At 32.6% G+C, this 72,089-nt stretch overlaps 4 protein-coding genes across 7 annotated transcripts; 2 read left to right on the top strand and 2 right to left on the bottom strand.

Moving 5' to 3' along the window:
• The first annotated feature begins 10,210 nt into the window (after nt 1-10,210).
• LOC143042094 (arylalkylamine N-acetyltransferase 1-like) lies at nt 10,211-12,836 on the top strand. Its single transcript, XM_076214340.1, has 2 exons — nt 10,211-10,282; nt 12,088-12,836. The coding sequence occupies exons 1-2, from the start codon at nt 10,226-10,228 to the stop codon at nt 12,742-12,744; spliced, it is 714 nt and encodes a 237-aa protein (XP_076070455.1). The 5' UTR covers nt 10,211-10,225; the 3' UTR covers nt 12,745-12,836.
• A 14,653-nt stretch (nt 12,837-27,489) lies between these two features.
• Nucleotides 27,490-33,538, bottom strand: LOC143042093 (spermatogenesis-associated protein 4-like). The gene is made up of 6 exons (XM_076214339.1): nt 33,381-33,538; nt 31,777-31,906; nt 31,263-31,381; nt 30,155-30,314; nt 28,213-28,405; nt 27,490-27,813 (listed from the first exon to the last, which is right to left on the bottom strand). The coding sequence occupies exons 1-6, from the start codon at nt 33,455-33,457 to the stop codon at nt 27,710-27,712; spliced, it is 783 nt and encodes a 260-aa protein (XP_076070454.1). The 5' UTR covers nt 33,458-33,538; the 3' UTR covers nt 27,490-27,709.
• Nucleotides 33,539-36,559: 3,021 nt separating this feature from the next.
• On the bottom strand, nt 36,560-52,286 carry LOC143042091 (histidine--tRNA ligase, cytoplasmic-like). 4 transcript variants are annotated; one of them, XM_076214337.1, is made up of 14 exons: nt 52,149-52,269; nt 49,926-50,031; nt 47,711-47,800; nt 46,908-47,027; nt 46,276-46,371; nt 45,639-45,764; nt 44,343-44,450; nt 43,510-43,608; nt 41,218-41,439; nt 40,767-40,839; nt 40,225-40,406; nt 39,425-39,541; nt 38,559-38,705; nt 36,560-37,227 (listed from the first exon to the last, which is right to left on the bottom strand). In XM_076214337.1, the coding sequence occupies exons 2-14, from the start codon at nt 50,001-50,003 to the stop codon at nt 37,138-37,140; spliced, it is 1,548 nt and encodes a 515-aa protein (XP_076070452.1). In that variant the 5' UTR covers nt 50,004-50,031; nt 52,149-52,269; the 3' UTR covers nt 36,560-37,137. The 4 variants fall into 4 exon arrangements, with proteins under 4 accessions (XP_076070452.1, XP_076070451.1, XP_076070450.1 ...); XM_076214336.1 differs by lacking the exon at nt 49,926-50,031 and having other exon boundaries at nt 52,149-52,286; XM_076214335.1 differs by lacking the exons at nt 49,926-50,031; nt 52,149-52,269 and adding an exon at nt 48,536-48,717.
• Nucleotides 52,287-54,052: 1,766 nt separating this feature from the next.
• LOC143043048 (uncharacterized) lies at nt 54,053-54,847 on the top strand. Its single transcript, XM_076215545.1, has one exon. The coding sequence runs from the start codon at nt 54,107-54,109 to the stop codon at nt 54,845-54,847; it is 741 nt and encodes a 246-aa protein (XP_076071660.1). The 5' UTR covers nt 54,053-54,106.
• Nucleotides 54,848-72,089: the final 17,242 nt, after the last annotated feature.

Raw genomic sequence — 72,089 nt, 5'->3', positions numbered from 1 at the left:
ATAGTACTATGGTTCTAAAAAATAAATTGACATTAGTAAATATTTCATAATTGTAAAATAACGTGAATAATACCACGTTTTAGTGAAAATTATGGGAATAAAGTCTGTTAATGTGTTGGACAATTGAAATTGTGTCAGTTTAACAAATTAAGAGTTATTTAGCCACGACAATAATTTTGCTACCTTTATATTTTTCCCTTGAAAAATTTAAGAATGAGATGTTCCAGAGTAAACAAAAATGACAATACGGTTCCACAGTATCCTAGAAAGAGCATTTTTATTTTGACTTTCTTTGCATTTTATTGAAGGGCGTGTCACTTCAATATAGCGTGATATGGATTGACCTCTGGAATATGCATGAATTTTATTGACGTTTTCAATCAGCCTTAATTTTTGTGTCTGTTCGAAGTAGCACTTTCTCAATTCCGACTGAAAGTGTCTTTCTAATACAATACAGGGTACACATAACGTGTTCTCGTTCACATATGAACATGATATTTGTCACTGGACGTTAAACCCTAATTCGTCAGCATCATCCAATTGGTTCTTTTCTTCTATTACTTAATCATATGTTGTTTACAAATCACTCTAAAGAAGTAAACGGAAAGGAGCGAATGCAGCTACATTTGGTTATTTTAAGTTTCAATTCATTTTATGCCGTTTAGTTCCTTTCTACATAAGTGAAGAGGAGAACCACAGTTGCAGAGGAGAACTACAGTGGTCTATGGTGGCCGGTGAAGTCCAGTTTGCGTTTTCGCGATTTCGCCTTTCGTATTCTATAGGGCGAAAACGCGAAATCGCGAAAAGGCGAAATCGCGAAGTCGAAAACGAGAAATCGAGAAGTAGAAAACGCGAAAACGCGAAGTCGAAAACGAGAAATCGGTTTCGCGTTTTCGACTTCGAAATTTCGCGTTTTCGCCTTATATAATATGTAAGGCGAAAACGGTAAAGCGCTAAAACGCAAAATGGCATTAACTTGCCCCCATAGTTATCCGCATGTAAACTTCTAGAATTTGTCACCAATATAAGTACATCGCAATCCGTTACTGTTTCAAGAGCCATCGGTGTTTCATGTGTGTATTCTTAAACAAGTATTATTTTTCTCTCGTTTTTAGCAATGCATCACTCTCTACTGTCCTTATATATTATTCTATATTCTTTCCATCCAGATTCTCGTGTACACCATGAGGGTCCGGATTGCGGGTATTGTTTATTTCTGTATTCTTTAAATTGTTATGTCATTTTTTCTACATTTTATTTATCTTACTCATTATTCTTTCTTTATTTTTCATATTTTGTCATCCCAATATATTTTACTTACTGATGTTTAGTTACATTACGACGTTTATCTCTGATTTATATACTGGTTACCAATATAGATGACAAATTTGTGTCATTCATGACAATTAAACAGAATCAACATGATATATGCGATCATTTTTGGATGACATTAATATTACTTTAATATTACACTTTTTGAAACAATTTTATCAATTTTCAATTTCATGTGTTGTTTCCGTATAATTTATGTTATGTTTCATTGCTCATGTGTTGTTTTCGTTTATTTTAGCCGCTCGTCTTGAGCCTACTCATTTGATCCGATAACACCCCATATAGCAATAAAATTATACTTTTATTGCCATTCATAACTCTTAACAGACCAATTAACAGACCGGGTTTTATACATCCGACCCATTAACAGACCAGGTTTTAAATAAAGATTGATTTATGTCACCAAAAATACAGATTTTCGTGTAGATTTTTCACACGATGATATCAATATGGTTAACAAACATAATGCCTTTCTTTTTCCGATGTTCAAAATATTGAATGCAAGTAAATTTAACCAATGTGTCATTTTGTGTACATTGTATGTGTGTAAAATGTGTATAAATTTATTGATGAGTAACCCGCCTTTTCATTTTATAGATCGTACATCGAAGCTAGAAAAATAATAATTACACCACTGAATTCAGTACATTGAATTGTTTTGTTAGACATGAATACTTTTTATGATGAAAATATATTTAGAAAGTTATACAATGAAACATGCTGAACTTTCAATGATTTTCTCGATAACACCTGATTAACAGACTTTAGCCAACCCGATTAACAGACCAACCGCCGATATAGCCGCATACTCAATATAGATTAACCGACCAATCTCTCGGTTAGCCGAGTGTCGGCCGTGACTGAGTTCGGTATCTATCTATATCTATATTCATGTTTATATCGGGTTATATGACCGTCAGAAGTTTTCGGAGGTCACATCGATTGTTATTTAGAAGGCGTCTAGACTAAAACACAAACAAATGCTGGATCATATGATTATTGATCCCATGCATTATAAATTGTTTATTTTCGATAATATAATTTGGATAATAACATTTCAGCATGTTATAAAAAGAATATGAGAACTTGACCAGTGAACAAAAATTTGACAGCTTATGTCCCGTTTAAACACAGAATGTTCTAGAACTGTATGCGTTAACTTCCCCTCATACCGATTATGTGTTTACAAGCATTGCAACGTGTAATAAATGACAGTGATATTAATGTTAAATGTCATTTAATATTTAAACATAAACTCATTGCTTTCAGGTTCTTGACAGAGTCAACATATCGATTGAAATAAAGGACGTGCACATTGAATTGTCAACTGTAGCACGTGCACACGAGTTAGTCGGATTTCTTGGAGAACCCTTTTTTTCCTAATGAAACATTATCTAAATCTATTGGTCTAGAATTTGATGAGGATTTGAGGAAAGATCTTTTAGAAATTCTGAATGATAATCTCTCAGTTATCGTGGTTCATAACCGAACAAATGAAATCCTAGCGTTGGCGAGCCTTGTCTTAGAATATGATGGAATGCCAGAGGTAAAACTAGCACATAAGAAATTTGCTCTGACAATGGAATATATCAGGCATAGACAGGATGACATGGACGTATATAAACGCTTTAAATGTAACAAATGTGTAAACATTGCTTTCCTCGGTACCAATAGAGATCATAGAGGAAAAGGATTAGCGACTACTGTATTAAAGGCGGCTTTAGCTTTCGCTAAAGAATTGGGACGAACTCCTCTTTATTTTCACGGAGAGGGGTCCGCACTTGCATCTCAAAAAATATTTGAGAATTTAGAGTTTGAAATAATTCACAGGTTTAAAAACGAAGAGTATGAAGTTAACGGAGAAGTTCTTTTCAAGAATACCGGAGACGTTAAGGATCTCATATGCTATCTATAATACTAAAATTACGAGGTCCAATTTGTCAGCCGTCATCACGTAAAAACGACGAATCAAAGAATTCAACTTTATATACAACTAATATAGTACAAAGGTGTAGATTTAAAATTACACCACTCCAGGCCCTTTTGTGTTCCACGTAATTAATATTGCCAATAATTGGGAAGTTCCGGGTCGAGTCCGATACCGATACCAATAGTATAATCACCTGTTACCTATTACCTTATCTGTACGTTCCGCATCTGACAGGCGCACCACCAAACGGTGTATTCAGGATTAATATGCTATATACACGGGTCATAATCACAGGGTTGACACTACTAAATTGTCAAATTGTTACCTATTGTAGTATTTTAATCCGTAAGACTTTCTAAGATAACAATACGAATAGTAAAAATCTGGACTAAAAATAAGTTTCAATTTGTTAGCGGGCATGACGTAAATCAGCGAATCAAAGAATTCAACTTTATTTATAACTAATATAGGACAATGCTGTTGATTAAAAAAATACTCCATTCCAGGACCTTTTGTTTTCCAAATAATTAATATTACCAATAATTGATAAGTTCCAGTTCGACGGGTTCAAACAGAAAGATTTGAAAGCAGATACAATTGTGTATCTTATAATCGGCATGACTTTATCAGATGACAGTACTAATACTAAGATAAGGCTTGCGCATAGTTATATACTTTAATTCAGTCATGGACCCGCGATATCACGGGTGTGTTCTAGTGTTAAAGAAATGCATTAGCTTAATATTTGTATTAACCTAATAGAAATGAACTACAAGTAGCTGTTTTAGATTAAACAATGTTTTCTTTAGAAAAATATATAGATATTCTCATTTTTAATGTCAAAATTGATTAATTAACAGAAATATATTTAATCATATACTAGTATATGCATGTATAAATACCGATTATTATTAAGATTCTTTTCAATTAAAACACTTAATGTTTGACATGCACCCGGTTGGGTTTTCACTTTTGCAATAAGCACATACGTCACACATATGTATCATCTTTTTCATTTGTTCCAAAAAGAGTCAAGTACATAATCATGATTAGTTTGATGTGTATCGTTTGCCTGATAGCTTTTAAAGGACCGAAGGAGATCTGTTCATGATGGGTGATGCCTTTATAGCAGGAGACGCTTATAATGGCTTATTTTGTCAATCAGCACTGTAACTTGTCTCTTGTTAGTGTTTTTTTTCCTCGAGATTTTGATCACAGTTAACTACTGTCTTATTAATTCATCAGAATACAAATCACAAAAGATGAAGATACTCATATCTTTACATCACAACCGATCAAGGCGTTGTATGACGACACCCATTTAATAGGGATTTTTTTTTGTTTTTTGCATGGAGTTATAAATTCTCATTATTTTAGATAGGTATACACATTAAATATATTGCCACATGTTAGTAAAGTGCAACACTCTCTGCACATGAAAAACTCGATCTTTGACCGTTCTGCAGGTTGAATTTTCTGTACCTATCCAAAATACCTTCATTTCCATTTGCAGTTCCTGTCCTTTATCCAGGTTAATTCACTGCAGAAATTACTCATATGCATAAAATTATAACCAAATGGTTCTCGTCTTAAAACAATTTGATACCGAAAGCAAACAAGCAGCAATCAGTTAATGAACAATTAACTTCTATTTCTCTGCTTCATATGTTTCACTTTACTGTTTTGAATCTGAATTTTCTACAACATCGTTTGTAAGTTTTTTCTTTTGAAAGAACAGCTTGTCCTGTCATTTTATAACATTATCATATATTTACTATCTGAAATACAGAGTGAGTACATAAATGTACATAACGTAGTTTCGCCATAAAGAACATATCCGGTAAAATTAAAACTTTTCAAACTTGTTTTGAAGAAGATTAATTCTACCGAACTAGTTATTTTACTCTACAAGATGTTGTATTTTTGTCCACCTTTTGGCATATGCATCCCAATGATATCCTTTTTCTACAAATTGTTTTAGTAATTCTATATAATGTATAATTGCACTTTCACAAAAAAATATGCCCAAATTTATAAACTGCCTGTTACATATATTTACTCCAGATCTAGCTCAATTCGTACATGTAAAATGTACATTTCTAAATGTTTCAGAAATATGTTAATACAAATGGATAAATGAGTGCTATTTTCTCCAGTCAATAATGATTTGAATGAGCTGAAATGTGTAAAATTGTGATTGGCAAGTTATTTGTTGACCAACTTTTATATAATTCCAATGTTAATCTAGTTTTCTGATATATATTATGCAGTGACTGTCATTTCTAGTTCTGTTTCTTATCCCAAATATTCAAGTAGCATCTCGGTCCAACCATTGTTTTAAGTGTCTTTAAAAAAAAGGGGGAATGTTCCAACAGTTGAACAAGTTTACCTTACCTTTTTAGGATATGAGTTCACTAGATTTTTTGGTGAAGTTTAATATTGCCTTAGATTGACTGTTCATGTTTAATGTTTTTGTTGTGGACCTTTGTCATTTCTGTTCTTTTATTCACATTTTATCTTTTGGTCATCATGGAGTGGTCCGTCTTGTTATTGTTTATTTTTAATTTAACTTTTAATTACTATAGTTTCTGACACATTTAGGACCAGTCAGATTGGACTGATACATTTAGGACTAGATAAATAGGATTCACATCTTTATCTGCTAGGCAATTGAAAATTTTACAAATGTATGTTTATGTAAAGAGAAGTTCAAATGTAACAATAAAGGGAGATAAAACAACATACACAATTTTACTTTTTATTTTTCATGTAATGATGATAAAAATGTATAAATATGTACATAAAATGACAAATATATTAGACTATGAAACATATTAAAAGTAAAATAACAAAAACCTTGTCAATACTTAGAATGTTTTTGGCTTCAAACCAAGATATAAAAGTAAATAAATATTTTTTTCCAACACCTTTATTTATAAAATTACAACCTTGTAAAAAAACAGAATTGAAATCCAAAATTTAATATAAGGTATCAATCTTCATTAGAAGTAATTCCCTGCAATACAGTGCATGGTTAAGTAAATAAGTGGTTTCAAATTAAAACCTGCATTATGGGAATAACAATAATTTTACTGTTTTTCAAATATCTAGAGTAGTTTTCAATTCATCATACCACAAAACTTTAAAAGGAAATATCTGGAGCTGCTCACATCCTATTCCTAAACAAAATGTTGACTTTGACAAAGGACAACTCCATGCTTGATCAACTTTTACATGCTTTAAATTTTCAAAATAGAAGAAACTATTTCTAGTATTAATTTTTTATGCATGTAAATTGTATCTCATTATTATATGCAAAATGTAAGCAATGCTGACGCCAACAATATTTTTTAGAACACAGCAAATAGTAATTTTGAATAAAACTATTATCTTTGTGCACACATCATAATGATCATTGTCAGTTTAGGAGGACAAAAGTGGTCCTGATTATATATTTTTGGTATGTTGATCAGTTTTATAGGTTTAGTATCCCTGAATAGACATGTTTTAAAGAGCTGATTTGTCCATCTGATTGACTTCTATTTCTTTAAAGTGTACACTTGGTTCTCTTGACATGCTTTGTAAATCTGAAAAATATATAAATAAAATGTTGGTAATCAAATCTTACTTAGCAAAGATTCATTTAAAAACAGTAGCTGAAAGGATACTAAGTTTCAATTCTAAATAAACATTTTTAACTACTTATAATCAATCTTGATTGAAATGTTAAATTTCACCGTGTAGAACGCCACATGCGGGGTGTCGGCTATGTTTGACATGGGGTGGCAATTTTGAAGCGACGAAAAAGTAACAAGGTAAGTTCAAGCATCAACATTTCTTATTTTTAGAACTCTCAGTACCATATAATGTATTGTACGGAAGGAACTGCAACATAATCTATTTCCTGAAAGCAAAAGCAGTCGTTTGCAGGGCTCAGTTTTCTCAAACACCTCGCCCTAGTTTTCCGTGTTGCAGATTTTGAGGCTTTATATGCCAATTTCGGTATAAAAAACTACTTTTCACAGCTACCCTCCGTATCATTTATATAGAATTGTATTCCTCTCATTGACTTATACCAAATACCAGTTTCTTAGTTAAAATCAATTGGTTTTAAAACTGTTATTCATCAAAATATAAAGTGTCGCTCGGGGTGTCAGATTTTGCGTCGCAAGGGGTAGAGGCTTGTCATAAAAAAATACATATTTGCATGTAAATTAGCCTTCATATGATACATTTTATTTCAAACACATCTTCTTTACCATGACAAAACAAGGATTTTTCATTTTGCCTGTTTTTGGTCTTATAAAAGATATGCTTTTGATTTCATTCACATCTACTTTACCATGACAAAATAAGGGTTTTTCATTTTGCCTGTTTTTGGTCTTATAAAACATGTGCTTTTGATCTCATTCATAGTAAAAAATGGCTCAAAATATTTAGTTTCCAAGCTGGTAAACGATGTTTTCCTTTTCAGTCACTATCATGGTAAAAAAAAAAAGGCAAGGCTATGGCTCAATAAACCAAAACATGGTGGAAAATCACAAAATAGTGATATGCCCGAAGCCTCCACCAGCCAAAATGCATCATAGTTCATCACCAGGTTTATCTAAAAAGCACTCGTGCACGCCGCCAAAAACCATCACTCCTAAAAGAATTAGAACACTCTCTCCAATAAAACACTCACCGGCATCTTTTTCAGCGAATGACAAAACAACTTCAAGTAATCCTGAAGACGATGATACTACAATTGTCAATGAGAAAACAACGACTTGTACACAAATATACAACGGAACAGGTTTACAAGAAAATATGATTCAAGACAGTTATTTCGTTCGTAATCGCCCAGCTAGAACTACATACCTTAAGTTTGTAATTTGTCATCATAACAGTGTAGGTATGTTTGAATTAAAAAGTATCAGATAGAGATCGATTTATAAGAAAATGTATTCTTTTTTATGACAAGCCTCTACCCCTTGCGACGCAAAATCTGACATCCCGAGCGACACTTTATATTTTGATGAATAACAGTTTTAAAACCAATTAATTTTAACTAAGAAACTGGTATTTGATATAAGTCAATGAGAGGAATACAATTCTATATAAATGATACGGAGGTTAGCTGTGTAAAGTAGTTTTTTTATACCGAAATTGGCATATAAAGCCTCAAAATCTGCAACACGGAAAACTAGGGCGAGGTGTTTGAGAAAACTGAGCACTGAAAACGACTGCTTCTGCTTTTAGGAAATAGATTATGTTGCGGTTCCTTCCGTGCAATACATTATATGGTACTGAGAGTTCTAAAAATAAGAAATTTTGATGCTTGAACTTACCTTGTTACTTTTTCGTCGCTTCAAAATTGCCACCCCATGTCAAACATAGCCGACACCCCGCATGTGGCGTTCTACACGGTGAATTTGAATACAAATATCTCCATTGGTGGCCTTTGGCTGTTTTATACTCTTTGGTCGGGTTGTTGACACATTTCCGATTTCCATTCTCAATTTTATGTATACAGTTTTGATAAAAATCAATTCAAGAATCTGGCAGACAAAAAAAGAAAAATAAACCACTGAAAGTTTGGAAATGTTCTCTTCCTAAAAATCTGTCTGGGTTCTCACTTAGGTCAGTCAATTAGTCCTGGACTCATGAAAATCTGTCTGGACTATCATTTTGAAAACTGATGAGTCACAAAAATGCATAATAATTGTAATATGTTTATTCAACTGAGCACATACATTTGTATATCATCATTTTATAACAAATGTTTTTAATCTGATGGATGAATAAATAATAAACTAAGAATAAAACAAATAAAAGATGAGACAACTTATAAAATTCATAAGACTTCCTTTTTGTTATGTTGTGGGCTTCTTAGTGTTACTAACTAATTAAAGAGATGGATGGACCTTTTTTCTCTAGATATTGGGATGGGCCTTTATGTTTTTGCATGACGTCAAGATAATCATTTATAAGAATGTCACGAAATAATGATTTATTATTCTGGATCAAGGAAGGAATGCTTTTTTCCAGAAATTTGCTATTCAGCTTATATTTCTTTCCAGGAATTCATGCCACCTCTCCTACCATCTCTTTTCCAGAAACAAAAGATTGTACAACACAACACAACTTTACCTTCAGGATTAGCTTGACTAGGTATAGCAGCAGCTTCTCCCATGGTACTGTCTTCAAATGTTGGCTGAGCTGGTTGTGGGGGTGGTGTCCGTACACATAGTTCACCAAGTATTGGTTTCTGGTATCTCTCTTGTCATGTGTGCTCTATGTGCTCTATTGTCTATGCCGATACTTTATTTCAATTCGCTGGCATATAAACATTAGATACAAAACTACTACGGATTGTTCATTTATCCACATGTGCAGTGAAAAGTACATCACACGTCACATACACTTTAATTAACCGGTTTCTGTGACCAGTGAAGCGTTTTATTAGTATTTTTATATTTGTATACTGTCACCGACATTTAAATATAACGATAATCAGTTTCATTGCTTTTACAACCAAATAGAATTAAATTTACATGCATCTTAAAATTAACCCCGTAAGAACATGAACATTCACAATTAGCTTTACTATTTAAATACTATTTTGATCATACCAAAATACGTTATACATGATAAGCAGAATTTATTTTTTGGTTCTCCAACATTCAAAAAAAATTCACTTGTGTGCACAAATAATGTAACTTTTTATTTTGCAAGGAACTCCGGACTTCCGTAATACCCAAACATTTGTGAAGCGAGTTCTTTAGTAAATAAGGAACTTGACACAAAGTTAAAAAAAAAAAAGTGATCTGATCTACACCAGAGTCATGAAAACAAACATATCCTCTAGTGAAAAAAGAAATCATGCACCGCCCGTCCAGACCCTCAAAAATATTTTTTCACATTTGATTTGATTTGCATCTTATAGTACAAATAGGTAAGTGTCGGCCATTCCTTTCCAAAATGGCACACAGTGATGCATGGAAAACCTGTTTAAAACCAAGAAAGGAGTTGGAAGAGGTTTGTAATGATAGTTTTATTCAAACTTTGTTCAAAAATATAATGAAAATGATAGGTCACTGTGCATTTTCTCAAGCTATAGTTTGTGACAAAATGACACATTTTGTATTGATTTTACAGGGGAAAACATCATTATGTGATTAGAAGCTAAACTAAATGATAAAATAAAATACGCGAAGATAGCTTTTAGAAAATGCTATAAGAAAAGATAGGTTCATCATACCTTTTTTTCTGGTAAATTTTTAAAAAAAATAGCAAAAAATGGATTTTACAGGGAAAAACATCATTATGCGATTAGAAGTTAAACTAAATGATAGAATTGTAAAATAAAATACGCGAAGATAGCTTTTAGAAAATGCTATAAGAAAAGATAGGGTCACCATGCCTTTTTTCTGATAATTTTTTTAAAAATAGCAAAAAATGGATTTTACAGGGAAAAACATCATTATACGATTAGAAGTTAAACTAAATGATAGAATTGTAAAATAAAATACGCGAAGATGGCTTTTAGAAAATGCTTTAAGAAAAGATGAGGTCACCATGCCTTTTTTCTGGTAAAATGTTTTAAAAATAGCAAAATTTCATGTAGATTCCTTCAGAAAATGCACTGTTTCAGAGTACTGCAGAAAATGCAGCTATTGACACAATATATCTTTGTAACTTGTGTCAAGAGATTTAAGGGTCACATGAAATTTAAAATGACTATATATGTTAAGGACTATGAAGTGTTGCGTAGATTTACCTAAATTTTGTTTATAACAATATTGAAATCAAAAAAGAAAGTTGGTGCATTGGAGAGAGTATCTAAATTCATCAAGATTTTAGAGATATTTTGTTTTTGTTTTGATACAATTGATTAACTCAGTTTGCACAACACTTTCCCTGCGGAAATATCATAGAGTCAAATTAAACTGCTGTGTCACAGGCATATTTTCTTTGGGACAGGACATGTAATTCTTATTCCTGCCACTCTTTCTCAAAATCTCACACAATTGTTTTTGCATTTTTTGTACAGATGAACATAAATATACTAGAATTATCTTGTTTTTGCTATTTTCTAACAATTCCACGTTTTACATAAAGCTTCCCAACCAAAGAGGTCACTGAAATATTATGAATTAAAAATGCTCTAGCTACGAGATAGGTATACACGATGATTACCATTCATTTTAACCTATAATATGAAATTAAAATGACCAAGAAAAATTCAAATGCTTGAGTTCGCTATCTTTTTTTTTATTAAATGTTTATATTGGCTTAATGACCGTCGGCAGTCTTTTGAGATTAACTCGATAGTTAATTAGATTGTGTCTAAACCAAAATACACAGGAAACGATAATACATAGTATCGAGCACATGCCTTGTACATATTGTTTAGAAATGTATGCGGTAAATTGGAGACGCTTACACAGCTACTTTTGCATAGGTACTATTTCTGTAACGAAAATGTGAAGTACTGGAAATCTACTTTACATATTCAGTACTATTTTATAATGTGATATAATTATGATGTTCCAACATGGAATACTGTGATCATTGTTGGATTATTTTGTACCAATACTTTAAGTACAAATCAAGTACATAAATATTACAATAATTCTAAAGTAAAGAAATAGTACTAAATATTAAAAGTAAATTTCCAATACTACAGATTTTAAGTACAGAAATAGTACCTACTAGTATGCAGAAGTAGCTGTGTATGTTATAACAAGCATTGCCACACGTATTTAATTTCAAAACAAATGACAGATACTAATGTTAAATGCCATCTAATATTACCTTATAATAAATTCATTGCTTTTCAGGTTCTTGACAGAGTCAACAAATCGATTGAAATAAAAGACGCGCACATTGAATTGTCAACTGTAGCACGTGCAAACGAGTTAGTCGGATTTCTTGGAGAACATTTTTTCCCTAACGAAACGTTATCTAAATCTATTGGTCTAGAACTTGATGAGGATTTGAGGAATTACCTTTTAGAATTTCTGAATGATAATCTATCAGTTATCGTGGTTCATAACCGAACAAATGAAATCATAGCATCGGTTGGACTTGCCTTAGAATATGATGGAATGCCAGAAGTAAAACTAGGAAACAAGAAATATGCTCTGATAATGGAATATATGAGGAATAGACAGGATGTCATGGACGTATATAAACGTTTTAAATGTAACAAATGTGTAAACATTGCTTTCCTCTGTACTCATATACAGCATAGAGGAAAAGGATTAGCAACTACTGTATTTAAGGCGGCTCTAGATTTCGCTAAAGAATTGGGATCAACGCCTGTTTATATTCACGGAGAAGGGTCTGCACATGCATCTCAGAAAATATTTGAGAATTTAGAGTTTGAAATAATTCACAGGTTTAAAAACGAAGAGTATGAAGTTAGTGGAGAAGTTCTTTTCAAGAATACCGGAGACGTTAAGGATCTCATATGCTATGTTAAAGAAATGCATTAATAGCAAAACATATATATTAAATATTCTCATTTTAAATGGCAAAATGAATTAATTAACAGAAATATATTCAATCATATAATTCTAATATACATGTATATGTCGTGTACAAGTTGCAATTTTGTACAGGTTATAACATGTACAAAAATATTGTACATGTTATAACTTGTATAATGTAAAAATACAAGTTATAACATGTACAAAAGTACCTCATACATGTTATAGCCTGTACAAAATATTGCTTAAAAATGGTTTTAACTTGTACAAAATTTAAGATAAATCTTAATGAAGTAAAATATACTTTTTAATTCACCAATGCATAAAGAACAACAATAAATAGGCCAGAACGTGTCTTTTTCTGCAGAGGACAATCATCACAAAGTTTCAGAAATATATATTTCATGACTTATGTTGGCAAAATTAGTTTTCATGTAATTGTATGTTTTATATAGTCCATCATGGCTTAAATAAGTGTTACACTATTTACTAAAAGCTTGCATTTCCTCAATGACAATTACATTAGATACTAGAAACTAAATTCTTCCAAAAATTTAAAGAACGAAGCCTAATAATTTTGGGTAATACTCCTCCCTCTCGTTTTATAGACTAAAACAATCACACCTTCCTATATCTAACTAAAGACTAAAACAATGTCTATATGCTTACTCTGTAAAAGCAAGAGAGAGCTGAAATAGTTTTCATTGGACCACGCTTCATTATCAATATCTTTAGATGTACTCTTCAACATTTTTTGCCTTCAGCATGACTTATGTAAATTTATAACTCAATTTTTTTTATAAACTATAAGATCATTGCATGAGGCGAATGTCATTTTGATGTTTAAAATATACATCCTCTACTTTGAAAGCATGTATTTGTGACCTTTGGATGTTGTCTGCTCCATGGGCTGGTTGTTGTCTTTTAGACGCATACCCCATTTCCATTCCCAATTTTATTTGTAGAAACATCAGTCCTGGCTATCCTCTTATGTCTTTTAGTGTCAACTAGAATAAAATTATTTTACTTTTGCCTTCAAAGTGGACACTCACAATTATAATTCATCAAATAAAGATATGTCCAAAGATAGTCATAAGAGGATCATAAGACATGTCCTAAGATATATCTTATGACAAGCCTTAGGAATGCTTCATAATACCGACCCCTGGACATTAACTGTATCAAAAAAGGACAAAACACACTAACATGAAGGAATAAAAAAAAAGTTATGAAAATATTATAGAGGTCAATAACATCTGTTGCGATAATAGAAACATATCCCTATTTTCCGATTTTGTACAAGTTAAAACCATTTTTAAGCAATATTTTGTACAGGTTATAACATGTACGAGGTACTTTTGTACATGTTATAACTTGTATTTTTGCATTATACAAGTTATAACATGTACAATATTTTTGTACATGTTATAACGTGTACAAAATCGCAACTTGTACACGACATATATATATATATGTAGGACTCTAAAAGTGCGATGGGAACGCTAAAGTACGATGGTCACGCTAAAGTGCGATGGTCTACGCTAAAGTACGATGCCTACACACGCTAAAGTATAGACGTAATAAACGTACTATGGATTATGACGTGAACTGTCTTTTATACAAACAAAAAATTAACATGCATGCCGAAAGATAAATGTAGAATATTTGATTAACAACTTTAAAGCAAATGTCCATGACTTACTCAATTTTGTCCTGCAGTCAACCATCTTACTATACAGATACAAAAGTATACGCATATTAAATATCCTTTATCCTGTTTCTATTTGAAGCTAACGGATACATTGAAATCATTGTTTATGTTGCAGTTTACTTTGCCGTCCCAGTTCAAATATTGATTTTAATGAAAAGTAAAGTCGGTAAAATAAAGGTACGTCATGTTTACATGCGTAAATCATAAATTGTCTGCTAAAAAATTAGAACGAATTTTGTATTTGTAATTTTCAATGACGACGTTGAGGGGAGATGTTCACATTAGTGATAGACTGTGTGAATGGCAAGCTACACCAATTATCCAAATATGTGATACCGGCCTGAATTAAAAAAAAATACATATACAGGATATATAGATGTTTGTCACACCTAAATTACCATTTTAGCAATTATTACGTGGTCGTTCTTCTTTATTTAAAACAACGATCACTTAAGACTACCGGTAATTATAACGCCTATCAAATATGTCATAAAACCTTGTACTAGCTTTCGCAAGAAGATTATTTTTTAAATCCGTGTTCTTTAATACTTTTAGCCCTTTAAACCTTACCCTTTTAGTCCATCGCACTTTTGCGTGATAAACCATCGTACTTTAGCGAACAAACAGCCATCGCACTTTAGCATGATACACCATCGTACTTTAGCATAGACCATCGCACTTTAGCGTGACCATCGCACTTTAGAGTACCATCGCACTTTAGAGTCCTACATATATACCGATTATTATTAAGATTCTTTTCAGATAAAACACTTAATGTTTGACACCAATGTTGGTTTTTTTTGCCATAAGCACCCACGTCACACATGAATATCATATTTTTTATTTGCTCCCAAAAGATTCAAGTACATAATCATGATTAATTTGATGTGTATCGTTTGGCTGATAGCTTTTAAAGGACCGAAGCAGATCTGCCCATGATGGTCCTATTGATTCATCTATAACAGGAGACGCTCATCGCATCGTCTCTTGTCTCTTCTTGGTGGGTTTTCGAGATTGTAACCACAGTTAACTACTGTCTCATTTATTCATCAAAATAAATACAAATCACGAGGCAGTAAAATTGAAGATATTCATATCTTTGCATCACAATCGATCAAGGCCTTGTGCGACGACACCCATTCTCTAGCATGGATTTTTTTTATGTGGAGGTGTAAATTCTCATTCTTTCAGAATGGGGACACATTACATATATTGCCTCATGTTAGAAAAGTGCAACACTCTCTGCACGTGAACAACTCTTTGTTTGTTCTGCAGGTGGAATTTCCTGTTCCTATCCAAAATATCTTGATTTCAAAATCAGTCGAAATTCCTGTCTCTTATCAAGGTTAACTTACCCCAGGAGTAGATTACCTTAGCCGTATTTGGCACAACTTTTTGGAATTTTGGATCCTCAATGCTCTTCAACTTTGTATCGATTAGGCTTTTTAACTATTTTGATCTGAGCGTCACTGATGAGTCTAATGTAGACGAAACGCGCGTCAGGCGTATAAAATTATTATCCTGGTACTTTTGATAACTATTAACTAACTGCAGATATAACCAATATAAATTACATCCAAATTATTCTCGTTTTGAAAATGCATGAAATATTTTCTACTGAAAGCAAACAAACAGCAACCAGTTAATGAAAAACAAAGTTCCATTTCTTTGCTTCATGTTTCAATTCACTTATTTCAATCTGGATTTTCTAAAACTTCGTTTGCAAATTTTGTTCTATTGAGATAAAAAGAGATAATAAATTTACTTTCTGAAAAACAGAATGAGTACCAACATGTACCTATAAACGTAGTTTCACCAAACAGAACACTCATATGACATAAAACTTTCCAAGCTTGTTTTGAAGAATAAATTAATTCTACCGAACCATCAGTTATTTTCTTTGGAATTTTTGTCCGATGATATGCATCTCAACGATATCATTATTCTACAAATTGCCTGAAACTGAACAGGCAATGTGCTGAACTTTGTTAAAAGTTTCAGTCATTTCACAAAATGACTAATATTTTTAGCAATTTTTTATATTGCCTTTCAAGGTTAAGCTTTTTATAAATTGCATGAAAATTCAGTTATTTTACAAAATGCCTAAATTTAGAAAAATACTTAAACATATATATACTCTAGATAACTTTAATTCTTACATGTAAACTGTACATTTCTGAATGTTTCAGAAATATATTTGCTAATATAAATGGATAACTGAATGCTTTTTTCTTCAGTCAATAATCGAATTGACTTAGCTGAAATGCGTAAAATTTTGATTGAAAAGTGAAAGGTAGACCAACTTTTATATGATGTCAATATAAATTTAAATGTTCTGAGATATATATATATATATATTTTGCAGTGACTGTCAGATCGGTTTCTTTTCACAAATATTCAAGTATCGATCATCTTGGTCCAAACCTTTGATAAGATAAAATGTCTTTAAAAACTGTTGACTGTTCCAATAGTTGAACAAGTTTTACATACCGTTTGGACAAAAGTTCACTTATTTTTTTGGTGGTTTATGTTGCTCAAGATTGACTGTTCTGTCTGTTTTTGTGGGCTTTTGTCATTTGTCTTTTAGTTATTAAGAGGTTTGTGAAGTGATACTTTATATAGTCTCTTTCTTATCTACTTATTTTTTTGTTAACATTTACATATAGGTCTATTGGCCTGGGTGTAATTTAATTGAAATATTTCAATATTGTACATATTTTGTTATTCACAATGTCACTTTAGTAAACATATTTGTATTGTACATTGTATTTGTACATGTTGTGAATTAGTTATAGTTTCAGTTTAGTATTTTATACTCTTTTATTTGCTTAACGTTTTACCGCCATTTTACGTAACAATAGGCCCGCAACGTCGTCACTTGACGACGTCTCTTTGTATATCTTAGACTCTAGTAAAGCATACGAAACATTGAAGACGCTTTTGTGTTTACTCGCCTTTATTATTGATACGTCCAAAACATTGGTGCCGTGACAAAAACAGAAGAATACGAATTTAAAAGATGAGTACCGCGAAGATGAAGACCAGACGAGCTGGACATCGGGGAGTTCTTACAAAGTTACTGAAGAAAGTGGAACCGAGTTCCGAGGAACTTTTGCAGGAATTTGACGTTAGTGAACTTTCAACCATTCGAGGACTTATTGTGAAGAAGCAGGAAACGATCGATCAACTGAACGAGAAGATTGTGGAGGAACTATCGGAAGAGGAAGTGAGCGAAGAAATAGAGGAAGCCGACAGATACACATATGACATAGAAATGAGTGTAACTAAACTTTCAAAAATCATTAAGGAATCGGAAATCACAGTCAAACAGTCAAGTAAGTCATTGCTAAACCCAAATGCACACGAGTTTATTAATTACACAAATCATCAAGAAAGTCAGCCACAACCCAGTTTCATGCACGCAAATACATCAGCGTCCGTTTTTTCAAACTCCAGCATGTACCACAAACTTCCCAAATTAAATTTACCAACGTTCGGTGGGAATATGTTAGAATGGCAACCCTTTTGGGATTCGTTTAGTGCTGCCGTACACGATAACCTGTCTTTAAACGATGTACAGAAATTTAATTACTTGAAATCTCAACTGTTCGGAGAAGCCACCCAATGCATAGCAGGTCTACAAATAACTAACACAAATTACGGACAAGCATTACATGTACTGAAACAAAGATTCGGTCAACCACATAAGATAGTACAGACATACATGCAGAGTTTAATCAGCCTTCCTAGTCCAACGTCAAATATTACACATTTGAAAAAATTCTACGACAGTATGGAAAACTACATCCGTGGCCTTGAAAGTATAGGGGAGTCTCACGAGTCGTTCGGAAGCCTTTTAGTGCCCATAATATTAAATAAATTACCTGGGAATATACGAGAAAACATGGTACGTGCCCACGGAGGCGACCACTGGAACTTGCCGTCGTTACGGCAAGCTATTCAACATGAGATAACGATTAAGGAAGCGGGTCAGTCGGTAAACGGTGATGATATAGAACCAAATTACACACCCACATCAGCATTCTTTACGGGTACAAATCGCAACTTCGTAAATCAGAAAGGGAAAAGAGACATAACCAAGAAGCCGTGCATCTTTTGTCAAGGAGTTCACGCCCCATTAGCTTGTAAAACTGTTACGGAAATTGAAGCTCGAAAAACTTTCAAAAATCATTAAGGAATCGGAAATCACAGTCAAACAGTCAAGTAAGTCATTGCTAAACCCAAATGCACACGAGTTTATTAATTACACAAATCATCAAGAAAGTCAGCCACAACCCAGTTTCATGCACGCAAATACATCAGCGTCCGTTTTTTCAAACTCCAGCATGTACCACAAACTTCCCAAATTAAATTTACCAACGTTCGGTGGGAATATGTTAGAATGGCAACCCTTTTGGGATTCGTTTAGTGCTGCCGTACACGATAACCTGTCTTTAAACGATGTACAGAAATTTAATTACTTGAAATCTCAACTGTTCGGAGAAGCCACCCAATGCATAGCAGGTCTACAAATAACTAACACAAATTACGGACAAGCATTACATGTACTGAAACAAAGATTCGGTCAACCACATAAGATAGTACAGACATACATGCAGAGTTTAATCAGCCTTCCTAGTCCAACGTCAAATATTACACATTTGAAAAAATTCTACGACAGTATGGAAAACTACATCCGTGGCCTTGAAAGTATAGGGGAGTCTCACGAGTCGTTCGGAAGCCTTTTAGTGCCCATAATATTAAATAAATTACCTGGGAATATACGAGAAAACATGGTACGTGCCCACGGAGGCGACCACTGGAACTTGCCGTCGTTACGGCAAGCTATTCAACATGAGATAACGATTAAGGAAGCGGGTCAGTCGGTAAACGGTGATGATATAGAACCAAATTACACACCCACATCAGCATTCTTTACGGGTACAAATCGCAACTTCGTAAATCAGAAAGGGAAAAGAGACATAACCAAGAAGCCGTGCATCTTTTGTCAAGGAGTTCACGCCCCATTAGCTTGTAAAACTGTTACGGAAATTGAAGCTCGAAAACGCATTGTCAAGGAGAAACAGGCATGTTTTAATTGCTTAGGAAATCACAGAGTTGCCGATTGCAAATCCGATAAAACGTGTAAAAACTGTAATAAACGACACCATACTAGCATTTGTTCAAAGAACGGAACACACTTGTATACCAAGTCTAAAGATAGCATTACATCAAAACCAGATACCGATGCCGAAGTCGCAAGCATGCATTCATCAACATCATCATTTAGATCGCAGGTATTGTTGAAAACCGCGATAGCGCCTATCACGTATGACAAGACACATTTTAACACCGCCAATATACTATTCGACGAAGGAGCCCAGCGAAGCTTTATCACTCAAGAGATGGCCGATTTATTGAACCTGAGACCACATAGGAAAGAAGCGATAACGATATCCGGTTTCGGTGAATCCAACAAGAAGGTTAGAAATTTACAAGTTGCTTCTATTTATATAAAAGGTCTAACGAATACGCTTATCCCTATTGAAGTTCTTATAGTACCACAGATTGCTTATCCAATACATACTTACGCAAGGAACCAGTCGAGCTTTCAGCATTTAAATGGATTGAAGTTAGCCCACCCAGCTTTACAGGACGAGGATTTTGAGATATCAGTCTTAGTTGGCGCCGATTATTATTGGGATATAGTTGGAGACAGAGTAATTAGAGGTTCCGGACCAACCGCTGTACAGTCCAAAGTTGGATACTTGCTATCAGGACCTATACAATTGAACACTAACAGTAATAATCAATCAACGTCATCGATTATGAACATTTTGATCCCACACAGACTAGAAGAATGTGAAATACATAAATTTTGGGAAATCGAATCCATAGGAACAGAAACAGACAGCGAAGTGAAAGCGAAAACGGACTTACAAGAAATGACCACTTACCAAGAGAATAACATTCATTTGAAAGACAATAGGTACATCGCCAAGTTTCCATGGAAACCAGAACATCCGGAGTTGCCTAGCAACGAGATGATCGCCAGAAAGAGAGCATACAACGTGATAAACCGACTTGCTAAAGAACCAGAGATGCTTAAGATATACGGTAACATTATCAACGACCAAGAAAATCGAGGTTTTATAGAGAAGGTTGAGACCCCGGATGAGACTACTAATCGAGTACACTATATTCCGCACCACCCAGTGAAAAAAGATTCATCGACTACACCGATACGTATAGTATATGATTGCAGTTGTCGTCAAGATTCAGAATCACCCAGCTTAAATGATTGCCTTTCTTCTACACCGCCGCAGCTTAATAAGCTAACAGATATACTTACAAGATTCCGCTACGGGAAATACGCCTTAACAACTGATATTGAGAAAGCATTCCTCCAGATTGGACTAGACGAAGAAGACCGCGATTCCACCCGATTTTTCTGGCTTAGAGACCCAAGCAACCCCAAGAGTGAACTTGAGACTTACAGATTCAAGGTAATTTTATTCGGAGCGACATGTTCGCCATTTATTCTAAACGCTACATTATTGAAACATTTGTCAACGGTTACAAGTGCTACAGCTGAGATACTCAAGCGAGATTTGTATGTAGACAACGTACTTACAAGTGTTAATACGGAAGAAGCCGCCTTAAATTTCTTTGAAGAATCTAGAGAACTCATGACAAATGCAGGATTTAATTTGAGAACATGGAAGTCAAATAGCAAGCAACTTAGCAACGAAGCTACAAAGGCAAACGTACTTGATATGGATAGCGAGACGAAAATTCTTGGGATGCGTTGGGATGCGAAGTCAGACATATTGACATTTGCGAAATTAAATGAAGATCGTATAGATATTGATAATTCACAAGCGACAAAGAGAGAAATATTGAGTAAATCATCGTTAATTTACGACCCACTCGGAATTCTTGGACCAGTGACCGTAAGAGCTAAGCTACTGGTACAAACATTATGGAAAGAAGGATACGATTGGGACCAGGTGTTGCCTGGCAACATAGTTAAATCATGGTATGAAATTTTAGATGACATCCGAGATGTAACAGTTAATACGAAAATCGCACGACATTATTTCAACGATCAAAATGAGAACGAAAGTAACGAGAAAATCACATTACATGTCTTTGTTGATGCCAGCCAACGCGCTTATGGAGCCAGTGCCTACTTGTGTAAAGGAAACACTTCTTCTCTCGTAATTGCAAAAAACCGGATCGCTCCGCTCGCCAAAATGACATTACCAAAGCTAGAATTGATGGCTGCAGTAATAGGAGCTCGAATGGCTAAAAACCTCACGAAAACCCTAAAACCACAACGCACAGTACTATGGAGTGACAGTCAGATCGTTCTGCACTGGATTTCGTCTTTTAAAATCATTTGGAAGATTTGTTCAGAATCGTGTGATAGAAATTAAAGAAACGACACAAAACTACGACTGGAAATACGTACCAACAGACTCAAATCCAGCCGACCTTCAAACTAGAGGAATATCATCAACGCAATTCAAAGAATCGACTTTGTGGATGCAAGGACCGTCGTGGATATCAGATGAGAACAGTTGGCCTACATGGACCCCACAAATTAAACAAGAGACTCTTTTGTTAACGACAACAGATGACAGCGAAAAGACAAAACCGTGTGCTTTAAATGGAATTTCGAAAATAATCGATCTATCAAGATTCTCGTTATTGAAGAAGTTACTACGAGTTACATGCTACGTGTTTAAATTCGTTAATATATGTAAAAGTAAGCGACCGTATAACTTGAGGAAATATGCTAGACACGGAAAAGATATTACGAAAGATGAAATTGACCGCGCAACTCGTACATGGATTACAGATATTCAAAATGAAAAATTCAGTAATGAAAAGCAGCAACTCGCAAACCCGTCACATGACAAGAATCTACCGTTAGTAAGACAACTGCGCTTGTTCATAGATACAGAAGGTGTCATTCGATGCGCCGGGCGCATACACAATTCACAGTTAGACGACTCCGCGAAGTTCCCAGTGTTACTACCGAAGAAAAATCAATTTACGGACTTAGTTATATTGAACGCGCACCTGCAGATGTTACATTCTGGTGCTGGACAGACAATTACGCAAATCCGCCAATCATATTGGATACCTTCCATTAGACAATGCGTTAACCACATCGTACAGAAATGTGTGAAGTGCCGAAAAGTGACCGGAAAAGCATTTCCACAGCAAATTTCGCCTCCGCTACCAAAGGATAGAGTCACCGATATGATTCCGTTTACGACAACTGGTGTTGATTTCGCTGGACCACTATTCGTTAAAGATAATGGACTTGTTGCAAAATCGTATATTTGCCTATTCACATGTGCTTGTATTCGTGCCGTACACCTAGAACTAGTTACTGATATGACAATCGAATCATTCAAATTAGCGTTTAGACGATTCGTTAGTAGGAGAGGAATTCCGAGTACTGTGTATTCCGATAATGCACCAACCTTTGTTTCCGCCTCACATGACATTCCGTGGTACGGTGGATGGTGGGAGAGACTTGTTGGAATTACGAAAACGACATTGAAAAAAGTGCTCGGGAAATCTCAAGTAAATTCTGACGTATTACGAACAACTTTGATAGAAATTGAACGTGTAATCAACGATCGTCCGATTACATATGTGTCGTCCGACATCCGAGATCCAGAGCCGCTAACGCCGTCACATCTACTGCAGGGAAGAAGATTATCACAAGAGAACAATTCTGATTCAGAGGACAATAATTTAAATTTAGATTTCACAGAAGCAAACAAACGTTTTAATCATAAAGTAACTTTGATTGAACACTTTGCAAAACGATGGAGAATGGAATACCTCACCGGATTAAGAGAATTTCATCGCGTCGCCGGAGACCAAAGCGCACATGTGAAAATCGGTTCCGTCGTACAAATCATGGACAATTCACCGAGAATGATGTGGAAACTAGCAGTAATAGAAGATTTGATCACCGGGAAAGATGGAGTAGTGAGAGCAGTCAAACTTCGTACATCAAATGGACTGATTACAACAAGACCAATTGTGAAACTGGTGCCATTGGAAATATGAACTTTAATTGTTAAAAGTGTTTTTTTCAATACCCTTTTTATGAACAATACATGAACAATAATTGCATTTTGCGGCCCCCAGAATGTTGTGAATAAGTTATAGTTTCAGTTTAGTATTTTATACTCTTTTATTTGCTTAACGTTTTACCGCCATTTTACGTAACAATAGGCCCGCAACGTCGTCACTTGACGACGTCTCTTTGTATATCTTAGACTCTAGTAAAGCATACGAAACATTGAAGACGCTTTTGTGTTTACTCGCCTTTATTATTGATACGTCCAAAACAGTACATACCATCTATATCTGCTTTTTTTTTATTTCCTTCTAGTACATATGTAACACTCCCAAACGTGTCCTTCCCCCCAAACGTGACCGATTCCCCCAAACGTGTCTTTTCTCCCCAAACGTGTCCATAATATTCAATATTCCCCAAACATGTCCGATTTCAGAACCCCCAAACGTGCCCGATACTATTGTTATTCGCCCAAACGTGTCCACTTTTAAACGCAAGAAGTCTCCCGTCTTTTAGCGCTAATACATGTCCTAAACGCGACATCAATAACGTTCACGGCAGTTCTATGATGGGGGACACAGTCGATGAAGTGGTAATTTATTAGCATTAACTTGTTCAATGCCGGTTGTTAATGATTATCATTACTGAAAATTTAATATGTAACACATGCATTAACTTTTGACTTAATTTGCTTATTGTCCAGTTGCAAGTATTTCGTGCTCATTTAAAGCAAACATACAAATAATTCTAATACAGTTGATTTAATCGTTTACCTAGTAAATTATTTTATACTAATAAACTCCGATGATGCCTTTTATATTAATCAGAATATTGCACGGTGAGCTTTCAGTCGAATTGACTTCCCATCTTCTTTTAACAGTTCTAATTTCTAATAAATTTTAGGTTACGAGCGTCACTAAAGACACAGAACAAGAGAAATAACGTCCAGTGCCAAATATTTCATTCGTTATTTGAACGATATCATATTAACGACATATACTGTAGATAGGTTATATTATCAAACCAGGAATTTAAAATTGGGCATTAATTTTTACGGTTATCTGGGATGACCACTAGTTTGGATTTTAATCTAAAGAAAAATAAATGCGAGTAAAGACCGATTTGTTTATGACTTTGAAGTAAGAAACTATACTTCAATGTCTGTTATGTAATATAGAGGCCGTTTCAAATAAAAGTTGCAGAAATTAACAAAAATATTGCCTTCCAAAATACAACGTATGGCACATTATATAGAGTGAAATGCTATAAACATTTTAATGCGCTTAGAAAAAGAATTTAAGAAATTTATTTTGATCTTTTAATGAAATAGTAAAAGATCATAAAATGAGTATACAATGATAATAATAAAAAAAACACACAAATAATCTACGTTTTTATAATATGAATACGAATGATAGTTCCAGTAAAATAAAAATAAGCTTGGTATGGACACGTTTGGGGGATTGGACACGATTGGGGGTTATTAAAAAATGGACATGTTTGAGCGTTTATACAAATGACACGCTTTGGCGCCCTTTGACAACTAGACATGTTTTTGTAGTTCAGTGACGTCGATGTGGACACGTTTGGGGGAATCGGACACGTTTGGGGGGAAGGACACATTTCTGAGTGTTACATATATAATATCAAAATTAGTATTTTCATAAAGAGTTTTTACTTTAATATGTCAAATGTGGATTTTTTAATGTCGTTATTAAAGATGTGCTTGTAGATAGTTCATAAATTATATATTTTTAAGGTAGTATGGGTGTCTTTCGTCATCTTGGATTGTATAAATCGGAGAACCTAAGGTCCAGATTTTCAATCAAGTTAAAAAAAAATGATGCAAGAATGCAGATAACTTATGTGAATTTTCATTTAAAAGAACAAACTTATAAGATTAAAACCTATGAATATTAATATTTTTACAAATTTATATTATTTTTAATGTTTTTAAATTGGCATTTTTAGGGGAGATAACTCTGAAATAGTGCATTTTCTGAAGGAATCTACATGAAATTTTGCTATTTTAAAAAAAAATTACCAGAAAAAAGGCATGTTGACCCCATCTTTTCTTAAAGCATTTTCTAAAAGCCATCTTCTCGTATTTTATTTTACAATTCTATCATTTAGTTTAACTTCTAATCGCATAATGATGTTTTTCCCTGTAAAATCCATTTTTTGCTATTTTTTAAAAAATTTACCAGAAAAAAGGCATGGTGACCCTATCTTTTCTTATAGCATTTTCTAAAAGCTATCTTCGCGTATTTTATTTTACCATTCTATCTTTTAGTTTAACTTCTAATCGCATAATGATGTTTTTCCCTGAAAAATCCATTTTTTGCTATTTTTTAAAAAATTTACCAGAAAAAAGGCATGGTGACCCTATCTTTTCTTATAGCATTTTCTAAAAGCTATCTTCGTGTATTTTATTTTACAATTCTATCATTTAGTTTAGCTTCTAATCGCATAATGATGTTTTTCCCTGTAAAATCCATACAAAATGTGTCATTTTGTCACAAACTATAGCTTGAGAAAATGCAGTGACCTATCATTTTCATTATATTTTTGAACATATATCAATAAATACTACGTTCTGTCAAAGAATAAACAAATTCTATCCTTTTTATTTTTAATGTGTTTTATTGTAAAATCAGTGTCCCTTAACCCTTTAACCCCCAATCCCGCCTGTAGGCGTGATGGCGACAACCATTCTTTGATGGCCCGTATGACCCTCCATACTTTTTTTGAACTGTCCCAGCTGAACTGTCATGATAGCAGGGACTTCAACCAAGCAGTTCATGGTCCATCAACTCTTCTCAGATGTCTGTTCATGAAAATATGGCACTTTGAAAGCCGTTTAAGAGTTCAAAATCGGAAAAACATGAAAAGTAGCCAAAATCAGGTGGGGGTGGGCATCTTTTGATGGCCACTACGTAACTGGAAGTGACTGTTGGTAAAAACTATTATCATATATGCATGCATAGGTGGTATAGGAACACAACGAGGTATAATATGGCCAATAGGAATCTAGTCTGTAAAATCTAGGTCACCGTTTTGTCAAAAATTCATAAAAACGGACATTTAGGCAGACCTGACTTGACAATAATAATTCCCAAGCAAGACACTGAAGTCCAATATACTCCCAGCTAGCATGAATGGACTACTGTAACTATAGGGTAATACTTGAATGACAAAAAAAACACAGTCGTGTCAGTGTTCACCTCTCAAGGTCGTTTTGAAATCGGAAAATAGACGGAAAATTACCATTTTTCACTGGGGGTGGGTTCAAAATGTCTTGGGGGCGAATGAGTTAAGTCTATATAGGCTAGATCTGCATTTTAACTGGGTTATAATAAATGTAATTAGTTTGTGTAATAAGCATGATAAGTGCAAATTTATCAATAAAGGGAGATAACTGAAAACAACATATAAAATTTTACCTTTTATTTTTCATGTAATGATGATAAAAATGTATAAATATGTACATAAAATGACCAATACATTAGACTATAAAACATATTATTTAAAATAAAATAACAAAAAAGTTGTCAATACTTTAAAACGTTTTTTGGCTTCAAACCAAGGTATAAAAGTAAATGAATATTTTTTTCCAACACCCATATTTGCAAGTGTATAAACAACCATGTCCATAAAAGAATTGAAATCCAAAATATAATTAAAAATAATGAATCAATCTTCCTGGGAAGAAGTTCACTGCAAAACAGTGCATGGTTAAGCAGCACAGAAAACTACATGAGAAAAATATTACTTTTTAAAATATCTACTATTGGTCCTCATTTAGTTAAAAAGGGGATATTATAGTAGTTTTACATTCCTCATACCACAAAAGTTTAAAATGAGTGTAATGACCTTAGACAACAGACAGCTGCATGTATGGTCAACTTAAACATGCTTAAAATTTTCAAAATAGAAGCAATAATTTAATAGAAATTTTGCATACATGTATATGGTATCTTATTATTATATGCAAAATGTGACAATACTGACATCGACAACATTTCCAATAGAACACAGCAAATATTTATTTTGAGTAAAACTATTATCTTGGTGCTCACATCATTGTCAGTTTAGGAGGACTAAAGTGGTCCTGATTATGTATTTTTAGTATGTTGATCAGTGTAATTATTTTAGTAGCCCTGAATAGGCATATTGTAAAGAGCTGATTTGTCCATCTGATTGACTTCTATTTCTTTAAATTGTACACTAGGTTCTCTTGACATGCTTTGTAAATCTGAAAAATATATAAAAAAATGTTGGTTATTAAATCTGATTCAGCAGACTCATTTTACAACAATAGCTGAAAGTATATTGAGCTTCAATTGTAAATTGATATTTCAAAAGTAGAATTTTAATTGAAATCATAAAAGGAATACATTTTTGTTGAAATCATAAAAGGAATACATTTTTGATAAAAATCCTAGACCAAATATCAAAATAAAGCTGTCTAATAAAAATTATAAATTATTGTCAACTTTTATGGATGGATAATAACTAGAAACAAAATATGGAAAGGGGAGAGAACTTGTAATTTTTTTTATAAATTCCTTTTTTCCTGTTTTGTGTTCCAAAGAATGACTGAAATATTCAGTAACAAACAAAAATGTGCTTTTGATTTACAACACAAATTTACCTTCAGGATTAGCTTGACTAGGAACAGCAGCAGATTCTCCCATGGTACTGTCTTCAAATGTTGGCTGAGCTGGTTGTGGGGGTGGTCTCCGTACACATAGTTCACCAAGTGTTGGTTTGACCTGAAATCGGTCTGGATTCTGGTATCTTTCTTGTCGTCTATGTTCTATATGGTCATTTATAATTTTCTGGGACTGAAATAAATATATTTCATATTATGATTTTCCTCAATACATTTATATTTTTTTATGGAGTGTAATACTTCATGATTGAATTGGAAGTAAATCCATTTGCAAAAAAAAATGCTTTAAGAGAACTGTACTGTTAAAACGTAAAAGTGTGAGGAAACAAATGAAAATTACTCAAATTATTCTTGTATCTTTTTAATATCATGCATTTATTGACAGAAAGAAAAAAAAACATTTGGACATTGTTACAGATCTGTCCATTTTGTTTTGAAGCAGATCTGGCCAAATTTGTGAACATCAAAGGGAAAAACAATAGATTAAAGAAAAATGAAGCCAAATAAGGCCAACTTTAAAAATATGTTTGTTTGCAGTTTTCTGACTGTACCTTCAGACTGAAGGGTCGGTAGGTAGGAAAAATATTTTATTTTATCAGCCAAAATACAGTTTAAACAAGCAGTTACACTAAACCAAGTTTCTTGTGAAGAAAAAAACCCATTTTAAAACAACAAACACTGGACATGCTGAAAACCAACATCAAATGAACAGGCATTTTCAGATAAAAAACTTTTTAAGTAAAACTGAAACTTTAACATAGTGTCATTATCCAATTTATGACATAAAATATGGTATAATTATTAAATACTGGAACACTTATAAACAAGGAATGTCATTATGACTAGAACTGTTATAAAGAAATATATTCAGACATGTATGCTTCTTGACTAGAATGTTTTTATGAGTAGAGTATTTTCATCAGAAAAATGTAGATATTAAAGATTTATAAGACAATGTATTAAAGAGTGTATTTTTAATAAAAAAAAATAACCATTGAATCTTCCTCAATTGAAAAAAAGGCAACTTGAAAAAAAAGTGTTAAGACTCAAGCTATGGTAACCATTCATTTTCTCTACATCTTTGTGTAGTTAGGGTTGCTTCTTATTGATTTGGCATGATCTATATCCATTAACATTTAAAATGAGCCCTTCCTCCGTACAAGCGTGTTTACAGATATCCATGAAGATTTTAAGTCACGGAGTGGTTTCATCTTTGTCGTCTTCACAACGATTTGTAGAAAATATGCCATACTTCAAGCTGCTGTCGAATTATTTAACCACTGAAATTGGTTCCATAAAGTCAGGCTCCACAGATTCTGTACCCGATTTGTTTGAGACAGAATGGTTATCCTGTCAGTTATGAATATTCGCTGCATCATCGTCAATGATATCATCACACATCATTACATGTGCCTGAATCTGTATAAACAGTTTACTAATAAACTTTTTTGTTTGTTATTTGTCTTAAAATTGACACGAGACGACAGCGTAAAGTACTCCTCCGTGACTTTATGGATACCTGTAAACAATTTCCATGTGTTTATCATTAAATGGTCACATGAACGCTTGACGGGAAGCTAAGAAAAACCGAACTTGAAATGCGTAATTGACCCAGACTTTAAATCATTTCCGGAAAGGACCCAAAGTTCCGGATTGCGTCAATAGAAGTATTAAAAAAAATTTCTTCAAATTTAAAGCAATAAAATTTTCACAGTCGGGAGGATTTTCAAGGGTCGGTCGGTAAACTGCAAACAAACAATATTTTAATTTAAGCCTAAGTATGAAAATGCGTCAACCCTTATGTAATGTAATTTTTATATATGTAATTGTCCATGGGAGACAATTCACTTGTAATCCCCAGTAAAAGTGATATTTTGCTAGAAAAATCTCACAAAACAAACATTTCAACAAAATAAATTACCTTTTGTGCACCAAGTATAAGGTTTTGGTCTGCCATGATTTCTGTAATTCTAAGGTTATTTTTCACTGCTTTTGATGCTGTTGATCTAGCATGCATTGGGAGTTTTTCTTGATATAGTTTGTCAGTAAAATCAGGTTCTTCTGTCTGGGTTTTCTTTACTCTGTGATACACATTACAAAATAAGTAATAAAAATCTAATGTCATGCTATACAAAAAAAATTTCATAACACGTTCAGTCATTGTTGTTTGATCTGTATTAAATTTCAAATGATATCCAATACTTTTTCCACGTTACATGTAAGTCTGGTAATTTAATTAGTGTTCAGGATGTACATAAGTATATACTTCAAAGATTATTTAGGTCAAAATATTGGGCAAACTTCTGTCATTCGTCAATCATGTTTTGAATGCTTCTTTGAAAAATCTCATGCTAGTCAATTAAAATTGGGGTTACAAGTACAACCTCAGGCATAAATAGATTAACTGTTTCCAAACCAGCAGTATCAGGTTTAAAACACCATTTTCTATATCTGAAAATGCCTGTACCAAGTCAGAAATATGACAGTTGTTATCCATCCTTTTGATGTGTTTGAGCTTTTGATTTTGCCATTTGATTAGGAATTTTTCAATTGGATTATTCCTCAGAATTTAGTATTTTTGTTTGTTTTGCTTTTTCTTTCATATTCCTTTTGTATTAAGAAAAACAGCATCCATGTATGATATTCAATTCAATTCAATATTTTTATTGTCAATTAAAGACGCCCATTACAAGCAGTGATATATTTCATTTTAAGACGTAACAAGCCTGTTTGATATATTTTTATCATTTAATCTTGATGAAACTTTTTATGCATTGATAGAATATATTAAAATTCTTAATAGACTTAGTTTAGTCATGAAAATGCATGAAATATTTGCCACTGGATGGTTAGCAACCAAGTCTATATATAATGCTTTTATCAAATATCATAAATGTACATGTACTACATTGTATAAGAATAAAGTAATTCATGACTAAATCATCAATATTTTAGAGAGAAAATGTAGGTTTTAATTTTGAGAAATTCAAACTTCTAAGAAATATTCTTGAAGGGTGTGTTTGACTTACTTCCTGTTTGTTAACAATTCATAAATGTTTTCTAACAACATGGCAGCAGCTCCCTCCTTACAATGAATAGTACCATCAATATATTCCTCTGGTATGTCTAAAGAATGTCTTTTAATGAACTAAAAATGAAAAAAATATGATAAGAATTGCATAATTAATAAGTAACCCTTATTATTGATGATTGACAAAATTGCACACCATTATTTACAGTAATCCTACTACAAAGTGATTAAAGTAAACTTTTGTCAGTTTAGCCTGGTACTCCTTGTTTGTATTTTTTTTTAAAGGTTCCTTGTTCAAATCAACCATTTCATAGGGGGAATTTTTCAAAAGAATACTAACAATTTGTAAATTTTTATATCAAATCTGCTGAAAATATATATTTCACTCTGGGTTTGTAAACTTTTATACTAATTATACCTCAAAGTCATTTGTAAGTCCTATTTAGCAGTAGAAGTATAAGAGATTTCATGGATACTGTTATTCAGCTAAGCTATGTATAAAAATTACTTACCAGTTTTAATAGATACCAGTTCTTCTGTTTAGAATCAAGTGATGTGCCATTATTGTACGAGTGCATCTGTATGTCTTGTGGAAAGTACCAAGAGAAAATTTCAGCTATTAAGTAACCATTTGTAACATCCCTGCAACAACAAAAAAATATCAATGATAATGTCATTACTTCACAGTAAGATTTGGTTGTTCTATGATTTCATTAATAGTGTTTGATCTCGTGTCAACTGGCATGATTGATTTATACTTTAAGTAGATCTCAAAATTGGCCTATTCAGTATCTTTACCAGTTTTGAAAAACTCGGAATTAGGTATTCAAAAATGTTAACAAATTTGGTAACCGTTACCGAATTGATTAACTGAACCTTTAACGAATTATTTAACTTCAGTGTTTATATGGTTTTAGCATTTATCTATAAAAAAAAAATGCTTGGAATAATTTCAGACAGAACTATAGACGAATTTCTAGAATTCTGCCTGGTAAAATAAAAAAGGTTGATAAAAAACGATTGATCAAAGTGTAAAATGTTCCAAAATCAATATCTTTTTCAATTTATTTATAAAGGGAAAAAACACTGAAGTTAACGATTACGTTAATGTTTTAGTTCATCCATTGGGTAACAGCTAATTCAGAGATTTACAGTCACGTTGCATATATACATAATATGGGGACGAAGTCCCCAATAACAGCAGAAAATTCAATAAAAAAAAAATTCGGGAAAATTTCCAGAATTTTTCATTGTACTAATGAACTCAAAATCGTTCAATTTTTTTTATGTCATGTTTTGAAATCCCGGACCTGTGCAGAAATGTACAATGTACTTCCTTTTTCCGGTCTCGTTTGTATGAAACTTTGAGTAAAATATATATTTATCAGTCTAGTATAAAATAGGAAGGAACGCGCAATACCAATTTAATTTTTAATAATTCCTTGATATGAAAAACGTTACCTGATGATAGCGTTTCTTTGTTTACATTGCATATGACGTCATAATTTAAATAACGTCACAACTAAAATCCCTAACAACAGAACCAAAATCGGAAACGTTACGGTATTTCCGTTTCTTTTTTTTTAACAAATATTTAAGTTACAAAAAAATAATTCATACAGACTTCGTCCCCATTTACAGGTAATGCCTGCCTCATATTAACAAGGAACATTCCTTTACTTTATGGGTCCCTCCCCATAAAGAGCTGTACTGAACTATTCTTAACCCTAACCTAACCATAAACATGAATGAACCTTAACTCTAAAGTATAGGGACCCTTTGGCCCCTTAAAGTAAAAGAAGGACGGGAACGGCCATGAGCTCTAGATCTTTAATCCAACTGATATTTTAATAAACAAAACATATCCACATGTAATAACATCAGAGCTGATACTGGAACCGGAATCCCTGGAACCTCCAAGGCAATTGTTATGATAAAACTTCCTGTTATGCATAAATATTAACTCAAAGGCAGTGAACCCATAGACCTAAAGCAGAGGTTTCTGTCTCTGCAAAAACGGCAAAAGTAAACTAACCCTACGCCGACGCATAAACTGATGTCTCATGAATAAACCATAACCTAAATCAAGAAGGCCGAGAAATTAATAATACTTTACCATTTTGCAGTTTTAATTTGCCATGTTAAGTCAAGGCTCTGAATCCACTTTATAACTTCTCTTGGTAGTCCTGACATCTTTTTTCGTCAACTTTGTTGTTGTCCAGAGCAACGAGTAAATAGATCATTGTTTTTTTGACGCTTAACTATTTCGGTCTTGTTTTTAAAGCGCACTAGTGACTAACACTAAATGAATCTAAATCAATGTCATTATTACGATTACGGATATAGCAATGAATTATTTCCGTAAATGAGAAACATTTAGATTAGATTAAAATAAATGCAAATCCTTGGTTATAATAAATAAAGGTTGAAACAATTAAAAAATCTGAAATTACATGAACAAATTAAAAGTGATTTTTATGTGATTCTTTTTTAGCTGACCATTCCAATCTTGTGTAAATATGTTTTCGTGTGATGACATTTTTTTAAAACTTCAGTAATGATGGAAATTTTGTCCCGACTTTTTTTATTCTAATCTCTGTCTTGCCTTTCTATTTGTTTATATAAATTGTCATCCACCCTGTTTTTATAACTCGAAACTCCTGTCCTGCTTTTTTTTTTTGAAATTTCATTCTAGCACCCCCCCCCCCTATAAAATCAAAATGAAATGGTAGCTCCCTTAAATGATGTGATTTCTTTAAATACAAGTCATGTGTAATCTTTGCATTTATTCTTCTCACCTCCATAAACCTTTTTTGAATTACAGAATTCTTTTTCATGTAAAACAAATGCTAAAGTTTTTTCCATATGGACTGAAAATGATTTTATTCTCTAGAATTTCTGGTTAAAGTACTTCTGACATGCCTAGAAATTTACTAGGTACACATTCCATTACTTGTGACAAAACATACATCCTATATACCGGTAACCTAGGTTATTTGGACACAAATGTGTTCTGTAAATTACTTTTATAATTCGGAAATACCGCTTTTTGAATTAGTGAGCTTTAATGTAATTAATTAGCTGCCTTTATTGCTAAATTAAAACATCAGATTATATATATATTGATAGCCTTGCCTACTAACGAAAATCAGAGAAACATAACCATATTCAGAGTTGCAGTCAGTTTCCAGTCAAAAAGGATACACATTGGTTTATGTCTATGCTTTTAAAGCAACTTTGAAGCCCAGTTTTATTGGTGGAGGAAATTTGAGTACCTGGAGACCACTACAAACCTTTGTCAGAAAAATCGCAAAAAGATCAAAGTCCAACAAGACCTGAACTCACTACCTCAGAGCTATACTAAACTAAAATATGCATATATCTTAAATATAGATTTTTTTTTCATTCTGCCTTTAAAAAGGAAATGAGGTCAAGGTCAGATGAACCATGCCAGGCAGGCATGTACAGGTAACAATTGTTACATACAACAAATATAGTTGATCTATTGCTTATAGTTTAAGAAAAACAGACCAAAACACAAACATTTTACACTGACTGAGCAATGAAACGTGAAAATGACATCAGGGTCAAATAAAACCTGCGCGACTGAAATATCAGAAAATATTTCCATACACAAAATATACTTGACCTATTGCATATAGTTTTAGAAAAAAAAGAACTTAACTCAAAAACTTAGCTTTGACCACAAGACCATGAAAATGAGATCAAGGTCAGATGACACCTGTCAGCTAGTCATGTACACCTTACAATCATTCCATACACCAAATATATTAGACCTATATTGCATACAGTATACATAAGAAAAACAGCAAAACACAAAAACTTAACTATAACCACTGAACCATGAAAATGAGGTCAAGGTCAGATGACACCTGCCAGTTGGACATGTACACCTTACAGTCCTTCCATACACCGAATTTCCTAGACCTATTGCTTATAGTATCTGAGATATGGACTTGACCACCAAAACTTAACCTTGTTCACTGATCCATGAAATGAGGTCAAGGACATTAGACATGTGACTGACGGAAACTTTGTAACATGAGGCATCCATATACAAAGTATGACGCATCAAGGTCTTCCACCTTCTAAAATATAAAGCTTTTAAGAAGTTAGCTTCCTCATGTCTAGCTTTCTGCAACAAAAGTCGCAGACTCAACAAAAACTATTGGCTTGATGGGTGCCTATACTTCTGACTAAAATACACAAACAATACTCTTCCAGCCTTTTGTTATCCTTCCTTTTATTACTGATATGAAATGTATTCTAATTTACTCTAGAGGCCAATAAATGGTTTTGCAATATGTTGCAAAATAATTTCCAAGTATTTAACTTTTTAAAGGAACCCTTATTGTAATGCAAAATTTAGGTCTTCAGGCAATATGATTCAGTTTGGTCCAAATAAGACAAAGAAAAACAGGCAAAATAAAAACTAGTGGAGCAGAAACTATTTACCGTTCCTGAGCACCTAAGTTCACCATAAGTTTTATCATAAATCTTATTTGCCAGTGTTATGTTTTATGTTTTGTGTACAGATTGCCTTTATCTTTCTTTTTTGCCATGGTGTTGTCTGTCATTGTAGGATTGTTGGTTCCTTCTTACTTTCAATCGTGAAAAGAGAATTTAAAATAAGAGAAAAATGTGTCCATGGAACACAGATCTGACAGGTCAATATGTGAGACTCAATGGAATAAATAGCAAATTTAGCAATTAGTTTCATTTAAAAAGGGACATAACTCAAGAATGATGAAAGTGATACCACCAAATTCTAATTCATCTGTGTTCTGCTGTAATAAGCATTGTGTATAAGTTATATTACATTCAGTTGCACAAAAATAATTTATGATGTACAGATGGACAAGGGTAAAACTGAATCCCCTCTGGAGACACAGCGAGTGCATTAGAAAATATTGGACTGACACATGGATTATAGATGAAATAAGGAGTCTTAGGACACGACTTTTGCTTGCACTTACTACAACTGAACCTTTGTGTCAAGAGAACTAAAGCAGTATCAGCAATATTAAATGTGAAAAGGATTCCTTCTTTAATCTAAAACAACATGTAATAGTGATTTTAAAAAGACTCGTTTAGTAATTATGAAATTCTAAAATTCCATTTTTGATTAGTCTTTGCTCTTATGCCAAATATTATATACTTAGCATACATAATAAAACAAGCACAATTTAAGTTCAATATTTACATGTTGGAAGTTGTCACTGAACATATAATTAATAAATGTTTCATAGTTTTGACATTATATAAATAAAACACTTTGTTCTTATTTATTTATTCATAACTTTGTAATTCATGAACATAATTTCATTAAACAATGATAGATAAAACTAATGTTTCCTTAATAATTGAATAAAGTAATGGTATGCAAAAAGAAAATTTAAAAGTAACATTAAAATGCCATATACCTCAAACTTACTGAAGCTTGAAAACATATCACCAATCGAAGTGAAAAATGAAAATATCCAACCCTTTAGGAAATACAAAACAGCATACCATTTGCTAAAAGAAAGTCTGGTAACAAAAGATAAAGTGTTTGGACAAATAATATCAACAATATCTGAGGAAGTAACTGTAACTGCCATTATGATGCTTTACATTTCATTTTGCTTAAAAGTCATAATGTGCTAGGAAATTATGGTAGGCCTAACTAACATTTTATTAAACAAGATTCTAAAAGTCTGTTGTAATTTTAAATATTTAAAGCAAATTAGAACATTGTACAAGTTCATACAATGTGGTGGGTAATTATTGAGTTTTGCACTATAACATGCACAAATCAACAGTTGATGTCTGCCATAATGTGGGACAATAAATAAATAAAGTTCTATCAGTTGTTATGAACTAGAGTTCTGTGTCTTCTGTTGTGATAATTTGGTCAACGTTGATCTGATTTCATCTACCATTTTTTCTCTTGGTACTTCCATCTGAAAAAAGAAAATGTTCTGTTATTATTGAAATAAAAAGGAGGGTTTATGTCAATGAGTTATCAAACAAATATAACATTGCATAAATAAACACTTTAATAGATCTTAACATTTGAATATCATTGATAACTTCAGTTAAAACTTTTAAGTAGTCAAAAATTCTTATCAAAGAAATATCCAAAGTGCATCACAAATTTATATTTATGAATAAAAATAAGAAAACTTTCTATGATAATTAAGTCTTAATCCTTTTAACGATTCACAAAGAAATAGAAAAATGGCTGTTGCTGCTTTTTTTTGTGTTCATTCATTAGAACAGTATATTCCTTTTCAGACTGCTGTATCTTTGTTATTTTAAGAGATACAGACAAAGTTAGCGCATGACAAATGATCAGAAGAGCATGAACTGTAATGTTAAACAATTATTTTAGTAAAATTTTTATCAGGCTACCTGCATTTTCAAGTAATTTACAGGTAAAAGGTGTAAATTATTGTATTTGTCTTGAATTTTGAATAAAAACGATTTTTAATCTTCATTTATTGTGTTGTTTTCTCTGCCTCATAATAAAGAAGACATCAGTTGCTCGATTCCGTAGCGTGTTGCACCATTTACAACGTATTATCTAATTGTGGCACAAATAGGTGGCTCTGTCCTTAAAATTTTCAGTCAAACTCCAATTCCCCCTTTTTCTATGTCTCGTAAAGATCGATAAAATCATATTTACACAAATTGAATGTAATAAATACATTGAGATAACAGGAAACCTTTTAACTAATCCTTGTTGTCAGTTTAGCCATAGAAATGCCGAAATATTTCTATATTTACAGCGTCGTTTTCGATTTCCGCCATTTGCATTTCTCTAAATATTTGTTTTTATTTTCCTTCTACTGCATGATTTTACCATAAAAATTCCCTGGGATTTCAAGCGCAAACAGGATCTTGCATATCCTCAATTCATAGGAGGAAACAATTAGAGAGGACCTGAATGAAAACCAAATGGTTTAAGAGTCTAGATGAAAAATCCATTGTCCTCATAGCATATGCTGCAAATAGCAGTTGCTTTAGGTGTATATCATTGTTGCATATGCCGTGTATAGCGTTAAAAGGGTTAATGTGGACTCATTTATTTTGATGGATGCCAATTGAGGAAAAATCTTTTTTTTTATATTTGACTTAATAGTTGCTTTGCCAATGTCGACATACAAGCCTTAAGAAAAGGTGTATTTCTTTGAACATTTTAGTTTGTGGTTTATCTTATTTGTGGTTCATTTAAATCCACCACATTGTTGTCACACAATTTATAATGAATTGACAGTATTTAGAAACAAACCTCCTCTCTTGATTCCACTATCCTTAACTTGACAATATTCTTCTCTAATTCACTAGCACCTATAATAACAGCTATAGGTATACCACTACTCTCACAATACTGGAACTGGCTTAATGACTTTGGGTTCTTTTTATAAGATTGTTCAGTCTGAAATAAAGAATAAGTTAAAGTTACTAAGGGCAATATTTGAATTCCTTTCTTTATCATATTCAAATGTATTTTTCTATCTTACTTTCAGAAAGTTTTTTAAGACTGATTGATGATCGAAATAAAAGATTTAATCATTTTTTAGTACTTTCAAGTCCAGTTTCAAATATCATTTTTTTATTAACAAAATTCCCTGCTGTATAATATCCCAATGATTAAAGCAGCTGCTTAAGCTGTATAAAAAACATTCTAATGCAACAACGTTTGTAACGTTCATTTTGATTGGATAACGTCACTTTCTTACATGGCATCAATTGACAATTGATGCTATGGGACGTACGCGCAAGCGCAGACGGCATATGACAGATTTTATATACATGTTTTAACGTTGTTTTCTGTCAGTTTCATTAGAATGGAGATAACAATATTGTATTTTAAGCTCCGACGTCATCAATTTGGGATTTGATGGTCGCAAATTCCCGTTTACTGTCTCCGCTAATGCGTCGCCAGTAAACTTAATTTGCGACCATCAAATCCCCAATTGATGCCGTCGGAGCTTAAAATACAATACAGTTATCTCCTAATTGTTCTTTGTATTTTCAGATTAAAATAGAGCTGCAGATTTCTATTATCTTTCTTTTCAAATGAACTTTTATAGGTTGTCTAACACACAATTTTATAAATATCAACCAAACTGAGGCTCTCCACTCACTTCATACCTTTATATCAGCATTCCATAATTCATTGCACAGTTTCATTCTATCTTCCAGAAGACCATTGTGAGCTGATACAACAAACACTTCTGTATCTGTTGTTCTGGTTTTCACTTTGGAAGACTATGATAAAAAAAAAAAATAGATAGAAAATCAATAAAAATCTTAGGACATTTTTAAGATTTGCTTTGTTATTACATGAGAACTCCAATCCTATATCTTTGTACTAAGACAAATCTTAATAAATTTCAAAATTATCTTCCTTTAAAAACAAAAACTTCTAAATTATCTCCCTTCTTGTAATTTAATATACAGCTGTTTAAAATTGTAATGTACAAATAAAAATATATAAGAAATATAGTAATATGCATTAAATTTAATACTGCTCATGATGAGCTGTTTTGATTAAAATTCCAAACATCTTTTCCAATCAAATGATCTTAAAATCAAGAAAATAAAACTAGCTTTTATTTCATTCTCCAATTTCCATTAGATTTATAATACATATTTGAATCAAAATTAATTTTCATACAGCTTTTCAAAAAACATCTATAAAAATATACAAGGCAAACTTTTATTGCTCTAATAAATTTTGCACTAGTATCAGAAAAAACATGTCTCCCAGTGGATATTAACAAGTGTAATCCCCAATCTATACTGGTAGGATATTAATCTGACTCATTCATGTAGAATAAGTACAAAGCAGGATCAATATTTTTTTGAATCATCATGATATTGTCCTGAATATGCATGAAAATATCATAAATATATGAAGAACTCTAGATCCTCTTTTTTGAAATACTCACAATTGCTCTGGATTCCAGTATAGAGAAAACCCTTTCAATACCAATACTGACACCAACACAAGGTACCTTCCTGCCTTTGGGATCAAACATACCAACCAGACCATCGTATCGTCCTCCACCAGCTACACTACCTACACTGACACTCTCCTCATCTGAACCAGCAGATGGTTTGTGTGCAAAACCTGTAAAATGTAAATACAAGGTAGATTAAAGGAGAAAAAAACCAATTAAAAGTTCTCATTTTTTTAAAACTTACTTTACATCAATTGATCCCAAATACATTTTAAGATTTTAAGACAGAAATTATTAGTATTCAAAGTAAAAAGACAACCTTATTTTAATTAACTTCTCCACTTAATAATGAATTTGTGCACTAAGTTGCAAATTGATGTGACCTCAAATTCCAGGTAAACTAAATAAAACACATTTTTTTTCCAGAAAAGATCAGAAGGACTGACAAATGTATGAATACATATACTGGAAAATATAATGCCCTCCTTCTAATGTAGGTCAGGAACAACATCGGAAATAGTTTTACTAACCTTGTAGAACAGCTTCATAAATAACACCTGTATAATAATCTAATCCTCTGGCCAAACTTAAATCAAAAGATACCTGTAATGTAAAAAGGTTATTCAATCAAAATGTCTTGTGTTGACTTCAATGAGGACCTTGTAAGGAGCACACATACCAAATATAGTTATCCTATTATTTATAATAAGGATAATTTAACATTACAAAAATGCACAGAAGTAGAGAAACTGCCATTCAATTTTTTTTGAATTCCATTAAGTTTCATGAAGTCATTGTAATTCAAATACTTTAACCAACAGGACTGATTTTTTTTCCAAAATAGCTTTTTCATTTTTCATTCTGTTATATAGATATTAAAGCAGACAAATATGAAATTGAAACCTAAATAAACCATTTTTGAAATTTTAAGTAATAATAAGTACATAACCATGAAAAGCAAGTTAAAATAAAAATCCTTACCTTGTCTAAAATGCCAAATAAATCACAGTATTTCAATAACAATTTCAGATCTTGTAATCCCTCTACTGCAGATTTCTGTTTTTTGAGGTCTTCATCAGTCAGTAAGGCTTCTATTAAATCTAGTCCACCTTTTAATTTAACATAGGTACCGATTCTGTCAGCTGCTGCTGGGTCTAAAAACTTCTCGTCTATCATTTCAGATCTGACATCGTCCCAGAATGTCTGAAATAAACATACAATAAATGACGAGGAAAGTGTATAACAACCTTGACTGACTAAACAGCCCTTGCATCAGAGCCCCAGATAAGCTAAAACCCAATGCTATTGCCCATTGCAGGGTTCAATAACCCAATTAATTCAAAGGAAAACCCAATTATATGCAAAAACCATGAGTTCTCAACCCTTTTATTGGCTACCGTTTGCGTTATTTACCCTTATTTGTTTACAGTCGTCGCGTAAATCTATTTTTATAATATTTAAAATTGGAAATGTCCTTTCGTTCTAAAAATAGATCCCTGTATCAAGTAGCAGAAATGGATCCCTGTTGGAATTTTTCGTTGCTCAAAAGGTACACATGTTTTTGAAATCATTTTGATTTTCTTGGGGTTGATCCAATTAGCGTATGTCATGATGTCATAGTTTTTCTAATTGCTCGGGATTTATCATAACATATATGTACATTGTATTAAAACGAAAGTGAATGTCCGGTAAAAATATTGAATAGAAGCATGTTTTCAGCTTCTTTTGAATAGCTGAGGGAAAGTTATGATGATAACATGACTCGGCCAGTGTTTTAGGAAGCGTCCTCTGAACGCACAGGCGTGTTCGTGTACCTTATTGAGAACATTGCTAATAAACACTTGGTTTTGTCGTCAAAAACGAAACCAGTTGGAAAAAGTGAAAGGCCACATCAATTATGACATGATATGTAGTTGGAAAGCATCAGAAACCAAAAGTTCCAATAAGGGACAGCTTAACCCAGATTTATGTAAATTGAATAAAACAAAAAATTCAAGTATAATTAGACTGAGAGTTTATATCATATTTTTTTTCTTCATTTTACGGTTAATGTGTGAATATACACAGAGGCACTCTTCTCAGAATTTTTTATATAAAGGTATATAGGAAAGAAAAAAATCTGAGACGAGTGCCTGTGAATACACATATCCGGTTTTTTTTTACAGTTTATACAAGTTGTGAGAAAATCCAAAACTGGCAGACGTTTGAAACAGGACACAAATTAAACCTACAATTGCTGGTCAGTGAATAAACCAAATAAAACAGCTAGCACATATACAAAGAAAGAAACATATATAAGATGGAAACACATCTGGGGTTGATATTGCCTAAATATTCAATATTGTGGGATGAAAAAACCCAATATATTAAGGAGCTTGGTGGTGAAAAACCCAATTTGATATTAACTTGAGGGGTGAATTGGAATTGATAATGCAATTAAAAAACTTTATCACCCAATTACATAAGAAAATAGTGGGTAAAAACCCCAATTTGTAAATTCTTATCTGGAGCTCTGCTTGCATGGTCAGTAAACATACAACAAATCATGATCATTCATTGCTAAATACCCCTAATTTTCACTGATTTAAGTTTTTTTTAAATATCAATTTTTCAGCATTTTTGTGTTTGATCCTACTTCCTATTATTTTTTTTTGGATTGAGGACAGGACGTGCAAAGGTCATAGCTATTTTCAATAACATGTTATTTTTCAATAGAATCTGCATCAATCAATCATTCTAATGCAACATTGTTTGTAATGCTCATTTTGATATCATATCGTCACCAATTTTCATGGCATCAATTCCCAATTGATGCTATGAAAATGTATCCCCAAGCACAGAAGACATACGACAGACTTTAAATGTATCATTTGTTGTTGATTTCTGTCAGTTTCATTAGAATGGAGACTAGATTATTGTATTTAAAACTCAATTGGTGATTTGATGGTAGCAAAATACCTGTTTACTGGCTCTGCTAACATGTCACTAGTAAACTTAATTTCATTCATCAAAACACCAATTGATGCCATTGGAGCTTAATATATAATACAGTAATCTCCTAAATGAAATGCATGCAACATTTTTCATTCCTTGAACAACAAATTTAAAGGTTTTGAACTTTTATATTCTATCCAGAGAAATATATAGTTAAAAGACTTATCTGCCATATTTATGCATTTCTTACATTATGATATAAAATGCCATGTGAATGCAAATAGTCCGTAACTGTATCCGATACTTGACCAATGAAGTCTTCAGTTATGGAATATTTACCTTATCCAATTTATCTACAGAGGAACAAATTGTTCTAAATTTATCATCAGGTACTCCACATGCTGCAAACATACCATCTAATAACTTTCTGTGATTAACCTGAAAAAATACAATATATTCATTATTGTCTTAACATTGAATGCTCCCTTAAAAGATGGAAAGTCGGTCAATTGATCATTCAGAATCCTTTATTTTAACTTTGACAATTATTTGTTTTTAAGATGTAATGTTGCTAAGAACATGTTGGTTTTTTTAAACTTTTTTCTCTTTACAACACTCCTCAAGTTTCTGTATGTTTATTCAACTTGTTTTAGCTGTTCAATGTTCTTTTTTTTTTTTAAATTATAACTTTTTAATTTATATAATGTAGCTGTTACCAATGAATATTATTACGGTAATATCAATAAACATAACCAAATTTTGCTACAACAGGACATAGAATACTTTGATTCATGCCAAGCATAATAATTTATATCCCAAAACGCTCTTCTTAAGGTGGTACCCAACACCTTCACTAAAATTAATTTGGCTTTTTTAAATTTCATAAAATTTTGACAAATAATTTACTTTGACAGTTTGACAAAAGTATCAAAATTTTTTAAATTTCAACCAACCACTTTATCAGAAAAATTACACTAGTTATATAGCAGTTTGACAAACACTAATTTTGATCATTGAGAAGCTTAATATTGCCTTCACAATGCAACATAATTAAAACGTTTAGCTGATTTAACAGAGTTATCTCCCTGTAGTGTTAGGTACCACCTTAAGTAGCTGGAAGTCTCTAATTTCACCATTTATTTCTCTTAACTTTCTTGTTTAGGAATATTTACCTTCACAACAAAATCTCCCAGTTCTAATTTGGTTAAAATTTCTACAACCAGTTTTACACATTCAGCGTCAGGTATCATGGCGTCATACTGTCCTGCTATATCAAAATCCTGTCAATATAATAAATTCTCTTTACTAAATACATAAATTTATCTAAGAAACATGAATCCATTGTCCATACTGTAAAGCTTTGGAATATTTTGAGGAAACTGATTATTTTCACTCATTTCATTATCAAATAAAATGTGAGAAAATGTTTCCTTAGTGTGAATATTTAGTATAATTCCACCTTATGTAATAATGCTGTATTTTGATTGGATGAGAACCATGGTATTTTTCACCAATTTCTATATATTGAGATTTTTTTTTCTCTGCTGGGGTATTTCCATATGCCGGGGTATTTGTATTTGCTAGCAAATACCATGGCAGATGGGGAATACCATGTCTAAAAATAACTCAATGAATTATTTCTATTCTAATTAATATGACAAATTCATGGTTCCAGATGAAATATTTAGAATAAAAAGCATCATTATTGAATTTGTACCGATTGACGTAAAAAATCCGGGAATGACGTCATAAATAAAACTCAACGGAGACGAATTGGAGATATATATACAGTCAGTGACTGTACATAAAAAAAATGATAAGAAATGATTATACGGTCAATTCAATTTGACTGCGCAAATAGCACAGCTGTAGTGTATACAAAAATTAAACATTCAAGTTGAATTTTGATATGATACCTGATTATAATAAACTTTCTGAGGTGGAACATTCGGTGGAATTAAACAATTATATCATGCTTACTAGGGGTATTTGCCAAAAATACCAGTTTCGAGGTAATCAAATTTCCCTTGCCTAACGGCTCTGGAAATTTGTACCTCTCAACAGGTATTTTTGGCAAATATTCCTTGTAAACATGATATATTTGTATAAAATCAACATTATTAATAGAAAGGGGCAATTTATGTTCAATGTACAAATTAACGCCCAAACAAAAATAACAACTTGCTGAAATATCCAGGCTTACAGGTTAAAGAAATGCGACTCTCTTTTCAAGTTTAGTACCTTCTGATTGGATTTTTCAGCAAAACAACTGGATTTGAAAATAAAAAAAAATGAGATAAAATTTTCAATGGCAGATAGAAGATATACATTTTGTTCTATCCAAAAATTATTGATAGAAGAACCATTGATAGCTTCATGAAAATTGGCAAACATATGACTTCTGTTGTAACTGAAGAAGCACAGTGTAAAATAAATTACAAAACTTTTTCCATGTTAATAGTACTTACACATTGGTAGAATTCCCTAAATCTTCCTCTTGTCATGGCAGGATTATCACGTCTATAAACTTTTGCTATGTGATATCGTTTTATATTGGTTATCTTATTCATGGCTAAATATCTTGCAAATGGTACCTTTTGTGAGTTAAGGAATTTTTCCTTTGAAAAATAAAAGTAATCTGAAACCAATCTGATGGATGTGCATAATGAATCTTTTTTAAAATTTTACTTCATTTTTTCGTCAATTAATGAAAATGGTTTATAACAAATGCTGTAATGGAATATCTCCAAAAGTCAACTTGTGCCTGTCCCAAGTCAGGAGCCCGAAGATCAGTGGATGACATTGGTTCATGTCTGTTATATTTGTTTTTCTAAAACTGTTTTCATAAAAATAAAGGTGTTATTTTTCTCAATTGAATTAATTTATAATTTTCATATCAGGGCCTTTTATAGCCCCATATACAGTATAGACCTTTCTTATTTTTGAAGGACATACAGGCTTACAATTGCTTACATCCACTTCATTTGAACTTCAATAGATAATTGTCTAAATGGCAATCATACCACATCTCATTAATTTTTGCTTGTGTAATTTCCTTCATATAGAAGTATTACAATTGGAATATACATATAACATAAAGGATACTGTTAGATCATATCTTAGAGATAACAATTCTCCACCCTGATCTTGTAAATCATAGATCAACTTTGAATCTTCTCCATATTTTCCTTTCAGTGTTTCCTGAAAATATACAATTTTATGCTTCAATTTAAACAAGTACCCATGTGTTGTCATGGTTAGCATGTATAAAAGTATAATTAACCATTTTAACAACTCTTAGGTAGTAAATACACTGTTTGTAACAAATAATGAAATAAATGATGAAATCATTTTAACGCTTTTTTAGAAGTTCATTACAATATTTTTCCTTGACCAGGGTAATGTAAGCAATGCTTGCTTATATACCAAATTTGCAAATGACATAGATAAAAAAGACAAAAGTAAAGTATGAATTGATTTTGTGAAAAAAATACACCTTATCGCTAATCCCGGCTAGCCTGGCCGCTTGAAATTTTGACACATAGAACAATCACTATTCCATTGTGGCGTCAGATATTTTGTTTTACGACGTCAAATTTTATGGGAACCTGTGTGATATCCAGTAATGTTGGACAAATAGCGATAAGGTGTATTATAATTTCGATCATATCTATTATCCAATCAAGCTGCAACATTTTTTCTTTATGGTGGAAAAAACCAATTTAATTAAAACTCACCCTTAACTCAAATACAGGTGTGTCTATAGTTTCTGCACCGTGACGTTTGAAACAACCAATAATTGTTTTGAATGCTCCCTCCCTTATGGACATCTGTTCCGGGTTGTAATCTTTTGTTCCCTGTGATATATAAAATAACATGATGAAAATGTCCAAACTAATAAATAATTCTAATTTATGTTTTAACTTCTTATAGATCAACAAAACAATGTATAAACACAATAAAGAAAACAAATAAACTAACAACAAATCTTTTATATATATTCTGTGTAAGGTTTATGCTATGCACATATGACTCCAAGATTCATAAGAAAATAATTGAACATTCATTATAAATATTTTGTTTTTACTGGTGTAAAAGACAATTTGTACTTCAAATGAAGACAAGTTGATGAATGCACAACAAAGACTTATCAAAATACTTTGGTGGAAAATTCATCCAGTTTTCTATTTTTTTTCTTTTTTAGGTACATGTAATGACATTCCCTTGTTTTGAGCCGATAAATCTGTGGTTGTCATTGGTTAATGTACGCCTTGTTTGTTTTGTTGTTTGTTGTTCATAGCATAAATCTTACAAGAGATTTTCTCCCTTGAATTGTTTCACATTTTTTCATGCTAGGGCTTTTTGGTACTTATTTTAGAATATAATACAAATTTTACTCATTGTTGAAGCGACCTTATAGTTGTTTCGTTGGTATCATACTGAATCTCCTTATTTCTTAATATGATAGAGATAAATATGTAGTAGAGCATTAAAACATTTTATTCTTAAAATATATTTCTCATGTTCCTATATATTTTACCTTTGGACATTTTAATACAAATTTTCCCTTTCCAGGATCTTCACCCAACTGTGCCTTTAATTCTAATAGTTTAGCTACTTCATCTTTCACCTGCAAGTAAAAAGTTGTCATTAAAAACAATAACATGAAATTCTTCACACTTTGTCCACCATCAATATAAACATAACGAAGTCTTCTGATAAAACTAAACCCTCCTCTCCTAAAATTGTTTTTATTTGCAATAGTAATCATATTACCAGACTTTTGTTCCAATGCGTTTTAACCATTTTGATCATAGTGCTATGCATGTCAGTGTTCTGTTTACTGTGTATAGATCTTCATTGATTATTCTTTATCTATAAAATCATGAATGTAATAGTACACACGCATGATGCAACAAGTACTAAAATAAAATGTCACTTTGTCTGATGTCATGCCATATCTATACAACGTCAGACAAGGGTTGTGTGCTGTCATTTCAAGTGCAAACATAATTTTCACCCAAATTGTGAAAATTGAAAAAAAATTGTCAAAAATTAAACCCTTTCTTTCTTTTACTTTTTATCAAGGAGAATGAGCATTAAAATTAAAGTTCAATTTTTCATGATGCATACAGTAATCAATAATGGTTCGACTTAAACTGAGATCAAACCCATCAAATCACTCTAAATTTCCTCTTACAGCTTATCATAATGTCTACAGAAGGAAAGATGGTCACCAGATATAACTAAAAGAATAATCCACTTTTAAAACAAATTTAATTTCACTCTTTAAATTAAAATAGTAAGAAAATAAAAAAGAAAATTCTGATGCAATCTCAAACTTATAAAAAGAATCCAATATTACCTCTGAACCTGACAATGTTACTACAACACGTTTATGTATATCTCCACTCCCTTTTACTTTTTCTATAGCTTCACGCTGAGTTTCAACATCCATATTTTTTTCTTTCATAAATTCCAGTTTAATTTTCTCATTATTTTGTGAATTCCATTTTAAAATGAGGTCATGGAATTGTCATACAATTTGAAAGATAAGGTTTAATTCATGAGTGACAAAATGAGGTTATCAGTGCTTTACATGAATCTTGTGTATGACAAAAGTGTATAATGAAAGACACTCTAGACCATATAAGAGGGGTCTTGTAAGAGCAGGAATGTTACAATTTTGCATGCATTTAAACAGATTTACAAAATGTCACAGGTTCAAAAGTAGGTGGCTCATGTTTTACTTGACAAAATTTTGAAGATTTAAAAGAAATTTATGTTTATACATTACATATATACGAATATGTATGCAGGACATTTTTTTTTCATTATAATTGTATGCCTCATCAACAGTCCCCCTTTTAGACTTTATAAGAACATTATAAACGGTGGTCTTATGATAGAGAAACTGCAGCAATACATGAAGTTTCTCTTGAAGAGAATTTTTTTTTTCAAGAAATTTCATTGTTTCATTTAGTCTAAAACAATTTTCTGATTTTCAATTAAATATTGCTATTCCAGAAAAGGCAAAGCCCTTTAATCTTTAACTTTTATTTGCATAAAAGGATAGTGAAACTGGTCGTGAACTTTGAACCCTTTAGTACACATATTTAGGTGGAAAATCTTTTGATATGTGAAATTTCTTCACATTTCTTAAATAGTTGAAAATTAAGTATTCAAAATCAGTAAATCTTAATTATGTGAAAGTAAAAGAATAAAGACACTTTGCATATATTGTCAATTCCCGTAATAGATTAAATGTTTAAATTGGTATAAAAATAATCTATTTAAGTAAAAGATAAGAAACTTTCAAGATAAAAATCCAATTCACAACTGGCCACACATAAACTTTCCAGACATAAACAATCTGTTAAAATCCCACGACTTTAGTCCTTTTCATATTACATTCCAAACATGGACCAATTCAGAGAAGAGATTTTAAGATTTTGATTTAGCCAAATGAAAATCAACCAACTTAATTTTTCTTTTTTCAACACCAAATTTCTTTCAACTCTATATTCAAATGTTGTTCATGCATTTGTTATTGTGATTGTTATATGATCTATACATATGCTAGAAAATTCATTGCAATTTCAGGAAATGCTGAGTTTTAATTTTGCTATGGATTTACTGATGCAATTTGTAAAATTATAAAAACAGCAAAATTTTACGAATTAAGTATAAATTGAGTCAAAGAAATATTTCTGTCTTTCTGAATTGGTCCATGTTATATTGGATTATTTACTGACCTGGCATAGATGACGTAGTGAGCATTTGTTGGACCATTTCTGCAATACTTTAAGGTGGAATTTACAAATAGGAAACATGACTTGTAGTGACTGCTTCTCAGCAAATCTGGTAAATATAATGAACCAATTCAGAAACACAGAATTATGGGAAATTTAAGTTTTGGTGATACAATTTTATCATGATTATCATGTTTATTGTTAAATGCAGATTAAACTTATTTGTTTGAAATTGTATTTAAATCCCCTTTCTATTTAGATGAAATGATCCTTTTGTAATAAATGACATCTTAATTTACACCTTTTTTCACCTGTTTCATTCTATTCTAACATTGTCTTCCGCCTCTGTGGTCTCTATCTGCTGGAGGGACACATATGTGTCTACATGATTGTGTAAGACACGTCACATATTTCAATATTTTCTAAATTACACAAGCACCTGTTCATTATTGTACATGTCATGCATGTGTCACTTTCAAATAAAGCACTGAAAATTATACAGTGTAATCTTTTTATATAATTGGTCTCACATATGACTTCATAAGGGTGTGATCAGGGTTCTCCAAGACTTGTGTAATATTAAATTTACCATGTTTACTCAAACGTTCAGTTTTTCATGAGGTTTTTTTTTTTTTTTAAATTTGAACAGGAACTCTCAGTTTCTCACCATGCTCACTTGGGCAATATTCTTCAAACATAAAATGGGTAACCAAAAGTTAGTTCTAGTACCTTATGATAAGACTAGGACTTCAATTCCTCTTAGAAACATAAAAATTGGTTACAAGTATGTTTATTTTAAAATAGCAGGAAATATAAATGCAATGTGACGATCAGTGCATTAGAATGGGGACATGATTAGAATTCCCTTTTGAATAATGGCTGGATCTACACTTTAATTGTCTGAAGAAATCAGTCTGTGGTTTCTAGTCAACAGTTTTATTATTGAATAACTTGAAATGTGACAGCTAGCAGTAGAAACTCTGAATGGATGAAGACATTAATCTTTCAATCAGTTTATTTGAAGTCTGGAGCTGGCATGTCAGTTAAATGCTAGTAGTCTGTTGTTATTTATGTATTATTGTCATTTTGTTTATTTTCTTTGGTTACATCTTCTGACATCAGACTTGGACTTCTCTTGAACTGAATTTTAATGTGCGTATCGTTGTGCGTTTACTTTTCTACATTAGTCTTGTATTATTTTTAGCTTCTTGTGTACAATTTGGAGTTTAGTATGGCGTTCATTATCACTCACCTAGTAATATATATTTGTTTAAGGGCCAGCTGAAGGACGACTCTGGGTGCGGGAATTTCTCGCAGCATTGAAGACCTATTGGTGACCTTCTGTTGTTGTCTGTTTTAAGGTCGGGTTGTTGTCTTTTTGACACATTCCCAATTTCCATTCTCGATTTAATTTGTCAGATTTGAGCAGTACTCTTTACCATTAAGATCTTTTGGTAAATACAACTGTTCAAAGGGGGTCAGACCTATAATCCAACAGTACTGTAGTCCGACAGTCCTATAATCCGACAGACCGATAGTCAGACAGTCCTATAATCCGACAGCCCGATAGTATGACAGTCCTATAATCCGACAGTCCGACACACAGTCACTTGTCTGTGAATAAAGACATGGAACGATTGTAAATTATTTTTTTTTACACAAAAAAACATGTGTCAAATCGATCAGCATGACGTCGTCATACCTGTAAAACTGACCTGTATCTTGCGGGTGTAACCTGAGAAAAATAGATAACCCGGGAATTTTGAAAATGACCCGTTTTCACCTGGATTTAAAGCCTTCAGACTGATAATGATATCATAAGCGATTGCAATACCTGAAAATTCGTATTTTTCCTTGGACAAGAAGTTCTACTATAGCTGTGTAAACTCAAATTAACTGACCCATTTCACTTTCAGTGCATGGCTTCACTTGACAGCTTGTGTCAAACACACTGTTGATTAATGGACTGTCGGATTATTGGACTGTCGGACTATCGGACTGTCGGACTACTGGACTGTTGGAATTTAGGGGTGTCGGATTATAGCTACGCTCCTGTTCAAAGTGTGACAAGTTCTGATTATAACTGCAAAACTGTTCAGACCTTTTGGTTGATTTTATTCAAATCATGGATATAAAAAAAGTTGGAACTCTGACATGTCAGTTCTGTACCATATTTTGGTTACGGATTTATATTGTATCAATTATTCCAAATTAATGGTAGTTAACCTGTTGTGCTTCAGCTTTATCAATCTTTAACTGTCTAACTCTTTCTCCTTGTAAACGAATCTGTTCTTGCAACTTTTCTCGGGAAGTGTCACCGTCCATGCCGCTGATGCAACTATGATGTATAAAGAAGAAAATCGATTCCCGGAAGTGGATATGAAATGGTATATACAACGACCAAACACACAAATAACAACCAGTAAAGAACTCATAAACTCATCATAGATACCAGGACTAAATTTAGTATATACGCCAGACGCGCGTTTCGTCTACAAAAGACTCATCAGTGACGCTCGAATCCAAAAAAGTTAAAAAGGCCAAATAAAGTACGAAGTTAAAGAGCATTGAGAACCAAAATTCCTAAAGTTTTGCCAAATACAGCTAAGGTAATCTATGCCTGAGGTAGAAAAGCCTTAGTATTTTAAAAAATTCAAAAATTTGTAAACAGTAAATTTATAAATATAACCATATCAATGAAAATTCATGTCAACACAAAAAGTGCTGACTACCGGGCTTGTCACACCCTCGGGGAAATAAATCTCCACCAGCAGTGGCATCGACCCAGTGGTTGTAAATAAACTCATCATAGATACCAGGACTAAATTTAGTATATACGCAAGACGCGCGTTTCGTCTACAAAAGACTCATCAGTGACGCTCGAATCCAAAAAAGTTAAAAAGGCCAAATAAATTTAGTAGAATTTACCTATTTATAATTCAACAAAAGCAATTAATAAATCATTCCCGGTGATATGACAAAACAATAAATATAAACAATATTAATGGTAAATTGAAAAGTTCGTTTATTGAAATATTAATAAAACGTCTTTAACTAAAATAAGTGTATTATTAAGAATTAAACTAAAGAATACAGAAGTTGGAACGTGGAAACTGTAAATTCAACTATTCAACAACACATTAAAAAGTAAGAATAACTCTTTGTAAAAGTATATATAAGTATAATATACAAATTATGAAATAATGATATCGAATATGAGTGAAATTAGAAACTACGGACGACGAAAGACGACGGACACCAATTCAGGAGAAAAGCTCACTTCGCCCTTCTGGTCACGAGAGATAAAAAGTAATTACGAACCAGGTTTAAGTACTCTCAGCATTTGAAAACCATGATTTTAATATGACGTGCTTCTTTCGCTTTGTGAACAAACCCATGCTCTAATTAATCCACTAAAAATTTGTTTGCACATGCGTGTATTGACTACTTCAAAATGCAGAATTTTATCAATTAAATTGTCATGCATTTAATATATTTCCTTACTTTAAAACACTGTCAAACTCTTAAATGGTGCACATGATGATACTAATTAACTGTAATGTGTTGCATTCCGAAATTGACACATTTGACCTAGAAACGACAACCGTGCATGCTGAGTGGCTGTTCAAACTCCTCCTTTTGAAAAAAATCACAGTGCCAGCCGTTTGCTTCTTTACAAACATAAAAGGGAGATTCACGGAAGAGTCTACCCAAACGCTTGAACAGTATATATATTTTTTTTAAATAATTTAAACAAAACAAAACCGGCGTGATCTGACATGAAAACCCATTTCTCCTAATAACGAAAAAACATGCCTTTGTTCTGGTTTCCACTTTTTCTTCTACAGATCTGATCTCTTGCAGTTTTAGCAGCGAAACTATAAACAGGAATTTAAAAAAAATCCCAAATCATGAATCAAAATTTACAAACAATTATGAAATAAACTAGTGTGACACCAAAGATCTGTTACAAAAAAAATAAATAATTAAAAAACTAATAAAATTAACCTCCACCACGATTTATCTGTATATCTAGAATAGTAGGTTAAGTGATAAAAAGTTAAAACTGCTTGCCGTACAAAGTTACTCTCCGTATGTTTTCGTGGTTATCACCGCCATTTGTTTTTCATATTAGAATGGACTAAAATGTAACTTGCCGGCTTAGTGCCATTTATTTACAAATCATGACTAAGGAGAGATTTATATACTTGTTGAAAGACACACAATTGAACAAGGTTCCATTTATTGGAGATCATAAGTTCAAATTAACAAAAGATATCGCAAAATTTGGTGTTAGAAATTTGAAAGGAGGACATACTAGGCGACCGGAAGTAGCTGGTGCAAAAATGTATGGTGAGCAAGAAGTGACAAAATATATAGCAAATGAACGAAACACTGCAATACAAAGGGATATGACTTTTTATGCTTTGAATCTTTTGAATTTTTCGTCTATAGGAAACAGAAAAGAAATATTTCTTGATATCGGATGTGGTAATGGTGTTTCATCACAAATAATTGAAGCAAAAGGGCACATGGTTATAGGTGTAGACATTAGTCAAAGTCTTCTTGCACATGCTAAATGGAACACATCATTGAACGATTTTGTACAATTAGACGTTTCTACTGGAGTAAACTTTCGATCTGAAATATTTAAATATGCTATTAGTGTTTCAGTTTTACAGTGGTTCATAAAAGAACATTACTTACTTAATCTTTTTCGGACTCTGCAGTTTATTCTTGAAAAGAACGGTAAAGCAGTGTTTCAATTTTACCCGAGAGTTGTTACTGATCTGGATTTAACTTTAAGTTGTGCTGAAAAATTCTTTAACGGATTTCTGGTCAGTGATTTTCCAAGTGCCAACAGAGGAGTAAAACTCTTTTTATATTTGACAAATAATTCAAAAGTACGACCATATGATAGTTAACGGTTGCAATTTCCAAAGTTTACAATTTAAATTTAGATTATAATTAAAATATCCTAATAAATAATGATTTTTTTTTAATGATTTAGAATTTGGGTGATACAAGTAGCCGAGTTTTTAAAGCTAGTCATCAACTTCTGAAATCACAGATATACATGTATATTGCTATTTACAATGATTTATGAATGTATAGACGTATTTGTGTGGTTCGTGGTGTTGCTCATGCAGTCTTTAGTTTCCTATGTTTATGTTTTGTATTCTGTTTTTTGTTTCCGTCTTTTCTTTGTTGCCATAGTGTTGTCACGGTTTATTTTCGACTGATGCGTTTGAAAGTCCCTTTGGTATCTTTAGCCTCTCGAAAGAGGAAAAAGTGTAGGAGGGAATTCGAAGTATTAAATTAAGTTTATGTCATTTAAAAAACAACAACATCGAGTTAAAAAAATTATTGTGAAAACGAATGTTATTGAAGAAAATTGTTGTACATAGCAAAAACCATGCCAACTCTTCACAATGTACTACCCCTTTGCTCTATGGTCGGGTTGTTATCTCTTTGACACATTCCCCATTTCAATTCTCAATTTCAACCCAAATAAATAACCATTTTTTCCATCCTGCGTTCAGTTATCTTTCACTACGATCAGAAATTTGATAAAAAATTTACAAACCAAGCTATAATATTCTTATAAGTAATGGTTTATTACTTTTAATTTTGACAGTATTTAATCCACTTTTGTTACCATGTTTGATAAAGAGTATATCTGATTTAAAAAGACTCAATGATATTCAATAGGTGACTTTTCAATAGTGTCATGGTGAGATTGCAGTTTTACACCAGGCGATGATCAAACATCTACATGAGATTATCTCCCCTAGCCTTGGATAATGATCTACACTAGTCCCCTCCTCTGGAAGACTAAGAGAAGAAAGAATCATGATCCATGACCCAAATGTCATCTAGGAACATACTTGAATGTGTATTCTATAAATTATTACGATAAATACAGTTGCAGCTATAATTTATATCATCGGGCCGAAATGAAATGAAACTATGGAGGTTACCAATGATTATTCAACACTGTAATTAGATCTTTGAGTATTGTTTTTATTGGTATTAATTAGGGCCCCGCCAAAGGCGGGTCGCCCTATAGTGATCAGTCTGTCCGTCCGTCCGTAACACTTTAACTTTGTGTCCGCTCCATATCTAGAGAACCATTATGATTTCATACTTTATACTTTACATGTTTATTAACCAACACCAGAGGGCGTGTCATGATGTATATACAACTTCCTAGGTCAAAGGTCAAGGTAAAAAAACTTTGGTTTCAGTTGACAACCCTGTGTCCTGTGGTGAAGATCGTGTCCGCTCTATATCTTGAGAACCGTTATGATTTCAAAGTTTATACTTGACATGTATATGAACCAACACCAGAGGGTGTGTCATAATTTATGAACGACTGCCTAGGGCAAAGTTCAAGGTCAAAAACTTTGGTTTCAGTTGATAACCCCATGTCCTATGGTAAAGATTGTGTCCGCTCTATATCTTGAGAACCGTTATCATTTTAAAGTTTATACCTGAAATGTATATAAACAAATATCAGAGGGTATGTCTTAATTTATGTACAACTTCCTAGTTCAAAGGTCAAGGTCAAAAACTTTGGTTTCAGCTGACAACCCCATGTCCTATGGTAAAGATCGTGTCCGCTCTATATCTTGAGAACCGTTATCATTTCAAAGTTTATACTTGACATGTATATAAACCAACACCAAAGGGTGTGTCATAATTTATGTGCAACTTCATAGGTCAAAGGTCAAGGTCAAAAACTTTGGTTTCAGCTGACAACCCAATGTCCTATGGTAAAGATCGTGTCCGCTCTATATCTTGAGAACCGTTATCATTTCAAAGTTTATACTTGACATGTTTATAAACCAACACCAAAGGGTGTGTCATAATTTGTTTACAAATTCCTAGGTCAAAGGTCAAGGTCAAAAACTTTGATTTCAGTTGACAAACCCATGTCCTATGGTAAAGATACAATTTTTTAATGCACATTATTCACAGCGGGGCCCACAGAGATGGCTCCCATCTCAATGATATCTAGTTTTTATTATTTTTATCAGTAAATTAAAGGCAAACTAAATATAATTGTTATGTATACATATGCAATTCCATGGATCTACAAACAGTCTGTTATTGGCTTTGAACTAGCTTTTATTAACCGCGATTACTCTTAGATCTGTACTTAGTGTCTTTTTGTTGTTGGGATGTACAAGTACCCTGCCACGTTCACTCTGTTTGATGAGTTAAGTCTTTTTCAACTGACTTTTATAGTTCGTTCTTATGTTGTACTGTTACACCACTGTCCCAGATTAGGGGAGGGTAGGGATCCCGCTTACAAGTTTCAACTCACCAGATTATGTATGTATATTCAAGAGTTAAAATTATTCCTCAGTAAAGGACCTAAATATCGTCCCCCGTCAATTGTTAATTGAAATGAGTGTCGTAATATCATCCACGACTCACTCCGTACTTACTGTTTGAACTGGATAAAGCGGAAAAAAGCTGACAAAAATCTTTGGACTCTTTTTTTAATTCTGTAATGAACATAGTTGATATACGTATTCAACATTTTAAAGAACATTTTACTCCTAACAATAACCACAATAAACAAATTTGTTTTTGTCCCGGACGATAAAGCTGGTAATAATATTATTAGTGTTTGACGTAAATTTTACATTGAGGTTCTGCAAAAAGAAATCACCAATTCACCAACATTCCAACTCACTCCATTTTCAGAAAACGACATCTGTAACAAACATAAACTTTTAGCTACCGCTTTACAAGCAGAACCAAATGCAATGAAAGTCCCAACTATGTATTGGCTTCCGAAGCTACACAAAACACCTTACAAATATAGATTTATTTCGTCTTCAAGCCATTGTTCCACTACTAAATTGTCTATTCTTCTTACCAGTTCACTTGGTACAATCAAAAACCTGATAATAAATTGTTCAAATAACTTAAGGCCTTCGAAAATAGTGGAATTAATTACTTTTGGAGTGTCAAGAACTCGTTGGAAGTACTTGATAAATTGCATGCTTATGTTGGTGATTTTGAATCTGTTCAAAGTTTTGATTTCTCTGCCCTTTATACCCCACATTGCCTCACATTCACATTGAGAACAAATTCACACATTAATTAAATGGGCATTTAAAAAGTCAGAATGTGAATATATATGTTCAAACTCGTTTAGGTAATTTTTTAGTAGCAACAAACAAAAAAAACTATGTCAATTGGACATGCTTTGATACTATATATGCCCTTGAATTTTTTACTAGATAACATTTTTGTTCGCTTTGGAGATTCCGTATATCGTCAGGTTATCGGAATTCCAAATAATGCAATGGTGACTAACTGTGCACCACTTATTGCGGACCTGTTTTTGTATTGCTATGAGTTACAATTTATGACAAAAATCAGCAAAGTCCCATCGAAACAACATCTAATAGACAAATTTAATAATACTTTTAGATATTTGGATGATATTTTTGCTCTCAATAATGACGACTTCAGTATGTATACTAAAGAAATTTATCCTGTTGAACTTACTTTAAATAAAGCTAATACTAACAATGATCACTACCCTTTCTTCGATCTTGATATCTATATCATTAACGGAAAGCTTATACTAAAATTTATAATAAAAGAGATGATTTTTCATTTCCTATCGTTAATTATCCATTCTTAGATGGTGACGTTCCCTTGTCACCTTCTTACGGTGTTTATATATCTCAACTTGTACGATTCGCTCGTGTATGTAACAATGTTTTAGATTTTAACGAGAGAAATTTATGTATTACTGAAAAATTATTACACTAGGGTTTTTGATATCACAAACTAGTCAAAACATTTACTAAAGTTTATCATCGGTATATAAGACCATCATTCGTAAATATAGCTCAACATGCAGACTTCTTATACGTTCAGGTATTTCACATCCAATTTTTTATGGAAATATTCTTTATAAAGCCCAAAAATGTCAGTATTCACCTCAGAAGCTAACAAAACCTTTAAATAGACTTATTAAGAAGGGGATATAGTTACGATACTGTTGTCAGGTCATCAAAGATTGCATATTTTGGCGTTAATATTGATTCACTTATAGGGTCTTTGCATCGGAACTAAACACATTCATTTAAAAACCAGGTGTTATGATGGTATGATACTAAACCCCTAACGGGAAGGATTGTACCTGATATTCATATGATGAAGACATAATCTTTCAATCAGTTTAATTGAAGTCTGGAGCTGGCATGTCAGTTAACTGCTAGTAGTCTGTTGTTATTTATGTATTATTGTCATTTTGTTTATTTTCTTTGGTTACACCTTCTGACATCAGACTCGGACTTCTCTTGAACTGAATTTTAATGTGCGTATTGTTATGCGTTAACTTGTCTACATTGACTAGAGTTATAGGGGAGGGTTGAGATCTCATAAACATGTTTAACCCCGCCGCATTTTTGCGCCTGTCCCAAGTCAGGAGCCTCTGGCCTTTGTTAGTCTTGTATTGTTTTTAATTTTAGTTTCTTGTGTACAATTTGGAGTTTAGTATGGCGTTCATTATCACTGAACTAGTATATATATTGTTTAGAGGCCATCTGAAGAACGCCTCCGTGTTGCGGGATTTTTTCGCTGCATTGAAGACCTGTTGGTGACCTTCTGCTGTTGTCTTGTTCTTCTATGGTCGGGTTGTTGTCTCTTTGACACATTCCCCATTCCCATTCTCAATTTTATATGCCTGTCCCAAGTCGGGAGCCTGTAATTCAGTGGTCGTCGTTTGTTGTTGTGTTACATAATTGTTTTCATTCATTTTTTGTACATTCATTAGGCCATTAATTTTCTCGTTTGAACTGTTTATGAGTTCGAGGCCTTTTATTGCTGACTATGCGGTATTTCTGTGTCATTTGGTCTCTTGTTATGAGTTGTCTCATGTGAAATTATACCACATCTTTTTTTATATGACTAAGAATTATCATTTTGCATTCTTGTCAAGCTTCATTTTGATGTTAATTTTTAATCGTACTTGTATGTTCCTTTAATGGATTTTCCATTTATGACTTTAGCCAAACTTGGACCTGCGATGAATACGGTTATTTTTTGTGTTCTTTTTGGTTATGTAGATATAAGAAGATGTGGTATGAGTGCCAATGATGCAACTCTTCATCCAAGTTACAATAAGTAGCTTTATCCTTCTGGTAGATTTGATTCGTGTTCCACATATGAGTCTTCTGCGTCCTTTTTCTAAATGATAAACGTGATATTTTTATGAGTTTAAATAATTTATTACTGTTTTGACCAACACCCAGTGGCAAATATCTCCCACATGTTCAGGACTTGAACAATATAACAATACATTTCCATTCTCAATTTTATATAATTAAATAAGTTCTGCAAGTTAGGGGTTGACTGGGATGAAAGACGAAAAGATAGAAGATTTAGCTGTCATTCAAAAATGAGGATACGGTTGTCAGGGACAGACATTTTGCCTTGCAAAAGACCATGGTCACCTACAGCCGTTCAGAGAGTTTTTGCAAAGATTCTTCATAGTGTTTAAAGTGCATCCTTGCTACTAAATGGAACTTTAACGTCTTCATTCAGACAACAACAGGTTTTTAACGACCTTGCCTACCAATGATGGTCTTGCAAGGTCGGCTGTTCATACATGGCGTTGTTGTGTATTTATAAACACCCAGCACAGCCAAACGTATGGCCGGAAGAGTTTAATATGTCTTTTTTTTTTTTAAACATAAGTTAACATATTCTTTAATGCACTATCTACTTTAATAACTGCCTTATATAGTACACATATTCGTTATATTTCCAATTATTTCACTTAAATGGAAATCTGATTATTAGTTGAGATTTTCTATCATAATTTTGGTATGAAACAGTTTTATCTCGGACTCCAAATCATATTTTTTTGGATATCATTACAATTCATTTGTCAATTTGTAAAGTTCTACTTAAAGATTTTTATTATCTAAACTAAAGTGCTATACAAGATTTGATCAGATCTCATCTATTGAATAACTGTGAGAGAAAAAAAAATGTAAGCTGAAAAAAGTTTTAATTTGACGAAAATCTGTCATGGCTTGGTTAAATGCAGCTCTATGGGAATTTTGTACTCTATAAAATCAGTTGGGATCGGTTTATATGATAATAATTTTTGATCTCTTTAAAATAACAAAGAAAATTAATTTTCGGACTTATAAAATAAAAATCGATTCATTCTTCTTCTAAAGAAAATTAATTTAAAAATGATTTGAAAATACCAAAATATTAGACCACCCACCTATAATTCGTATTAACAACATATTTATTAAAACTAAATTTTATTCAATTATAAATTTGTATAATACTACCGGAATTGTCGTATTTTATGTTAAATTCAAAATATATCGGTGCCTTGGCTACTAGTGGTCGCACTTCAGCCATTGAAAATGTCGCCAGTCGAAACCCTATTTTGATTTAAAGCTTCCCTACAGTGAACATCTTTGGAAATTTGAGAAATAAGAAAAGGTTAAGGTATAACAAAAAGTTAATGAACGAATAATTGGCTATATACCGCTGTGTCAAAACTAATAAATCCTTTATTATTAAAATCAAATGCTTAACAAATATAGATACTTGTTGAAAATAGGAGTAATTATATTGGGATAGGTTTGAATGAAGACGAGACTGGATATATTTTTAATCAAGCAAACAAACAACAACAAAAATATAATCATGAAATCATGGATTTGTAACAGTCTAGATGAAATATTTACTACAATAATTTTTAGAGTGCAAATACACCAATTATTGAGTACAACAAATAAAATAATCGTGTGTAAAATTAAAAACGAGGCGCGAATTTATTCAACATTCTGAATTTTTTTAGGAACTCCATAATTTGAATTTAGGATATCCATAAATAATTGAGGAGCTTCTTAATATTCCAGGACCCCATAATACAATTTCAGGATGTAACGAAAATTTTTAGGACCTTTACAAAATAACAATTGTCCAGAAGTGTGTTTTTTCGGGAGTCTATTTACGATAAACTTCCTTTGCAAGAAATAATGTTCTACTGTTTCAATGCACAAGCTAGATATTATATTCGTAACTTTATGGATGTCTATATATTGCAGAACCTCCCGACCACTCAATTTTATGAACGTCAAAACTATTTCAGGACCTTCACAATTCGATTAATTCCCCTGTAATATTTCATGACATCATGCAATGTTTTAGAAGGCCCAGAAATATTCCAGGAGCTCCTTAAATACATCAATTTTGATTAAATAAAAGCTTCATATATAAATGATTCTGTGAATACGAAATAACAAAAAAATTGTAAAATTCATTGAAAAGAAAGAATACAGCGTATCAATTCATGACATTTTTCATGAAAAGACGTTTTAGAAACTGTTTCCTTAATAGCAGGAAAATGAAAACGATAGCCCACACAAGCAAACAGAAAGAATAATGAGAAATACCACAAAGAAGTTAAAAAAAAAAATTAAAAAAAAAAAATTAAACATGAACATTATCATGATTATGGTAATTTCAATTTTCCTGCTCTATAAGTTGCATTATTATTCATATATCGAAACAAATATTTAACATATTGTCTCATCTATATCCCACACATATTCCCTTTTCCTTATCTTTCCAGGGACACTATGTATAGGTAAAAAAGAGAGGAAACTCAATGAACCTGCAACCCACTCGATGCCAATGCATTTATGTACACATTATCTTATCTACAATATGCAGTACACCTACATGATAACTTCTGTTTCATGTTATTCACGTCAAAAAATTAATAGAGTTTTTATTTAAAACAGAAATATCATTGTATTGAAGTCATTAAAACTTCAGAGAAAGGAAATTTCTAAAACTATTCCTATGGAATTTATTCACCACTGTTACAGAAAAGAATCAACAAAACAGCGTGGTAGGTAACGTAAACGGTTTGACCTTTTTTGATCTTTTTGCAGTAAAAACTTTGAAGTTAATACAAAATTAACACCTTCTGTCGTAACTCCGATAACATATCAAAGTAACGATTTTAAGGTTCATTTCTTAACAATTATACAATCACAAACCGAAAACATAAAACGGCGTGTTTGTTTACGACATCTGGGAGTACGCTGTCTAAGGTACAGGTCTCTCAACTGTATCATGTGTGCTTATACTTGTCTTAAACATTGAATAAATAATTTACATGAACAACTTGTCAACCTTTATCTATGGCATACAAACGTTTAATATTTACGTTGTAAAGATCGATCTGGGCGATAAAATTATCATCGATGCTGTGTACATGGTGTACTACAGAACTGCTGTGATGTCTCTCATTGCATTACAATTCTTTAAAGTTTAATTTCACGATAGTATTTCTTTTAGAGAAAAATGTTCTAACTTAATGTTTTTATGTTTCCGTGCTTAAGCGGGACACACCCTACTAGGTTGCACTACTAAAATTAATAAGAGGAATAATGGAATATACATAGAGTTTAGTATCGAAAGACATATTGTGAAAAAATCGTGATTTACCATGAGAGCCAAAAATAATTTCAGCAATATATCTTTTCGTTTTGGTTGCAGGTTTTATACATTTGGTTTTACTTTTGATTTCTTAATACCTTATTGTGTCTGACCGTGTTATAGATATAGGGTAACATGTCTTCGAATTTAAACTGATCGTGTATCCACAACGTCAATATATATTCCATATTATACATATTGCTATTTTGCATAGTATTGGTCCTCGCCAATTTTAAAATGGAGATTTAGATGTTTAACTTTTAAGCGGGTATCAGTGGTGATACTTTAACTTATAAATAATATGTTTTTATTTTGTGCAACAATATCCCCGTTCTCCTTTTTTACTGTGATATTTTTCTGTTATTATAATGTACAAACTCTAAGGCTTTAACTGAAGTAATCGTATTGCTACAACAGCCAGGACAATCCTTTAAAACTGTGTTAACTTTTGCAAGCTCGTTCCCCATTCTGTTTCAATATTATTGGAATATTTGTAATCATATTTGTGCAAGAAATTTTGAAAAAATGATCCTCGAATGCAACGCTGGACCCATCCACAATATTGCAGAATCACCCACAATTATTATTATATTGCACAATCACCCACAATATTGCAAAATCAAAACAATATTGAATTGTGCATATCGAACATGTCAACGCCTCTAGATATACTGTTAGAGAAAGAAACCCTTGAATGTCAACAACCAAAGACTCGACCTAAAACATAGCATGCCTTGCACGGTGGCCATTTTTTATTTGTTTTTAGCTGTCATTGTATATTTTTTATGATGTTAAACACCTCTAGGTTACTGCAATCGCGCCAATTACATCAAATTAATTAACAATTGTACAAAAACGAAAGAAATAATTAATGTTATAAAACAACCAACCGTGTAGCAGAAAGCAACGTATAAACAAACATCTTGTAAAAACATCATAACACAATAAAAACATAGAATGCCAAACAGATTTCCTATTATTGTCTGTGAGTGTGCGCTTAATTAAAAGATCAAATATTTGACATTTATATATGTAGCTATAAGTTTAACAGGTGGTCTTTCGTTAAGTGATTGATTAAAATTTTCTGCATATTTTCTTGTATTAATGAGATACTGCTTAGGATCAATAATTATTTCTCACCTCTTATAATTTGGAATTATTGCACGATAACTATTTTACTTTATAGATATACTGATTGAAGGTTCGTCTCTAGTCGCTTTATAATTGACTATAGCCTAGGGTTGCCAGATTTCATGTCGGTATTCGGATACTCCGACTTCCTCCGTGCACCAGTAAAACCCTACCTCCATGATGTAGCCGAGCGTGCTTTAAGAGGTGTTACACACCAATAATCAATCGATTACAGGGGCGGATCGAGCCATTTTAAAAAGGGGGTTCCCAACCCAGAGTAAAAAAGGGGGGGGGGTTCCAACTATATGCTCCCATTCAAATGCATTGATCGTCCAAAAAAAGGGGGTTCCAACCCCCGGAACACCCCCTCCCCTGGATCCGCCAATGGATTATTTAATAGAGAGTAGTATGCATGAACATTATACCGGTTGCTGTGTTCTTAATCTTTCAAATGTAGCGTGGTCGATATTTTGCCATGATCGGTGCCATGGACCGTTTTGAACTTGTAATAAAACTCAGTGTTAAAGGCCTCGCTGCTGATCTGAGGTTGTGTTACAAGAAAAGCTCTGTTTATCCACATTGTTACATGTCTGACTCTGAGGTTCGAATGTAGAATGGCAGCTATACTGACAGATCCAACATAAGGTTAATAATATACGAGTAAATATTAAAAAAAATGTTTGAAAAACCTTTATTTGATATCAAGCTAACTTTTGGATAGTTTTATGTCCGTTACATGATACAACAGACGGACAAAAGCAGTGGCGGATCCAGCCATTTTGAAAAGGGAGAGGGTTCCAAACCCAGAGTAAAGGGGGGGGGGGTTCCAACCCCCGGACCCCCCCCCCCTGGATCCGCCACTGAAAAGATACCAGAGGGTCATTCAAACTCATAGATCGAAAACCAGGACTTAATTTTATATATACGCCAGACGCGCGTTTCGTCTACAAAAGACTCATCAGTGAAGCTCGAATCCCAAAAAGTCAAAAATGCAAAATAAAGTACGAAGTTGAAGAGCATTGAGATCCAAACAGACAAATAGTAGTACACAAGACATGAGAAGGGTAAGAAAATCCTGCGCCACATGTGGCACCTGTTAAAGTCTTATTATTTCTTGTGTCTTATGTTCGACTAATTAACAACAGTGTTAAAGTATTTGCAGATCATTTGAAGCATATTGAGACTTTTTATATACACTTGATAACTGTCAGTTTTGGGTATTTACATATCTTTCTTCTAATAGGGTCTGGGGTTTCTGTCATAAAACCACACTCCGTTCTCGGAGCACAAAATCTATTTTGATTGGTAGGTTTCTGAGTCTTGAGTCTTGAGTACGAAAATCGTACTATAAAGTTTAATGACTGCATGTCCCGGAGATCAGACAATTTAAAGCTAGACATATGGTATTTCGCATCTAATATATTTATAAAAACATATTAGCATCAATCCCTGATAAAGTTTGAAAAATTGCTATCTTACATGTAGGTAGAGCAGTTCGAACTCAAAATACTACAAGAAAATCATTAATATGAAAGTAGATCGTACCTACATCACTGATAAATTAATGGATAATAAATTATTTTGACGTCACACGTACGTACAATCATAATTCAAAATAAATTAATTACTAGTACTTTTATCGCTCCAGTACCAATTATGAACTTTCTACACTATATACTAATACCTCGGAAGAAGTCTCCACTTATTCATCTTACGCTTATCATTTATAGGTGATTACAGTCTTAACATTATTATCTATTTTAAAGTTCTATCATCTAATAAAACCACAGTGCGAAATAGCAGCGACTTGTGAGTTCCTACATAAAATATGAATGAAATTAATTGCCCTCAGCACCTTAATTTGTATTTACAGTATATATCATTGATTATATGTAATCAATATCTACATTAAAGTTCGTTAGGCACGCGCATAGAACTAACTGCTGCAGTGCTATAATAGCATACTCTTCGACGGAGCTTTTAAAAGTTTGTTACTATCTCACTGCCTAATGATACCATCCATATGAAGCCGTACGGTGATATGTTAGGGGGGCTTACATTTACTTAAATTGGTCTCTGCATGGTGGTTAGTTAAGTATCATAATTGGCAATTACACTAAATCATTTTATATATATATATATATATGTAACTTTTTTCACCTTATGATGCATTCCTTCATGTTTCTTTATATATCTAATCAGCAATATAGCATATATTCTGAAACCATATCAGGAAGTTTTGAAATTAAGTTTTTTTTCAGTGTCTTCGATTTCTATATTCTTAATTATGATGATAAAATTGTACACCATGAACAGTACACTTATTTAGGTTGGTCCCTAAGGTGTTATGAAATCATTATCATATGACGGAAAGTGGGCTCTAAGCATTTTCATTCCTTGCGTTTTTATGGATCTGATGATATACTTTAGTGCTTTATTCCAGGCATATGCAACCAAGTTTGGCAAGGATATTAACACATTTTATGGATTTCTATACAATGAAAGGTTCCTACTTTTCTATTAATTCTCATTAAAAAAATCTAGGAGATGACTGTGTCTGTTTGTTTTGTTGGGTGTCACTGTACGACATTGAACTTTTTGTTTCCACGAGTCTAATCTTCATTTGGAATCTATGGGGTAGTTGGATATCTTAAAATCATTGTAGGAACATAACAAAACTCCCCGTCATCTCAAATCAAACCCTATCGCTTGTCCCCACTCTGCTGCCCGAGTTTGACTTCATTTCAATATACCTATTAATAAATGTAATAGATTAACATTGGCACTCATACCACATCTTCTTATATATATATTAATAGTTTCGTCCTAAAACAAAACCCTGCTGTATAGCAGTTTATGATCAATGGTATCCAATAGTTTGCATTTTTTTGACAAATCGTAAAATAATGATATTACATATTGATATTGCATATTGTTAAAGCAATCAAACTGATGTAGGTCTTACTAGTTTGTAAATATCATTGTTCATTTTGTCGATTTATTTTGTTTTATATATATATATATTGACATATTGGACAGGTATAACATCAGGTTTGCACATTTTAACATAACTAGAACACACCCGTGATATCGCGGGTCCGTGACTGAATTAAAGTATATAACTATGCGCAAGCCTTATTTTAGTATTAGTATTGTGATCTGATAAAGTCATGCCTTAGATACACTGCTTTCAAATCTTTCTGTTTGAACCCGTCGAACTGGAACTTATCAATTATTGGTAATATTAATTATTTGGAAAACAAAAGGTCCTGGAATGGAGTATTTTTTAATGAACAGCATTGTCCTATATTAGTTATAAATAAAGTTGAATTCTTTGATTCGCTGTTTTACTTCATGCCCGCTAACAAATTGAAAATTGTACCCATACGCCTTATTTTTAGTCCAGATTTTTAGTATTCGTATTGTTATCTTAGAAAGTCTTACTGATTAAAATACTACAATAGGTAACAATTTGACAATTTAGTAGTGTCAACCTTGTGATTATGACCTGTGTATATAGCATATAAATCCTGAATACACTGTTTGGTGGTGCGCCTGTCAGATGCGGAACGTACAGATAAGGTAATAGGTAACAGGTGAATATACTATTGGTATCGGTATCGGACTCGACCCGGAACTTCTTAATTATTGGCAATATTAATTACGTGGAAAACAAAAGGGCCTGGAGTGGTGTAATTTTTAATCTACACCTTTGTACTATATTAGTTATATATAAAGTTGAATTCTTTGATTTGTCGTTTTTACGTGATGACGGCTGACAAATTGGACCTCGTAATTTTAGTATTATAGATTCGTTTAAATGATCAGATGGTATAGACTATATCAGATTAACGCAAAACTTGGTGGGATTTCCAGTTCTGTTCGCATATATATAAAAATAATTATAAAAATGAAATAAATAAATAAATAAATGAAATATAGCACAAATCATTGGTGATCTATCGATAATTTTCAGACTCAGAAACACATCTCCAAAAGATTGTTGAATAATTTCCTTTACAGGTACCGATTTTGTTTTGATCAGTTATAAACCTGTCAATATGTATATTGCAATACACTCATCCAGCCTGATTATGTATATGGTTCTAAATGCTGTCGATATGTCTAGTTGCACTGAACAATGTCACGTGACTTTTCAGTCTGGGAAAACATAGGTTATCTATTATTTAAAATTGGCTTTGGTCTAGCCATTAGCGCTTCTTAAACTGTACTTTGTGTCTTTTTTATTACTTGTTTTATTTTGCTTTCTGCGGATATGATAAGTCAAGCTCTGTCCAACTTATAATTTTACAGTTTGTTTTCCTGTTTTGCTTGATATATACTATTGTTCCAGAAAAGAGGACATATGTTTTCCGCGTTACTTAAGTGTATATACCATTTCGAGAGCCTTTAATTAATAGGTTGTGGTTGCGGTCTGCCATACATTCGTTTTGTTTATCGTTTTCAGCATACATCTTGCAGATTGTTTTCTCTTTGGATGATTAGGCCCTTAATACCTAAACATACGGTAATATAAAAAAGAAGATGTGGTATGATTGCCAATGAGACAACTATCCACAAAAGACCAAAATGACACAGACATTAACAACTATAGGTCCCTGTACGGCCTTCAACAATGAGCAAAGCCCATACCGCATAGTCAGCTATAAAAGGCCCCGATAAGACAATGTAAAACAATTCAAACGAGAAAACTAACGGCCTTAGTTATGTAAAAAAAATGAACGAAAAACAAATATGTAACACAAAAACAAACGACAGCCACTGAATTACAGGCTTCTGATTTGGGACAGGCACATACATAAATAATGTGGCGGGGTTAAACATGTTAGCGGGATCCCAACCCTCCCGCTAACCTGGGACAGTGGTAAGCACGTTTGAAGCCCCATATGGTTACATGTATTTGGTGTCTGATGAATAGTAGTTACAATAAAAAAAAAACTTGCTTCGAAATATTATCAAGCAAATTACATATTTGTTAAATGACATTCAAAACAAAAGGTTCTATTAAAGGTCCCTTAACATATGCTAGTCCGAAAATGACGAGATATTCTTCCACATCCCCCCCCCCAAAAAAAAGAAAAGAAAAGTTAAGATATGATAATATGTGGCCAGTATAGAGCATCATATATTATTTTGTCATAGGGCGAAGATCAATGCTGTTATGTTACCTATCCTACTCATGAGTAGGTTGATAACGGGTTTCAATTTCTGGCTTTTCATAGCTACTTGTCTTTTTAACCACAACATGAATTTTATTTCTTATGAATACTAAGAGTTTTATCTACACCACAAATAAGATTTATACCACAAAACCTATTCAGCTGATCTTTACCCATGAAACCATTTAACAGATGTTGACGTCTTTTTCTTTAAATTGTGGTTAGAACTTTCTATACTAAATCCCTCTGATTATCTATGGTCTGGTAAAAGTTGGACAAACTTGAATACGTGTCGGTGACGTGCGTTAATTCAACAGAGATCAAATATCCATGGATGATTATATTGGTTTCATCTAAATCATTTGCAGTAACAGAACTTGAAATGACTGGGAATCGGATATGTAAACTTTTCGGCAGGCAGAAGATACACAATTTTAAACGCACATTAAAATCCAGTTTATTTATGATTATGCTATGCAAAAATTACTGGAAGAAGTCAATTATTATAAAGTCAGATTTTTTCTATCAAAAATGCACCTAGTCGAGGCAAATTTGCACAAGTCTATGAAGGAACTCAAGAATTCAAGTTTTTTTCGGGATATAAGTGCCGTAACTTTAGCTCTTGTCGATTTATTGAAAGGTGTGCGATTTTATTTTAAAACCTCCTATAATGGTCTATAAACGCACGACCGATTGCCGTTAATTGACACTGAAGCCCAATATACAGCAGGAAAAATTACAGGATCGTTTTGCATTCTTTCCGGTTATTACGGTATTAATATTTATGAAAAAGATTTGTAGAAATTAAGCAATGAGCAATTGATTCCACTGGTATGCATGTTTATCCAAATGTATCATAAAGCATTATCGAGTATGCAATCAAAATGTATTATAAACGGAACTCACGACTCTCTTCTACAATGGCAGATCAAAGCTAAGCGAAATTTTGATTGTTCCCATCATTCTTCATTTTTCATGCATTTAACATAGACTGTTTCCTCCCTTGCAACATACACGTATACATAATGAATTTATATAGCTCTATCAGAGCCAATCAAAAAGAGGACAAGGAGCACGTCTAAGCATTTGGTATTGACAACTTTATATTTATAATGACACTACTCTGATAACACTAGAGAATTCCGAATATTTGACCAAAAGTCATAAACAAGACAAGGGAACATCATCAAATGAATTATAATAAAATGGGCAAAGAAACAGTTCTGCATGAACAGAGAGATTCGAGGCATATAGAATGTCATGATAAGAACATCATAAAAAAAAATCGAACCCCAAAAAACTAGCATAACAATCAATAAAGCCATTAATGTGGCAACCATTGGCATCTAAAATTCTAAATACGGGATGACATTTAGTTTGACCTAGTTGAATACTTCTACTGAGAATATCTAGACAGCTTTCAACAGTTTGCGTCAAGCACCTGCATTTCCAAAATTAACAGTAAGGAATGCAAGACTTGCAGGTAAAGAATCTCATTCACTTGGACGAGAACGAGATTTTCTTTGATACGAATTGACATCTGCCGACCTTGTAGAGTATTTCTGAAGAAATGTTAAGTGTTGATTTTTTAGATTAATCAGGACAATGAGAAATAAATTCTTATTCTTGTCAGTAATATAAATATATTTGTTCCTCTTGCCAAGGTAATGCTGTTTTACTAATGAGAAAAGAAATAGATTCTTCAAAATGAAAAATGCATTATTGCGATAAAATTGATATTTCTGATGATGAAAAAATACATGTAGAAATAATTTGCCGAAATACTACAAATACTTTGTCAATCCATGTGAAGTTTCTTCAACCATTCGAAAATGCTTACACGCTAATCTCTTTCTTGACGGATTTAGGGATTTTTTTAAGACTGAATTATTAGTAGTGTATTCTAGATCAGAAAATGCTGACAACCAAACGCATACACAAATTTTAACGAATGGGAATTAAGTCAGGAAACCCTGGCCTTTATTAGTCTTGTATGTTTTTTTTTATTTAGTTCCTTTACATGTTTCGGAGTTGAATGTGACGTCCATTTTCACTGAACTAACAAACATTTTTTATTTAGGGACCAGCTAAAGCCACCTCCGAGTGCGGTATTTTCTCTGTGTTGAAGACACCATGGTGGCTTGAACTGTTTTCTGCTCTTTGGTCGGGTTGTTGTTTCTTTGACACTTCCCCATTTCACTTTTCAATTTTATAGCTTACTTTAAAAGATAATATTTGGCAGGAAGTAAACATCATCTTTCAAGTTTCGGTTTTTGATATTACGAATTTGTTAAATAACGTAGACATTGATTAACCTTTTCAGGAAATTTTAAATTAATTCGTG

This window comes from Mytilus galloprovincialis, chromosome 8 (genome assembly GCF_965363235.1).
Source record: "Mytilus galloprovincialis chromosome 8, xbMytGall1.hap1.1, whole genome shotgun sequence".
Classification (NCBI taxonomy): Eukaryota; Metazoa; Mollusca; class Bivalvia; order Mytilida; family Mytilidae; genus Mytilus; species Mytilus galloprovincialis.
This window is presented reverse-complemented; position numbering and strand designations above follow the sequence as displayed.

Bases quoted from the DNA above. Each gene is read 5' to 3' on its own strand.
- LOC143042094 (XM_076214340.1), top strand. From the start codon at position 10,226: ATGGCACACAGTGATGCATGGAAAACCTGTTTAAAACCAAGAAAGGAG. The intron at 10,283-12,087 runs GTTTGTAATGAT...ATTGCTTTTCAG, and splicing joins CAAGAAAGGAGTTGGAAGAG to GTTCTTGACAGAGTCAACAA.
- LOC143042093 (XM_076214339.1), bottom strand. From the start codon at position 33,457: ATGTCAGGACTACCAAGAGAAGTTATAAAGTGGATTCAGAGCCTTGAC. The intron at 28,406-30,154 runs GTAATTTATTTT...TATTTATTTCAG, and splicing joins TTATACTTGGTGCACAAAAG to TCCCAGAAAATTATAAATGA. The intron at 27,814-28,212 runs GTAAATTTGTGT...TATATTTTTCAG, and splicing joins TAGTCAAGCTAATCCTGAAG to ATTTACAAAGCATGTCAAGA.
- LOC143042091 (XM_076214335.1), bottom strand. From the start codon at position 48,643: ATGAAAGAAAAAAATATGGATGTTGAAACTCAGCGTGAAGCTATAGAA. The intron at 44,451-45,638 runs GTAAGTACTATT...TTATATTGACAG, and splicing joins TTAGGGAATTCTACCAATGT to GATTTTGATATAGCAGGACA. The intron at 43,609-44,342 runs GTAAATATTCCT...GTATTTTTTCAG, and splicing joins TGGGAGATTTTGTTGTGAAG to GTTAATCACAGAAAGTTATT.
- LOC143043048 (XM_076215545.1), top strand. From the start codon at position 54,107: ATGACTAAGGAGAGATTTATATACTTGTTGAAAGACACACAATTGAAC.